The following is a 72,089-nucleotide window of genomic DNA, read 5'->3' as shown; positions in this document are numbered from 1 at the left end:
CGACGTTATACTTCTTTACGACTAAATCGACTGAAATAATCAAGTGCGTTGCTCAAGAGAAAAATAAATCGCGATTCATTTATTAAATATATAAATATTAAAATAATTTTTATTTTGCAGGGTCTGGTTATAGCAGGTCTTGGCGATCTTCAAAGGCCGGCAAGTAAAATTTCAATTAGTCAATCTGGAGCATTAGGTCTCACTGGATTGATATGGACTAGATATTCTCTGGTCATAATACCAAAAAATTGGAATTTATTTAGCGTTAATTTATTCGTCGCCTGTACAGCTCTATATCAAGTAGCCAGAGCTGTAAAGTAAGTATTTGTTTAGATAAATTAAAATTCATCCTCAATTGTAATTTGTCATATTGTCTTAGATATCAGCGAGAACAGGAAGCAATGCAAGGTACTGAAACGAAAAGCCAATAATGATTGAACGATGAGAGATTTCAGGTATTTTCTTTTTAAACTATACATTGGCAGTTAATATATTTTCGATCAATTATATAAAATTATCGAATAAGCCATTAATCAAAGTATCTGCACTACCTACAAGGATAACAAATTCTCAATAGATCAAATATTATATAGCACATATCTCTATCTCTCTCTCTCTCTCTCTCTCTTCTCTCAAATAATAAAATTCCGTAAAGCTCTAATAAATAAAAAATAACATGATGTACATATTTATGTTAAATCTAAACTATGATTTATAAGCTTAGTTTTCAATTCTATCTACTTTTGAAAAATCTGATAAAACGATGTTGAAGATTTATGCCTGGTTGAAATCGGCAGAATCGCCTAATTTTAAACATCCTTTTCTTATCATTAAAAATAACTTATTTTATTATTAAATATCTACTATCTGCTAATGGATATGCTTAATTACTTTTAACATTTTTTTAATAGAAAAGGGTTTACGAAAATTATGCAATTTTGAATACGATAAAATTAAATCTTTCTTGTAAAAAAATTTTTCCTCAAATAAATTTAAAATATTTCGTTCAGGTCCTGAAAAATATTTTATTTTGGCCATTTCTTAAACAATTTTAATTTCTGTAGCAGCAGTCGTATTTACTTAATTCTGACTCTATTAAAATAATGATAAGTTCTTAAACATATACACTATCCAATAATTTATTTAATTACAAAATATATATTTATTAATACATAAAGAAGATCTTTAAAATTGTATGATATTGCCGATCCCATGTAGGCGCACAATCTCTTCAATATGAAAACCAATATTCAAATCATACATATTATTATGATATTAAATACTTCAGGTAATTCTTAAGAATTATTGCTATATTTAAATTAAGTTTACTCAATTAATTTAAATGATAAAAGAAAAGACAGATAGCTGTAATACCGATATATGGAGCCATGTACAATAGATATTTTAAGTACCGAAAAAGTACTTGTTAAAATAAAATATATAATATTTTTTGAAAAAAGTTTAATATTGCAATACTATTATTGTATATCCCGCAATTATCCTACAAAGTTATTTTAATGAAAATCAATGGAGTCATGCACAGGCGCATTATACTGTCGAATGTTGAATGATAAAACAATGTTTTTTGAAATTAAAAAAAGGTAAGTTTGAGATGTAAGTAATGATAGAAATGAAAAAAATTCATGTACATATCAATACAAATTCTAAATATTATTTGTTTCATTGCATTGCGTCTCTATGAGTTTTTCTATGGCAGATAATTTGTATTTACTATTCTTTGCTGACTTTACTGTGTCACATCTGTTCACTAGAAACCTATTTTTTATTGGAAAATGTGTAAAACTGGAATGAGGACAGATACATTTTTTGGATGCATTTATGAACAGTACTTGCACTACACGATTTTCTCGGGGAACAGTCTGTTTTACTCATAGGTAGATGTTATCAAGCGAGTAGTAGTATATGCTCGCGAGATTGAAGCCAAAGTGACGGGGGGAAAAGTCTAGCCACCATCTTAGTTGTAAATCGATATAGCATATATATGTTATATAATAAAGACTTTAAAATCGCGTTAACGAAGAATAAAATTAATATCAAGGAAAAACAAGCATGAGTATATGGAAAGGAATAAAAAAAAATATTAGTCAGGCAAAGGGAAAAGACAGTATATTTTTTAATTTATTTGCTCTAAAAATATGTATTTAACATTAATTAAAAATAATTTGTATATTTAGAAAGCAAGAAAAAAAAACAAAAACGAACAAAACTCATTGCGCGTATCCCTGTTTCTGAGCACATGGTTGCTCTTACCCCTAGGAAAGGAAGGGAGGGAATTATAGGAAAAGGAAATTCCTATATTTCGAAAGAAAGGAAGTTGGAAAAGGAATCCTACCTAACCCGAAAGCTATAAGCCTACCTAAAACGCAAAACTAAAGGGCCTCTACCTAAATCGATAATCTAAACCTGAAAGAAAGACACACGCAAAAACACACAAAATAAATGTAATCGTAATGAAGAACCTGAAAAACATGCAAAAACAAAATACAAGAGACGATTTTAACCGAAGGAGGATCGACTAGATTCTACCGGTAGGTATATAGTTTCGGTTATCCTTTGGTTAATAAAAAAATTCCACGGTTTTACCCGTGGGACTCATTCATTCGGCAAATTTCCAGCGATGATCCACTTGTAGGAATGCGATAGCGTGGATGTGTCGACAGGGGGTAAGGCGATGATGTTGGCAAGGATGACGGTGATTAAATCACTCGCGAAAACTATTTTAAAGCGGCACTACGCGAAGCGATTTTTTAAATTAAACTACGCGCACACTAAGCGACGCGGATATTTAAATTTCACTTCGCGACAGGGTTGATTAAAATATCACTAAACTACGCGGATGTCCGTGCGCGCACTGTCAACTCAAAGTGAGGTCGCCCACTAAAAAAAAAGAAAATAAACAATATTATTCTCTTAAATTCTATTACGTTAAATTCTCGGTTCAATCAATTAGCTTTAAAATACAAACAATGCAACTTACAGGCTATGATAGTCCTTGAGGCTGTTGACCTTGGCCGCTGCAAGCACCCAAACACTATACACAAACACAACACACGCGGCGCTCACTGCATTTGCAGCTTTTTTCAAATTATTAAAAGAATTCTTATAAGTAGATAAATACTTTTCTTTTTATCACACAATGCATTCAACTGTTGTATTGTATTTTAAAAAATATTGAACAATTAATTATTGAATATTAGGGAAAAAGTTCGAATTTCAGTAAAATTAATTTAATATAATTAGGATATTGCACACGTGTGTGATAAAAATAAAGTATTAAACTATTTTAATCTCGATTTTAATTAATTTTCAGTGATTACGAAGAAATCGCGACGCGCAATTCACTGACACCCGGCACGCGGAAATTCAAAAACCGAACTAAACTGGCGGTACACAATAGGACCATTCGGAAAGGGGATAATCACACCTGATTGGTCGTAAGTTAGGATCGCGACAAACAGGTATGATTGTGCAGTAAGTAGTTCCGCTTAAAATAGTCTCAACGCGCTGGAAACGTTTTGAACTTGAAATGACGATTGCTGATTGGTTATCTGTATTCTTGTAACCAATCAGCGGTAAGCATTTTTAATTCAACAAGCAATTCGGCAGGGACGGCGACACTCTATCACCCATTACCGCAACTTTTTGTCTTACAGGGTTGGCAGCACACTGAGAGCACAAAGAGTTATTTTAAGAGATTGTTCGATTATAAATGGAGAAATGTTCAAATTCACGTGTGCAATATAAACACACCGTGCGCACCACGTACTGACGTTTTTCACCGATTTTTCACTTATTTCGCTGTATTTTGGGAGATTCATGGATGTAGAATGGAGAGGAGCACGGATTTCGCTGAATTCTTTGAAGAGAAGCGTGGAAAGCGCCCTGGTGAAAAACGTCAGAGCGTGGTGAGCGCGGTGTGTTTGTATTGCACGTGAATTTGAACATTTCTCCATTTATAATCGAACAATCTCTTAAAATACAGTGGAGTGGATCCTATCTTGAATAATATTCTTTGTGCTCTCAGTGTTGCCACACAACCCCGTAGACAAAAAGTTGCGGTAATAGGTGATAGAGTGTCGCCGTCCCATTCAGCACAGATTTATATAGCATTAAGAATATTTAGACACTTTAGCAGTATGATAGCCAATCTTTTTTCTCCCAGCACTTTGTTTTAGCTTTCCTGGCCTGAAATAAACCTTACGCTCCTTTCTGGTACTTCGTAGTACCTCCATGGTGTTATTTGGCAACAAAATATTATCATCTTTTCGACTAGTCTGATCATAGCTTTTTCAATGGAACCCTCTCTGGGAAAAACCATCTACTATCCATTTTATCTGAAAGAAAGATTTCTTTGGCCCTTAGTTTTTGGTACTTTTACCCATTGCTGCTTGCAATTACCTACAGAGATCTGTTTTGGAAGCTCATTGGGAAAATTCTTGTTGGGACATTTTAACTCTTGTTTCCTTTTATTAAAGAATGAAATATAAGAAATAGCCAATAAATCTTAAAGCAGCTATATCGAAGAAAAAAATATAAATGTTCCTACCATGCCTATTTTTTCACTTTTGCAGTATTTATTTAGATTTGAAGTATCGATCGCTTTTACCGAGTAGTCTCCACATTTCTTGGTCAGATGGCAGTCGATGGTACTTTCAGTGCTATCATCCACTTTGCTGATAGTAAAATAAAGCTAAAAAAGAAGAAACGCGCTACTACTTTAAATTAAATAAATATATTTGTTACTATATAATTAAATGAAATAAAAATGCAGTTTTAAATATATTTGAAATCAAAATGCTTTATTGCATGGAAAATGGATATAAGAACATTGCACAGTCGGGCTTCTTAAAAAAATACATATTTAAAATATAATGAGAAGTTATGGAATAAGAGAACTTGATTTTCGCACATATTATCATGAATTGTAGAAATAGTTGAGCGTTTGAAGAGAATGCGTGCTGGAGGGGGATGGAGAGATCGTAGATGTGTTGGCGCATAAGCGAGTTGGTAGTCATCCAGACACGTCCTTCTCAATGAGTCCTGGCTTTTTTCCAGTTATTCTTTCAGCCCTGTTCGGTCGGTGGCTCCAACTTTGTCGAAGCAAGGGGGCCGAAGCCTGCCTTGACAAAAGTCAGCGGAGGTGTCTGCCTGGAAACAATCCACTCGAGCACGAACGGAAAATCGTGGAAATCTAGAGCTGGCGATTCCAAGGATCCGTGCATGGGTAAAACCGCGCGGAAGTTACGCGGACGGGATTGAATTTAAGTAAAGCGAGAGGAGAGAGCGCGTGGAATTGTAGATAGAGATGGTAGACAAAAGGAGGTCGAAGGAAATGGTTGAAAGAGGTCAGCGCATGCAAATAAGAGGGTCGCGAAGACTGGCAAAGTCCGGAGGGCCCCGTGGGTCAACTGGCAATCGGAGGCAAAGGCTCTTCCGCCCCCTCTTCCGATCCACCATCCCTTATGTATACATATACATATATATATATTATCACCGCTCGCTCCGGCTTCATCCTCTCTAGCCGAGCCGTAGCGCGACAACGTTTTACCGTCTACCGCAGCTATATAATAGAAATAGCTACGCCTCTGGAAATATTCGATTTTACAATAGCAGATGAAGAAAGCATAAGCAGTATATATATATATATATATATATATATATATATACGCAGTCCCGCTATACCAGTCTCCTCGCTTTTATCCGAAGGAGCCTCTCTTTCGCTCGTTAACAGAAAGGGGAGGAGATTCGTTCTGTTGGAACGAAAAAAATTAAAAGTCACCGAGCGAGAAAGCCGCGTAAGCGTGAAATATTAAAAGTTATGCAAAACCACCGCATTCATGCCGAGGAATGATGAAACAGCGCCGAGTAAAGTAGAAGAGAGTCTCTCCATCTCCATCGTTTCTCCAATGGAACCTGCGCGTTTGCTCGGGGAACGAGGGGTGGCTGGCACAGCTCCGATCGAATTGTTAATAATATCGAGCCCACTGAACCGGAAATCGATTCGATCGGTGTCGCGACTAATTGATCGTAAAGGGTATGCTGCCTGGCAGACGGAACTTGCTTTTCTATGACCATGCTTCGTCTCTGGCTAATAAAGCGTAGGACCCAAACCAAACGCTTCTTACGTAAATCGATAGAAATTAAATTCAATATTTTCACAATTATCGATCGCGCTTTATTGGAAATACCAAATTTTTCAGCTGTGAAAAAATTATGATGGCTCTCTCTATCTCTCTCTCTCTCTCTCTCAATATGATTCGTTTTTATTCGGAGCTCTGCGTTCGATGGTCCTTGAATTCGGGCCCTGTTAATTATAATAACGTCTAAATAGGAGTACGCTTGCGCGGCCAGGTAGAAAAGAGTGGCAGGATTTTTTCGAGGGATAACCAGATGTCCACCCTTTTGTTGTCAGTAGCGTGACACATAGCAGTCTCGTTTTTGAAACGGCGCGGTATGAATGCGTCGCGCTGGTTAATGCGACTAGCTATGGACGCATGCTTAATTGCTTTAATTAAAATTCACGCTGCGCGTTGGAACACCGTTGCAGCGGAAAGGGAAATAGGGAGGGAAGGAGAGAGAGAGAGAGAGAGAGAGAGAGAGAGAGAGAGAGAGACACACACACACACAGACAGAGAGAGGGAGAGAGAGGGTTGAACCTGACAGAACCGTACCAAGCATATATAGAACGCTCGGTTAATTCTGATAACAAAAATTTGTCTTCGGTTCCGAAAGCGAAACTTTTCCTCGCACGCGACTATTGATTTCGGTCAAGAATGTTCCTCGATCTTCGATCATTAGAGAAGATCAAGGACTTTGTTCCCGTTTTGTGCAAAAAAAGAAAGAAACGAATCGTCGACCTAGCTTTCTTTATTTCTTCTTCCAGTCTGCCATTGTCCCCAGGTGCTATCACTATATTGGATAAGAAAGGTGACGACGGTCAAGTTAAATTAAGCGTACACGCCGTACACTCAATATGAAACTCTTTCTCGTCGAGAATTAAAAAATATTCGTGCAAAGTGAAATTCTCACAAAGCGCGTCACCCCGGAAAAAGAATTCTTCAGCGTTACATGGAAATTTCCAGCTCGGGATAGAATTACGAGGTAAAGCTGTTTTACATTTACAATTTAGCAGTGCCAAAATGCATCTTTCGGATTGTGGGATCGTCGGTGCATGGGACGGTGTGACCTAGCGAGTACGAGCTAGCGTTGGGCTTTTTGTCCCGATATAAGGACGATTAGGTTTATCGCGCTGAGAGAAGTACGAGCTGTAGGGGGAAGGGATAGAAAGAAGCGATCGATCTTCGAGCTGGATATATATATATATATATATATATAAGCGCAAAAATTCGGAGGTTTTCAGGCGAGGGTGGTTCGAACTATTGTAAAGCGTCGAAAGAGGATATAGAAGTGGTGTGGAGGAAGAGTAGTTCTCTGTGGGAGTAGTGGGAGGGGGAGGGGAGAGGGGGAGTCGGAGTAACGGCGCGTAAGTTGCGAGAGCTTTTCGTGGATCGGAGTCGCTCGGTTTGATGGGTAGGGTTGGGCGGTAGCCACAAGTGTCTGCCCGAGCGCCCTCTCTCATTAATTCTCCACCCTTGTTGCTTGTTAAGGTAGGGGTGGCCTCGGCCGACTGCCCCGCGCTCCCCGACGCCGTCCCTGCGTGTCCCTTCCTCTCTCCGGGGCTAACCTCACTTTTCTCCCCGAGCCAGAAGGGTAGAAGCGCTTTCTCGAGTGCGCCTGACGAGGGCCGCTGCTACCGCTATACCGTACTAGATGGAAGGGGTGGGGGAAATACGACGGTGCAGGGGGACCGGGCCAGAGAGGGGAAAAGAGATAAAAAGAGAGAGAGAGAGAGAGAGAGAGAGAGAGAGAGTAGCGCAGTAAAGCAGAGAAGGACCAAAGGCCGGAAGGTGAAAGCGGAATGAGAAGAGAGGGAGTCTCGAGAAAGAGAGCGAACCGTACTGTGGCGGTAAAGAGACGTCGCCGACTGAAATGAGGCGAAGCATTTGCTGCTCTGTGTTGCTACCGGTAGCTAATATATATATATATATATGTATATATATATATACAGATGCTGGATACGCCGTTGAGAAGAGCCGTAGCTAAAGGGATAAGTGGGTGGTAAGGAGGAGGGGTAGGTGCGAGAAAAAAGCAGAGAAGCCGACCGAGCAGGAAAGAGTCTCAGGGTGACAAAGCTCGAGATCTAGCTGGCGGAGGAGAATGCGCGCCGCTGCAGCGAAGGAATTACTTGGCAATGAATATATTATGCATACGACGGCCGTTAAGTGGCCGATGCTAATCGAATGTCACTCCGGACGGTGGTGGCCGGGCGTCCGCCCATTGTAAGCCAACCGATTAACGCTTCGCTCATCGTATTTCACGCGCTCCTCGTTTCTTCCTCCGTTGATTCCCCGCGTTCCTTTTTCCCAGACGCGCGATCCTCCGCCGCTTCCTGGAAGCAAACGAAACCGACGATCGATTTTCGCAGAGTCCTCGGGACCATTGGTTCGCCCACCGAGACAATTAGAGCCGCGCTCGGTGCATTTTCCACAAGGTAAATATACACTCGTAGCCTCGGAGCTTTAACGGCGTAACACCGTATGCATGGTTTTATACGGAGCTGGAATTGAAGTTTGGAGCCACCAAGTGTGGGCCCTTTGTGCGGTGCAGGTACGTATATAGGACCTTTTCATCGGCGATCAGCCTCGTTTCGCCTACTGCGCACCTACGATAGGCTCGCGCGATCCAACCACGTCCGAAATCGCACGAGAGCCATGCACCTGCACGCAACGAAGCCGTTATACCATTTTTCTCTTATTCTCCCTTCCTTCCGTTCTACCGCTTTCCAACAATTTCCTAGTATATGTATGTATATATACATATACACGTAGCACTCTCACACCGTCCCATTTCCAGTTTTCATAATTTCCTCAAATTATTCATGCAAATAGCAAGCCAAGCAAAAACCAAAAAATCCTTTCCCGCTTTTTTCGATTCCTTTTCTTTTCCACGATATATTTGTCTTGCTCACTTGGCACATGGGTTTTTGCCGCGGTCGCAGAGAGAGAGAGAGAGAGAGGTACGCGTCGACGTTGGCCATCGGGTGAGATTTTGTTAATTTTACTCTTTCCATTATCATTCCGTGGTGCTTCGAAAGTTCTCGACAACCCTCTCCTCCGTACATCGTCGATCGTGACCGAGGAAAATTTGTCCCGTGGTGCAATTTTTTCGCAGCGTGGCTCTCGGAGCGCTGCTGGCTTTAGGGTGGGGTCGAAGCACGGCAGAAAAGAGGCGCGAAAGAATGGAAGAGAGCCGAGGGAGGTGGGAGAGGGGTGGAGGCAGGCAGAGAGGGAGGAAGCTGTGCGTTGAATTAATTCGCGCTTGGCTGAAGGCCCCTGTTTCAAACTCCCTGCTCTCTTTCCATCCGCCTTTACACTTCTTTCATCCCGCGCCTTTTTATTCGAAATTCCACGCCACTCGTCGCTCCGACTCCATAGGATTCCGCGTTGCGAACCTTCTCGACTCGTTCGACCACGAACGAAGAAAGCCCCCTCCCCACCCCAGAATCACCCTGTAAGCCGGTAAGCGCGGGGAATTACCTCTCGAGGACGAGCTGGTTCGGCTGGTTTGAGAAAGCCTCGACTGGTCCGTCCCGGACCACTTTTCTCTCTCTCTCTCTCCCTCTCTCGCTCGAGTCTTCGCGCATCTCTCCGCTATATCTGCAGCCGATAGAGCGAGGGAGTCACCGTACGTACCGCCTATGTTAGGATCACGAGACTTTTCGCGACCTTTGTCAATACCCAACTATAAGGATCTATACCTCATCGACCAAATTATTTATTCTCCCTCCCTAATTTATTAGTCATTAGACTCTTTCGAGTGTATATATAGAACATGATTCTCATTTGCCAGTGTTCCTCGTTCGGGCCTGGAACGAAATTTCCTCGGCTCGAAGCGCGTACATGTGGCGATATGGAGGAAAAGGGAGATGAGACCGTATATATATATATATATAATAGGGAGAGAGGTTGTAGATCGCGAAGGAAGATAGGAAGGTGCACGCGGGAGTCTACTCGACAGGAGGCGCCACGGATGAATGGACGGAGCCGAACCGCTATTATTAGTAGATGGGAGATTAAATCGATTTTTTTCCTACCGTTCATCCCCCTCATTTTCGCCTCCTCCGGGAAGCCGAGAAGTTTACGCCCCGACAAACACGGAGCTGCTCTCTGCCAATTACTTAGCGACACGAGGCCGTGGCTCTGTGATTAATCGCGTCGATGGATCCTGTGGTCGATTAAGCGACGGACTCGCGGAATTTTCGTGCCTTCTTCGCACATGGCGTCGAGCTATCTGCTGACAATGAGAGTGTGGTGGGCGTGTTACAGTTTCATCCGTATCGCGCCGTTTCGCGCGATTAGCGCTTGTCAGCTCCGTAAATCGGCTTGCTTAATTTTTCAGGCACATCAGTCCCGCTCGGTTCACGCTTCGCCGTAGTCCAAAGTTTTATATTGCGTGTATCTATGTATATATATATAGCTGCGGGAATAGAAGCGAGCTGGGTTGGCTGGGCTCAATTAACTGAATAAATAATAGTTGACGTGGAAGGACATAAGGCTCCGGGGAGTTTGGTCCCGTTGTAGGGGAGGGGGGAGGTTGATTGGCGAAGGATGAGTAACGGAGAATGACGGAGGGTGGGGGTATATGCGAGGGCAAGAACCACCCCGGCATTGAAGATTTTTCCGGGCGCCCGTGAAACTCGGCCCACCTACGGGATAAATTATTACCAGCCATTTCCCTTCTAAGCGCACCGCCGGCGTCCGGGAGGGTGCGAATTAATCTCAAATTACGCAGGAGCGCGAAGAGCTTACTACCCGGCGCTCAGGGGGGTCTCCCCCTTCCTCCCTTCCTCCCTTCCTCCCCGTAACTATATATATATATATATATATATATATATATCACAGCGGGATAAGGAATTCGAGCGTAATTAGTTTTACGAACGACGCGGCGGCCGGGCCAGGCTCGATTCGATGTAATTGGTAATCCTGTTTCGATCTTTATGGAAATTTTAGTTGGATCGTATGCATAATGCGATGCCAAGAGAGGAGAGGAGAGGAGAGGAGAGAGGAGCGCGAGCAGCGTGAAACCGTTGAGCGAGAGACCGTTGACGACCTTGTGGCCTCTGGCTCGGATCAAGATTCTCCTGCATAGCTTATGCTGGACCACGCAGCATCCCTCTACTGGACGGGGTGGTTCTCACCCCTCGAACGGCCATCCAGAGAAACACCGAGAGAGTAACGGGAGACCTTTTTTTTTCACCGGAAACTCGGCAGCAACAAGAAGCTGCCACAGTGCTCTCCTCGTTCTCCTATAAATTATAAAACTCACGCAGGTGCTGCACTACCATCTTTGCATTTGAATATGACGGATAAATTTTGCGACGTTTCCAACAGCTTTGAGGGAAAATTCATAGTGACGTAAGACTGATAAAACGAACGGTTTTAGAAAGACGGGGGAAGAAGGTAGAGGGGAGGGGTTGGGGTGGGGGGGGGGGGGGGGTTGAAACACAGGGCGGAAAAATTATTGATCCAGCACGTACAGTGGAAACGCGTCGCGTGTTATAACTTTGTTGTTTATCCTTCGCTTTAGGGATGCTGCGGTATTTAATCCCGGACGCGCAGACTTGAATCATTCGGATGGGTAATTAGCGGTCGCTCCTCGATATCTGAAACGCCAGCGTGCTGGTGTCGTCGCCGATGGTGCTGCCTCCGATAGGCAGCACCATCGGGGAAATCCAATAAAGCGGCGAGTATCCATTTATGGAGGACCAGTTTCGAGGAAAGCCGATAATATGGCGGCTTTCTATTTATGAGAGACCTCGCTCACTCTCGTATACGATGATTACGAGAGCTATTGGATTCGGGCTGTCCTGAAAAATAACGCTGTCCGGCAATTTTCTGCTCCTCGAACGCTCTAAAATTTCATTTCACAGCTATTTAAACTCGGCTGTGGAAAGAGCGAGCGAGAGAGTCGGGTAAAAGCGTCTTCTCGTTGCACGGAATAAGAAACTCTTGGGGGGGGGGGGGAAGGGTATATCTGTGTGTATACGGTATATATATATATATATATATATACATGCATATCGAAGGATTTGCGGAATGGTCGGGTACATTTGATAGAGAGGGTGGAAGGGGGATCGTCGCGGGGATGCTTTTTGCAGGAATAATTTCGATGGCGAATCCCCGAGGCATTCGTGCATCTGGACTACCGTGGAGGAGCGCGCTGGGAGCCAAAAGCCAATCGGACGCCAACTGGTTGTTTGCGTACTATACACAGCAACGCCGAGCTCGCTGCATACAGTACACATACACACACACACATACACGAACAGAGAGGAGATGGAGAGAGAAATACATGCGCGCTAGGATTGCGGCGTACGCGGCGAAAGCCGCGTTCACGTCCGGTAATCCCGTTAGGGCGTGGAATCGGATAGTCACCCTTAACTGTCCTAATTAATATAAGAGTTTCGACGTATATAATCCGCTCTCTCTCTCTCTCTCTCCTTTGGACCAAGAGGCGCGCGCCGTGTTCATTTTTACCTCATCCCCCTCTGCCGCTGCAGCACCGTGCACCGTGCACCGACAACGGCAACGGCACCGGCAGCGTTGGCAGCGCGTTTCACAAGAAACAAGCGAAAAGCAATAAAATTCCGATCGTTATTGGCGCTCTCGCGCTTGCCACGGACCACACCGTCATTAAAATTAACGAGCTACCCACTAATTATTATTCTAATTGGCAATACTCCGTCGCGCACGGCTCGCGTACCGATGTCGACATTGTTTTTACATTGGAGCGAGACCGCGTGTATAGAGTCACCGTGCGCCGATATCGAGGCTACCTCCTGATTTATCCAGCTCGACGGTATCATCGCTAGAGATCCTCTTGTTCGACCAGATAACAATTTAGAAAATATTCTTTCTACGTACAAAAGCTTCCATCTGTACATGTATATATATATATATATACACATATTATAATATTAGATGGAGAGACGGATGAGCGAAAAGTATCGCTAATCGCTCGATCGCCGAGTCGGATGAAAACATAATAAAACGAGAGTTCGTCGCTCGCTAAAAGCCGAAACAAAAATGCAATAAAGAACGATTGACTTCACCGCGTTTAATCGCGTCTCTCGTCGTTTTATCGGTTTCCGTAAATAGCCCGGCATTGTTCGAATCTCCCGAATAATCAAATTCGTCCAAATGGCGCTCGCGCATTTTTCACGCGTGCCATTATATAAGCCGTTGAATTCCGTCGGGCAGCGGCGTTGAAAATTGACTGGAAAATTAGCGTGGAGGATTTCAGCGACGGGAAACTGGCATGAAGAAGCTATGAAGCCCGCTTGGATAATTAATGAAAAATATTCCGCGCTGTTGAAATACTGCAAGAAAGGAAATAAAAATGAAATCAAATCTTTCGGATTGAAAGCGGAGTATTATAGGGCTTTATTATTTAATTACGAGCTGTGTGCGTGTGTGGGGTATGTATCCGCGCGTATATGTATATATTCACAGGGGCATACGGGGAGTGGATGAAAGCGACGAAAGACGTGTACGAGAGATCGAGGTGATTGGGGTTAGGCGATGTGGTGGTATATAGCTGGCTAATAAGGCGCCAATAATGCGTGGCGATGTGTCGCATCGCGGCCTCGGGCGCATTGCTGATTCCGGCGCCGAAATGTTCGTAATTACATCTTCATTAAAATGATGGGGCGGTGTTACAGAGGGAAGAGGTTTCCTGCTGGAGAGACGCGTACGTACGTGTTGGTGCAGATGTACGCGCGCACACGTGGGAGAGGGTGCGTGTACGCGCGCGGTTGTATCGGAGCGTATAGACGACGGACAGTGGTCGGTTGGAAGGTGTGGGTGGATTCCTGCTACCTATATCATGGTTAGTCGTGGTACTACACAACGTTGCGCGCGAGGGTGGTATAAATGGTTGGTGTGAGTGCGAGGCTGGGATAGGGCTGCGGGAGGTGCTTGGAGTGGGGAGGATATGACGCCGAAGAGGGTGAGGGATGGAAAGTGGGATCGATGCGTCGCGCCGCGGGCCGATGCCTGCTCTCCCTGCCACCTCTCTCCCTCTCTATCTATCCCTCGCAGGCCACCTCCCCTCTCCCTCCGACTCCCGCCACCCCGTATATGGCGTTTTCGCGCTACCAAACCTACACACACACACACACACACACACACACGCGCGCGCGCGCACGCACGCACAGTCCATCCTTTCTTCTCCCTTACCAACCCCCTACCTCCCCTCCTCCTTTTCTCTCTTTTTATTCCCTTTCGGACCTGCCTGACCGGTCCGATGACCTCGCGAGATACTTTGTCCCGCGCCAGTTATCGCCTGGTCCACCAGCTTAACTCGTCCTCACCCGGAAATCGAGATATCCTTCTCCCTGTGTACCACTCTCATCCTCTGCTCCGACGTTGTATACCAAATTATGCTAATCCTCTTTGAAAACACTGCCTGTCATGCTAATTCGATCATTCACGACTGACCGATCCACAACTCCTTTTATTAACGATCGATACCGAGAGACAATCGAACGGTGACCTCGTTTTCCCCCGATCTGTATCACCGTTCGAATAATCGATCTCCCGTTTCTTCGTTTAAACAAAATTCCTCGCTGATTTCTCTGCGGCGAGTTCATTGACCTTTCTTTGTCTTTGCCCTCTGCTTCTGCGCATGAATTTTTCCCCATTTAATCAAACGCCAAACTCTGTTTACGAAATTTCTTCACTTGTGCTCCTTTTCGAATCTGAAACGACACACACACACACACACACACACACACACACACACACACACACACACACATATATAGTTTGACTGGATTTGTCATTGGCAAAATTGTTCTTTGATTACGTTCGAAGGACTGGAGAAATTTGCAGCGGAGTGGCTCGAAGGATTTGCGTAGAAGAGGTCGATGCGGTGTGGGGGCAGTATATATACATGTTTCGCATAAGGGGCGTGCTTGCGGGACATTTGTCTGGTGGCGCTAAACCGCAAGATGACCTCGTGGGCCATTTAGAGTTCATCGGATGTCCTTTGTACTTGAATAATCGATTGCTCAACTTCTTACCTGGCCATAATGCCCGCAACTTTCCTCGGCTATCCTCTCACGCGGATCATTATAAACTTTGTAGCAAATCGATATGACGCGGATCTTTCGCTGTGTGGGATAAATGCGGTATGGAGAGGGGGGGGGGGTGGCTAATTAAGAATACTGCGCTGTCAGAGCGTATATATACGATAGAAAATAGAAGAGTCGAGGTAGGAATAAGCTGGAAGCTTCTTGATCGACGAAACTTTTCGGGGGCGTATAATCCGACGACCTCGATTCCCGAACGAGCTGCTGAAGTGGCTCGGAGCTTACCGCGTCTCCTTTTCGTCTACTCGACTAGTGAATCCTCCTTGAACTCCGGACTCTCGACCTGGCGATTAAAGTGTCTGCCAAGCATGGAGTCAACTCGTCGAGGTGAAATGGTCGGCGAAGGACGATCATAGTCGTCTCTTCGATACCTCCCCCATGTCCCGTTCCAATCGAATATCAAACACTGTCCACTCGGCTGCATCGGGTTAATGTGACCGTGCGCGATCGGTAAGTCCAACTCGCGTGTGGACAAATTTCAAGAACGCAAAAAACCTGTCATCGCGACGACCGGTTGGCTGACTTGCGTTGAAATAATTTCGGAGGTCCTGCGCAGTTTAATCTTCCTTGGCGAATTTATATCCGAAGAAATCTGAACGCTTCGACGGAATCGGAATGTAAAGGAAGAGAAACATATCGGATATATTATTCCCTCGAGACACTTGTTGTTCCTTGGCGACTCGGGGGACTGGAGGATCGCGGGTGCTGGATACTGCAGCGTCGTATATACATATATAGCTATATAGCAGCGAGACACGTAAGGCATAGCGAGTTTTCGGCGGCTTACTTCATCGAGGAATCAGTCAGAATTATATTTGAGCGAGTATGGAAGGCTCGATGGTAGTATCCGGGAAGGTGGAGAGATTCTGGTTCGAGGGAAGGAAAGAAGAAGGTGATATAGCGAGCAGTCGGGAGCAGGCAGAGATGAGGTGAAACGGGTGAGCAATCACATTACCAAGAGAGCTCTCCCTAACCCTATTTCGATATCCCCTGTCGTCTTGTTCAGCCGTCTGCACCGAACCTTCGCTCTCCCTCCCTCCCACTTTCGGATCTCGACCAACTTCTCATTCTGCTCCCTTCTCAGCTCGCATCCGTATATATCTCTCGCTCGCTCCTTATCCCGATCGAACCCTCCAAAGACTAGCCGCTATGGAAACGAGCCATACACCGATTCCTAGGATTATCAATCGGCAGCCACTTTCCACGAGTCCTGAATAACTTTGCCTTCCTCATCCCGGCCATTCTTGCAAAATTACACGAGAGCTTTCCTCGTGCTTTATTAACGAAGAACTCGGGTTGATTGGAAGATGGGAGATGGATATTAGGAGCGGCGGAGAGAGAGAGAGAGAGAGAGAGAGAGGAAGACAATCAGGGAGATTATCAATTGTCATGGTGGTTTCTGGACGCTCGTGGTCAACCGCGGAACGTCACCGCGGTCGCACGCAAGGGAGACGCCGTGCGTAATTGAAGCGCTGGAAATCAATCGGCGAATCATCGGATATTTCCAATTAATATTATTGTCACGTGCTTTATATTAACGTGTATATATATATAAGAGTCGAGTAGTGGGAAAATTCGCGTTGGACGTGAATATGTGGCGAGAGGAGTATAGCGCTGCCTTCGGGCGCACTCGCACACGTATACACATGCACACGCACGGAGCAATTAAGCAAGCTGGCATTATCCTAATTAGTCGTGGCAGTGGCTATCGATTAGACGGAGGAAGTTTGCAAAGTGGCCGATAGCTTAGCTTGATGGATCGTCCTTGACACGGAGTCGCGACGTACCACACCCATTAAATCCCTCGGTTCGTAACTCAGCATCCAATTCCGATGGTCCCGGCGTAGCAGCGTCGTTGCGCGCGATCCCCGCGATTAAGTCATCGACCCTCGGGATGAGCCGAGGTAGCTTTCGGACCGTCAACGGAATCGTAAAAAGTTCATCCGTGGAATTGGGATCGAGCACAGGGCTGAAATCACTGATTTTAGATGGCCGGTAATCTAATAGTTGGGAGCTAGGCTGGGTCGCCCCGCGTCGCTCCTCGGTGCCGGCCACGCCATCACTGTAGGTACGTACGTGTGTGCGTGGGTTATTTGCACGAATAAGGGGTCGAAGGACGACCTTGGCTGTGGGTGGAGCAGAGAGACGAGGCATGCGGCGAGGCTGGCTGGTGTAATGAAATCAACGGTGTAATGGTTCCGTCAGAGCGCAAAGCCCCGCGACCAGTCTCGATTCCCCCCTTTCCAGTCCGCCACGTACTCTTGCAGCTTTGACGTACCGTAAAACCATTAACACTTTACGGTCGCTGAAGCACCGAACCCGAATTTATGCCCTTCTCGCTAAACGCGAACCCTTATGCTTCAAACGCCACGTATTCCCGGTAACACGTGTAAGGAAAACTGAAAACGCGTAAACCCCGCAACGAGATTACCTTCGGGGCGATTATCGCCATCAGCGGATTTCTATAAACAAAGAGGGATAGGGAATTCTCTCCCTCTCGCTTGCCCTCTCGCTCTGTTACACTGCACTGTCTTGGTCTTGTTCGTGGAACGCCAGCTGATAAATATCCGGGACTTGGGACGGTCGAGGAGGTAATTTCGGTATGCAGCGCGTCACTTTGGGAACAAAGCGCCCAGTTGGTAACTCCGGATTGTGAAAAGGGGGGAGGTGGAGGGAGGAGGAGGGAGGGTAGTCGGCCTTGCTCATTGATTACGAAACTCATAGAGTACCTATATAGGCAACGACGATACGCTGTACCAATCTGCGCTTCCCTCGTGAACTATCTCGAGTAGCCCCCCTCCCCCCACTCCGTATTTCCAACCCAGCTCTCTCCTTGCCTCACCTCGCCCTGCAGGAGTTTTACACACCATGGGCTTCATGCTGGCTTCCATCCAGAGTCGGGTTACGATTCCACACTACGTATGTCTCGCTCTCGCAATTTTCTCACTCGTGCAACATCTCTCCCCTTCCTTCCCTCCCTCCCCATCCTTTTCCTCCCCATTCGTACTGCAGCTATGGAGAGAGAGAGAGAGCGAGAGCTCTCTCGCTTACACCCCGAAGGAAGTTTTGCACACCGCAAACCCATCCACTCTCCGCGCCCTACTACACCCCCCCTCTCTCTCTCCCTCTCTCCCTCTCTCACTCACTTTGTCGCTCTTGCACTCTCATTCCGTTCACCCCGCTCACCATCCACAGCAGCAGCCCAATACCCACCACGCGTTTCCTCTCTGACGCTACACCCACACCGGAGCCTCCTGGAATATGCCAATTCTCCTCTCTCGCTCTTTCTCCTCCCATCTTTTCAACTCCGTCTCCCACGCTCTCCAAGCTTTTTCTCTCTCCCTCTCTCTCTCTCTCTCTCTCTCTCTGCATGCGCTATATAGGCATCGAGCTCTGTCTTTTTCCCTCAGCTTTTTGCCTCGCTCTCTATCGTCGCTAATCCCTCCACCCTCTACCCACGATCCCATTCCGCGTAGCTCGATTCCAGAACTCGACTCGACTCGACTCGACTCGACTCGGCGTCTCTCTCACGACCGCTTTTTCCATCCTTGGACCACGGCACATTTCTCTCCGGCCTCTTTTACAAGTGGTTTCAGCCTCGGACCGGCGCCAGTGTCGTGTTTCGCGTAATAGGTCCTCGCCTATATAACGCCCAACCCTCGCTACCAAAGCCGCATTATTATTCTTTTATTGCTAAATCCCTCTCTCTCTCTCTCTCTCTCTCTCTCTCTCTCTCTTCGATTTACTCCTCGCACTGCAGTTACACCGTAGGAACTACCCTGATCCTCCAACGTCGACTGCTTAACCCTGCAGAGCGAGATCGATCGACGTGATTTCTTAAATCCTGGTAGGTTTCCACGGAAGAATCGCGGAGGAACGTGACGGGATTGGTTTTGTTTGGCTCTGACGAGCCGAGATGGGACATCGATGGAGATAGCGAAGGGTCGATGTTAATGGCGTTGCAACAGGTTGAACGAATCGGGTCTCTGTCTTCCCTCGGCTAATTTCTCGAACGAAGGATCAGCCGCGGGCTAGCCAGGAGTTGCAGCTTGCCCATCTCTCTCTCTCGTCCGCTTGATAACAGGATCAGAGATGCTCGCCTCGAATCGCTTTTCTAATCAGCCGCAACGTCAACCATTTTCATCTCAGTATCTCTCACGGTTTTGCGATTTATACATAGATATAATAATCATTGGATTCGATCCTTGCGATATCCTTCCGGAACAACGATCGCTCCGAAGAGTCCAGTTGTTCGCTGGAAATTTATTCTTCGAGGTCCAATGAGCAAGGAGACAAAAAAAAAGGTGGAAATACGTTACTCTAGGTGAAACCAACCTCCGGGCCCCGTGTAAGGTCGCGATACATATAGGTATACATATCGAACTGGAATCTTGTGTGAAAGTCGAGAGTCCGTACAGCGTGCGTGTGCCTAATGAGATGGTGTGAGTATGCTGAAATAGGGCAGCTCCCCAAAATCCAAATCCTCGAGGGGGTTTTCTCGACGTATTTTCCGAGCCGAGGAAATCCTGTTAACTCATTAATAACTGGCTCGCGCTATATGGCCTGAAGGAGCGAGGGGAATTCGGCGCTGGTGGGACGCTGCATCGTTTTGCCCGCAGGATTAATGGATGAACATTCAGGATCCGGGCTTCGCATCCTGATGGCGACGGGGAGTTCTCTCCCGCCACTTTCCCAACCTTCCTTCCTTCGCTTTTTCTCCAAACCTATATATGTATATATATATATATATATATATATATACAAAATACACCTGGCTGTATTTTTGCTCCCGAGTCACCGCGTCCCATAACAAGGATACCGTCCTGATTAATTGATTTTTTGATTTTACGACAGTCTCTCGTCGACGACGATTGATCGCCATCGGAAATCAAAGCTCCGTGGCTGCGAAATAGTCGAAACAACTCGACGAGAGACTCTCTTATCTCGCGTTGCTAAAAAGCAGGCAATTTTTCTCCTCGGCCATATAGGAGAGCCGTATTTGGTTTATAGAAGCCAGGAATGGATTTCATTCGGAGAAACCTTATACGTTAAGATACATCCCCTCGTTAGACAAGGAAGAAAACCGATACAGCGGGAATAAAATATCTTGCTATGGACGATGCCGGAACGTTAACCTTTGATAGCTAATTATTACGCTTAATTAAAGTGAAACCCGATGCAGTTGGTTGAAAAATGCAACGACGTTTAATCGTCGCTCTCCTTTTTACTATATTATTTCGCGAGCTCGAGTGAATCGGGCGAGAGTTCGTTTCGCTTATTAAGTAAACAATCGAGGCGAGCGAGGATTTTATCGTGGACATTTTCGTTAACAGGCTAGATATGCCGAAGCTATATATATATATATATATACACGCAGTGGCCTGGACTTATCCGGACAAAAGCGTACGGCGTTTGCTAGCTGTCTCTCTCTCTCTCTCTCTCTCTCACTCTCTCGAGCCTGTATTCCCTTTCATTCCCAGAGGATGGCCGAGCTAAGGACACCAGGAAGGAAGAGGGTGGACGTGCAAACGAACGTTCCTGACGAAGCCGCGTTATTTTAGCTCTCCCTCGAGAGGTCTTTCGGGATACCGAAAACCTCACGAAAATGGTCGATGAGCAAAAGGGCGAAAGAGACGGAGAGAGGGAGGGCTGTTGAGCGGAGAGAGGAGAAAGAGAGAGAGAGAGAGAGAGAGAGTGAGAAGTGTGGGGGTTGGAGTGGAGAGAGATGGAGGGAGAGAGAGAAGGTACGCAGGGACCGATAAGCGCGAGGATCGATAGCCGGCTTGAACGCGATCGCATTCGGGTCGTATGCCAGACGTTGATAATCGACAGGAATATCGTAAAAGGAACTGTAAGCCTCAGATAAAATGCCTGCCTTTCAAATAAATCCCGAACAAAAAACATTTACCGTCTCTCAAACTTTATACCTTCCAAATTTCGTCTCTCTTAATAAATTCTTTTAATGATAAATAATTCATCGTTCCTCGTTTGCGTTTTTCCCCATTCGCTTCTTTCTTCGTCCGTTCGAGCTGGGACGGTATTTTTAACCAATAATGATCAAAGTGTGGAATTAATTAGGAAGAACCGGTTGATAGTGGGGAGGGGATGGGGGGGGGGGGTAGGACATTGAGGGATGGAATGAAATATTTAAGGCAGCTGCATCAGGATTTATCCAGAATCTTGAGCGAAAGCTCGTAGTAAGTTTGCTTGCGCGGAAATCGATAGTCAAGTGGGTATCGTCGACGGGTCAGCAGACCAATGCTGATAACCGGTGCGAATTTCGCTATAAAGCGATATACATGCGCACGGGAGGTTCAGCCACTAATTATTACACCGCGCTGTTGCTCGTTATCAGGCGCTACTGTAAATTCGTGAAAAAAAAGGGAAATCCTAAAGGGTCAGGCGAACTCGTATATTTCCTTCTCATAATTATTTTCCAATTCCGTTCATCCGATCCTTTTTTCGGACCTTTCAAATTGAGATAATGAACCTTTGAGGGCTGAAAAAATAATTTTTATATTAATTTAAGCTTCGGAGGTTTAAAATCTGGCTCGTTGTATTCCAAGCACGATCTTTATTTTCCTGTATCTTCTTCAACCATGGGCTACTGTGCGTTAACACCTGTTCGATCTGTCGGCCGATTGCCAGCTCCTTATAGCGAGCGATTAATTAAAGATTCCCTCGTTCCCTGCTGTAATACAGCTGTTAACGAAAATTATAAAATCGTGTCTATTGCTCTCTGCATGATTTTTTGATTAGCAGCCGAGTCTGGAGAATATACAAGGCGAGGAGGAAGATCGAGGCTATTGAGGAAATTAGACGTGATCGCGCGAATACCATAATAATACGGATCGAAGAATAGGCTTCAGCGCGTTGCTCCAAATTTCGTCTGCCAAATTCTGGGGCTTGGCCTATACGCCAGACCTTATAAATAAAGCCGTGGGCGAGCGCCATTTGCGGCTGTTCGGAAATAAAGGGGAGATTGATCGCGATCTTCGAGAGTTTCTCTACGCACCCTGCCAAACGTCTCTCGTCTCTGACACTATATATACGTGCCCAACAGCGCGATGCGACGCTACGCCAGCTTCGCCATCACAGCAACTGCTCAGCTTAAAACGCTTCGCTCTTCCAGAATCTCCCATTGTTACCGAGAACCAACTCGACTCTCCTATTATTTTACCGTCGAGCAGCGATCTCTTTAAACACGCGCTTTTCTAATCTCGCTCTGTCCCAGTTCAACGAACTCGTTCGTTCGCCTCTCACTCTCTCGATCCTCCCATATTTCTCATTTTTCCTCAAAATGTATAATGGCTCTTATCAAGATTTTATCGATTGCTCCGAATACGGTTTATCGGTATATGTTTATCGGAACGATGTGTGGCGAATAAATTTGGCGTACGTCGAAACGACGGGTGAAAAAGAGTGTTGCGCAGCGAAGCAGGTTCTTGGACGCGACCCGCGATGTGCACGAATTGCAACTCGTTACATATGTACGATGCAATACTGTCGCATGGCTGTACTATAGCAATTATTGTTCCACTCTTGATTTCTAGATATTCCCCAGCAATTCGTGCTGATTCCGCAGACCGGGAAATCCGATTCTTGCTGGAAAGTGCATATAGGGGCTTGGCCGGGTTTTGAAGTATGATTTTCCGCTGGCGTCGTTATACCTACTGTGTTAATTAATCGCCATGTGTAATTATGTGCACAGTTGCATTATGCGCGCGTTTAATGCTCGCTTACCGCTGCGAGACCAGTTATATCGATGAAATGTTTTATTGATACGTCACTTATAATTCTAATGCATGAATATTTCCTACTATCGTGGAATATTGATTCGCCGAGAGGGAAACTGTCAGAATTCTGCGATGGTATAAGAAAAATCGAAGGGAGACGTGTAGCTATACACACACACACACACACACATATATATATATAGAGAGAGAGAGATGGAGAGAGAAAAATAAGAGTAACCAAATAAGAGTGTGGTCAGCTGGAAAGAGTTCTCGGTGGATCTCGTAGGAATTACGTTGTTTTTCAACGTCCAGTTGGATTAGGAAAAAGGAGAAAAAGGAGGAAAATGAATAGGAAAAGAAGAAAAAAATGATGGAAGGTATATAGTTGCGAGGAAACGGGGCCGGTAGGAAAATGGATTCTCGCAGGCTCGTTAGGCGGCAAATCAATTTCGTATTATTCCGCAAAAATTCGAGACTTCCGGTGCGGCGGTGCTAGTAGCGCGCAGAGGGCGCATAAAATCTCGCGCGCCCATCGGAGTGTGCAGGCTTCCGGCAGTTGGAATAAGGTGGAACGACGCCGGGCGTTCCTAATGACTGCAGATCCGTCCTCGGTGGCCGCGTACACCGATGATTATAATCGATAAACCCGCCTGGCCTCACTTATTCTCTTCTGCAGCAGCAGCAGCAGAGGCTCCCGTTGGAAAGCTTAGCACACGTGGCTAACCACCCCACCAACGCAACAACCACCACTACCGCCACCACTACCACCCAACTCTCGCTCTGCTTTCCTCTATTCTACTCTATATATACACTCCGCTCGCTGCTTTTCCCTGCCTAGCCGAGGAATTCATTACAACGCAGCTGCGCAAAAATTCATGAATTTCACTCGAAATTCCTTTTACCCGGGAATTCTTTGAAAAGCTATATTCTCTCTCGGCGAGAGTTTAAGCCTGGCAGAACCAAAGGCCGGATAATAATTGAATTAGGAATTCTTAAGAATTTGCGCTCTCGCCTTGGGCCAATTTCTTCGTGTCGGATCCAATGGATTTGTGTTTGTCCGTGTTAGAGAGAGGGGGATGGCGAGGTTCCACGATAAGCCTGCAGGACGACGTAAATATAGTTATGGGACGCGTTGATCTCGAAAGCTATTAAGGTCGGCATATTTTCCATCAATATGTACGACGTGAGCCGTGTACGTGCGAGCGGGCCTGCAGACGAGCTTGCGGCTGTGCTTAGGAGCTTGTAAAGAGCTGATAACCATGGACAGACACATTACACCGCGTTACTAGGATTCCTCCGCGAAGCTTTTTGACGATCCCCAGTCCCACCCCCGCATCCTCGCGATCCTCGCCAGCTCCGCAGTGACTGACAGACAAAAATCCGCGATTAATTATTGATACAAAATTTCAATCCCCCATCAGCTTTCCATATTTCCCCGAATCGAGAGTTTGGAGACGAGTGCTATCCGCGTTAAGTGACTGGGAATAATTGGTGTGCCTTACAGGGAATTTATGAAAATTTCACACCTTGACGAGGAGGACGAAAGATTAAAACGATTGATTGGGAAAATATCACGATCGTTTTTCATTAATTCAAAGCCAGACAAGGTGGGGTCGATCCGGCATGAAGTATTAATGCAGCAGACGGAAAGTTTCCTAATGGCTGGAACGGTGACTCGTTCCAGATTGAAATTGGCAGGTGGGTTAGAGCGAGCGACCTTCCTTCAGGAATCACGCAAATGACTGACGCGAGCCTTCGCGAGAAAATCCCCGCCGAGCTCTTTATTCGTCCCTCGTCAATAATAAATTCTTTCTTCGAGAATATCAATTACATATCCTGTACACGCACACTCACACGCATAAAGGTAAAAAGCACCGTTTAACGCCAGCCACGAAATTTCCAAAGCGCGCGCGACATTAAAATTACAGAGAATGTTTATACAGCCGGTAGAGTACGTGAAATTAAAAGCGATCCATAATTAAATTCTGGCGAATTAAGTTTTCGATGGTGGAGGCGATATTTTAAAATATGCATACGACTGGATATGTGGTGTACATCGACGTGGCCGGACCACTTTCTCATTAGGCCGGTAATTAAATTTCATTAATGCGGCAAATTTGGTAATGAAATAGCATCGCGTTGACCCGTTGCCGATGCTTTTGTAACAGCAGTTTCCAATCGTGCATGTTTCTTTGCGTTCGGGTAGAAAATTGAATAGAGTTGTGTCCGCTTCCGTTGAAAAGTGCGCAGGTAACGAGAGGGAAGGGGCAGTGGGGAGTGGAGGGGGGAGTTCTCCACAGAGCGCCGGTGCCGAGCACGAGCTCGAAATTAAATTTAATGGGGCGAATTAAAGTCGGGCCTTGCTCGTCGCTCGTGAGCCGCGAGCGGTGCCAAGTAAAAGCGGGAATAAACAAGCGCGGCGAGCGTACGTCTCCTAACGCGATTAGGGCCGCTGCCCGTGCGAACCTAGCAACGAATTTTTCTATAACCTAATATATATATATATGTAAAGGGAGAGAGAGAGAGAGAGAGAGAGAGAGAGAGAGAGAGAGAGGTGAGAATAAAAGCGGAGAATTTAAGATATGCGGAAGACGCGTTATAGGCGAATAACATAATTGGCAGCGATCGGTACGTGGTATCGCCGGTCTAGATCGAAGCCAAAGTGGTCGGGGGTGTCTGTGTGTCTGTAGCCCGGCCGTGATGGCACACGCAGCCCCTGCAATACCAGCGGGACACGTTCTGGATATATAAGGGATGGGACTAGAAAGGGTATATGGAGTCGAGGGTCGCGCGCTATACCTATATATATATATATATATATATATAGCTGGTGGTGGTAGGAGTCGAGAACTCGGTACCCTGGGGGCTTACAGCTGTCGCGTACCCAACACCTCTCCCTCTCCCATCCCTCCTCTCGATGTATCTTCATCCCCTTCCCCACATATGCGAGAGAAGCGCAGTTGCGTGTACCGAAAAATTGCAGGCCGGACACGCCTCGCGTATAATTTATAGAAATTTAATCTCAACGAAGCCTCGTCGCACCCCTCGGAATTTTTTACGAATCCTCGCGATCGTTCCCCAGGTCGATTCGCGATAAAGGTACTCGCCGCTGCGAAAGCGCTCCATTCGCTTTATTATACTTAAAGAGGATATATTAAAAGCAACGGTCCAATTCAGAGACGTATATATATGCGTAATTTGGAACAATTCGCGCAGAACACACCGTCAAGGCGTGAAAATTTTAATGAAAGAACGGTGCATGTGCATGTCGAAGGTCAGACCTACCGACGGTTCACCCCTATATAGATTGGGTGTGGGCAGAATAGACGATAATGCAGCGTGGGGCGTATGTACAGAGCGCTGCCTAGATTTTACCGGGTCGAACAATCAAGGGGCTGCAACGGTGGCTTCAAAGGGGATAGGGGGGATGTTCGGTAATAGGGGTTGCTCCGCTTTGCTCTATTCCACCCCGGCTATAGGATTATTGAGTGCGGGCCAGGCTGAAAAGTCTCGGGACTCCGGCCTGCTCGCACCGCACCGCAAGGTTTATGATATCTCCAGGAAAGAGATAGCCAAATCTCGTGCATGTGTGTGTGTGTGTGTGCGCGTCCGTGCGTTCACGAATCTACACGCGCATCAGTGCGAAGAAAATAGAGAGCAAGACAAGCCGGAAATATGAGCTACCGTATAGGAATAAACCCGAGGAATTATACAGTCGACGATTGATTTATTATAACGAAATTCTCTTCGGACTCTATACTCCTTTTGCCAAAATTGCGTAATTTTCACATATTCGTTGGAAAGTGCAGAATCAACGGAAAAGGAGCATGGGGGAAATATTCGCGTAAAAGCAGTGATATTTATACGCGAGCGCGATCGCGATTATCGGTGATCAAGCAGTTTGGGTTAATTTTATGGCAGAGGGTCGAGAGCGCGCGATGCATTTAGTAATTTAGATTTAATTTTGAGAGTGAGTAGCGATGGATGAGGGGGGGGGGTGGAGGGGTACGGCTGTATGTTTACCGATAGGAAAACTTTTTCTATATAATTCATAGGGGCCAAACCGCATCGCGCGGTCTGGTCTGGGGAGCGAGCAGTTATTATTTCATTTTAATGCACTATCCTGTGGTGGTTGGTGGGCGAAGCTGGCGGGCGCGAGCGAGAAGGATCGCGTTAATCCGCGGGGAATAACTTCGGATCAAATAATCCTACATTGCCCTTTTCGACGATTAATATGAAAAGCTCGCTACTGAATTGATTCGTTAAACGTATCCCCGCTCACGTACTCCTATAATATATATATATATATATATATATAGAGCATAGAGCACAAGTGTTGCCTGGAGGGCCAGTTTACTCGTCATTAACCACCTCATTAAACGTCTCAATTCCAATCCCGCATTGCATATAAATCTATACATATAATTTCGGCAAAAGTTCCGAAAAGAGAGTTTGCGAGAAAGGTTGTGAAAACGTTGAGGCGCGGCGCGGCGCGGCACAGCGTTCCAGGCTGGCTGGAGGATTTTGGTGTGGAAATTCGAGCATGAATCAAAATTAAAGTCGCTTTAACGTAAATTCTGCCATCCCGGCGCTGTTGGCATTTGAGATCCGGGCCTGGAAGCGGAGAGCAATTAGTCATTCGGCCGGCGAGATAAAAAAATTCCCCGATTCCTGCGAGTCTCACTCCGCTCCTTAAATCAAGTTAAGTTAAAAGGGGAGGCGGGGTGGGGATGGGGATGGGGAGGCGAGGGGGGATGGCAACTGCTATATGACCTATCAACCGGTGCGCTCCGCACTACCTATTTATATCCAGCCTAACCTAACGTATCCCAGCTCCGCGCCACCGCGCGCGCCGCGCCGGCTTGGAAACGCGAGAGAGGAACGATATTGGAGCAATTTCTGCCTAATCAATCTCTGGATCAGGACGGGCGCAAAATGGCTCGAGAAAGAGCGAGTGCTCCAGAGTTGGTGGGGATTGGCGCGAATGCACGAGCTGCTTAATTAAAATGTTTAACGCCACCGCGAGAACGCCGACGTAACGCGAAACTTAATTAAATTGCCTATGACAATAAAAACGGGGCTCGCGCCCAGAGGGAGTTTTGTGCTTTTCGGGATATATGGCTGAGAGAGCGGTGAGATCGAGGTGTGTATGCATGTATACGTGTGGAGAGCGAGAGGGAGAGGCAAAGAAGAGGTAACATCGGGAACGGTGTGCTACGTCCGGCCTATACCTATAACCGATGGGTAAAGGTGTGAGAGTGCGAGTGCCGCAGGCGTCTATATATATATATATCGCATGTACACGCGCATTTAAACGCATTGGCGACCCTAGCCTCGGTATAAGTCGGGTGGCCCGATACGGCGATTAAAATATATACCCTCCACACACGCACGCATGGGGTCCTCTCTAGTTTACATTTCATCCAATGGGAAGGAGCGAGCTGATATATATGTATATATAGCGAATGCGTACGTGCGTGCATGCGCGCGTCCGGATTCGGAGCTAACCGAGCGAGCGTTTTCTCCTCCTGTGTGCGAGAGAGAGAGAGAGAGAGAGTCCTTGCGCGACGGAAGTGGGATGGAGGATCAAAGGTGAGACGAGGCGAGGAGAGGGGGATGGTAGCTACGAGTTAAATATCGGGGGCTTGAGTGTCATTCCACTTTTCCTACGTCTGGACTGGGTGGAGGGGCGCACGGTCGCAGGATTTGCGAGACGTCACTGCGAAAATACGCGCAATTGAACTTTTCAACCCCGTCGGCCGCCCCCAACTTCCATTTACCCTGTCGCCCTCGCTCGAACTCTCGGCCCGGCTTGCTATTTCCATCTCGTTCACCCTCTCTCGCTATCCCCCTCTTTCTGTGTGTGTATTCGTCCTTATATACCTTTCGCGTATATACGTATATATATATATATACGGTATATACTCTGTAATACATATATACTGCCTCCCCTGGCTTTATCGTTCCGAACGCTCTCTCCCTCTCGCGCTCTCGTTTCCCGTTCTCCGTCCTCCCTCCACCTTCGGCAAGCCCAACGTATATATATATATATATATAGAGGCAGCAGTGGATCTACCCTCTCGTTTCGACGCTGGCGCTCTCCGCTATCTCTCTCCAGCCATCTTTCTCCGTCCTCGAGTCTCGTCCTGCTCCACCCCCACCTCCGGGCCTTCGCTCTTTTGTCACGGCACCCTTGTTCGCGCTGTCCCACTCTATTTGCCACCCCCTACCTCCCTGTCGTTCCATCATCCCTCAAAGCCGTGGGTTCTAACCGGTGGCACAGAGGGTCGGTGGTGGTGACGGTAGCTCGTACGGCGCCCTGGCCCGCTTAGTCTCTCCATTCCTCACTCGCTCGCTCACCACCACCACCACCACCACCACCATGCACCGACACGAGCACGCTCACACCGACGAGGAATCTGTCTCGCTTCGGGCAGAAACGCCGAGGTATGGGATAGGATTTGCAGGACCCGGCAAATATGCGCTTGATAAAGGCGAACCACGCCGAACCTTCCGCAACGATTACCTGAAACCCCTGCCGCCAGATGACGGTGATGATATCCTTCCGGGGTACCTATACCTCCTTCTACCTCCTACCTCCCGCCTCTACCTCCTGCGGGATTCCACGAACACGTTTGAAACCATCCTCTTTTTCTCCACGGCTTCCGCTGACCTGGCTCCTATCCATTTTATTTCGTCCGGCGAATATTAGATCCGTCATTCCTCCGCTATATAGGAACATCCAACGCAGAGATTTGCGAATCTCTGTGTGTGCATGAGGATTCTTCGAATTATATATTCTCTCACTTCGATTAATCGTTTGGATTTTAAATATATATAGTACCTATATATTCCTTTCTCCTCTCTCTCTCTCTCTCTCTCTCTATATATATATATATATATATATACATTTAATAATTTTGCATAGGAATCGAGTTGTCAGCAGGATATACAATTATATACTCGAATGACGTATATATAGGGTTGGCGTGAAATCAAGAATGATAAGCACGCCCGTATCTCGATTTTGGAGGAGGCTGCCGGGTTGTAAAACTCGGTCATTAGCCGGGTCCGATTCTCCCGGCTGATACAGTTTCTGTCGGCAATTCGTCGACGTGACCGAATGACGAAGATCGATCGGGACTAATGGTCCTCGGCCGAACGGTCGGCCGCGATCTCTCGCCGATGAGGCATTCGGAAGGAACGTGACGTAATATTTTCTCAGCTTCGGTCAAAGCGGTAAACGGCGGCGCGGCGCGGCGGAGAGATGCGATTATGCGATAGGCATGAAATTTTTGCATCGGTGATACTCGAGGGAGAAAAGTTTGCAAGAACAATGCGGAGGTCGTTGGTATTTGATCGAAGGGAGAATGGCAACTGGGAGACGTTCCGTATTGATCGGTTCCCCTGTGGGATCCCATGGTGGTTTCTGGCACGTACGCGGTGTAGGTGGAATCGAAATGGCGGAAGGAAAGGGCCCCGCGAGCGATCTCTCCAGGTGTCATGGTCGACATTGATCGATCGCGAGAGATGCGACGCGACGCGACGCTCCACCGGATCCCACCATGCAACCATGCTGACTGCCAGCCAGCCACCGCTACTCCCCGCAGCAAGAGACAAGCGAATAATCACCCGCAGCAGATCTGACGAGCCGCCTCGGGGCATCGTTAAGCGATCCTACTTAAATTCGTTAAATGCCAGATCCGATTAAGCCGCGAGACGAGCAGTCGACCGAAATCACTGCGCATCTTTCTCTCTCTTATTCTGCTGCTTCTGCTTATTATGTCGAATCTCTCTTATATATATATATATATATATATAGACGTACCTTTGCGCTCTCAAGGGAGAGCGTGTCGAGGTGTTGGCAACTTCATTCCAGAGTCCATACCGAATAAATTACTCGATAATTACGGAAAAACGATAATTTCCTGTATATATATATAGAGCGATGTATAGCGAAAGAATAAATCTCGCTGTCGATGAAGCTACTGATATTCCATCTCTGTCTCTCTTATTTTATTGCTTTTGCTTATTATGTGTCTATCTTATTATATATATATTAATTCTCAAGGGAGAGCGTCACGGTGTCGGCAACTTGGTCGAAGAACCAGTACGGAATAAATTACTCGATAATTTCACATGTCAAGCAGAAAAATCTCCTCGCGCTCGATGAGATTCCTCGTGATATTCGGACGAAGGATATAATGGATAATCGTGCGAGAGGCAGTAACGGGAAGAGCTGGGGGCTCGTCTCGGAAAGGTAAATATTCAAATAGAAACCGGCATGGTACGCCACATTAGACGATAAGCTCCGGGAAAGGCAGGGAAAGCCATTATTAGCGTCAAATTTAGAATCCGACCATCAGCTTCTCTTCTCCCTCTCCACCCTTTGTTTTCGCAGCGAGCCTATAGATACAGCAGGGGGGACAATATTCTCTGCGGATAGTTGCTTTTCACCCCTATCATCCAGCAATGTGATTTTGTCCGCCCCTCCCTGGCAGCACGGCCGCAATTATCATCGCCTTTGTGTCCATGCACCACCTCTATACCAATAATCCAAAACTCCCTCGGCTAATGAGCCGCGAAGGCTCGGAATTTATCTCCATTTGTCGCGTTGAAACGGACGCACAGTGCCGGATCGTCCGATGTGCTTTTTAAACAAGGATTTGCGATAATAGGGAGAAAGAAATACGTCTTTCAGAGTTTGGAGAGCCGGATGACGTATCCTCGAGTGTTCCGGAGAGTTTCTCGAATACAAACGAGGCACTTTATGGGAGGTCGGTGTTTAAGAGGAGTAATCGCGAGAACTAATTGCGCCCTAAACGCAGAGGTCCCGCGGGATCTGGGAGTACGGTGCGGTTGGATGGCGGAAGTTGGCTGACGGGAGAAGATAGAGGTCGAATATGATGGACCTTTCTCACGCGCGGAGCGAGGAGGCCGGCGGACATCCCTGTGGATCAAACCAGATTGAACGAGCGCGCAACCCCTTCTCGATCTGGAAAGATCAACCCCTACGTACGAGATCTCTGCATCCTCCCTCCCCTTCCTCCTCTGCTCCCCTCGATCGAACGGCCCAGTGGCCGCTGGTCAGCTTTTCGCCCGTACGCAACATGCGGGATCTCCTTGACCGTTGTCCAGTTCTCATCAGCAGCATCCCTCTCCTCTCCTCTCCTCTCCTCGCCTCGCCTCGCCTTCCGCTCCTCTCCCGTCCCGTGAGAATAAGCCTGTGAGCGAAAACTGGTCCAGAGACGCGAATCTTCGACTCGACAGTGGGGATGAAAAAAGGCGTTTTAATCGTCCTACGTGTGCGTTGGAATCTTTCCGCTGCTCTCTCAGTCCGGAAATAACGAGGATACGCGAAGCATCCACCTCTCGTTCCGTCTCCTTCCGTCCTCCTTCCTCTTTTCCACGCGTTTCGTCAAGCGGGACTTTACACTCGTTTGCTCTCGCAGCGATCGTTAAAACTTCAGCCTTTCGTTTTAGCCGGTGCAGACGGCGAACGCGGCAGATTATTTTCCGTATCGTTGTACTTGCGGTCTCTGAAAACTAGACGATGGATAATCGAGGATCCCGCTGTGCGTTTTCGTCTGTGTGGGTGGATCGTGCGTGTGTGCTCGTGTGCGTGTGCCTCTCGCAGAGCGTCCGCGCGTTTGATTAATGAACAGCAACGCCTCGATAAACTGATATATCCATTAAATTGGGTTTTCAGCGGGTGGACGAGGCGCGCTCGACGCGTCCCTTCTCTCCAACGCTCTCCTCGAGAGTTCGATAATAATCATTAGACTTTTCTCTCCGACTCTCTTCCGGGGGGAATCCCTCTTCCTAATGCACGCAGCTCTTCCGCGCGCATACGTTTTCTTTCTTAATCGCTGTGACCGAATCAGCGCCTCGCTAATTCCAGGCTACGTTGAGTGCTATAGCTATCCGGGCTCCAATTAGCATAATTCGATCTATTAGCTTCGTCGCTTACGTTTCGCGCGCGCACGTACCGCGCAAACAGAGAGAGAGAGAGAAGCACGCGATTCCATTGACATTTATATATATAAGCACTGAATAATTCATTTAATTTGCACAGCTTCCGATGGAAAATTTTAACCGAAGGTTCGCGCGCTGACTTTTGCTCCTCTCCATCCTTCTTTCCTTAGCCGTGACGTGTAAAACCATTTAGCATTAGTCACTCCCTGTCGCGTCTCGTTCCTTTCGAATAAGAGAGAAAAAAAGCTTAGCCGCTAGGAGTCAACGGTACGGCACTAAATTAACTTTGACGCGTACATCAGCTTTAAAACCCTGTTACTTTAAGCCAATTCGTTAAACTGCTATATACTTTCCAAGTAATCCATCTTAACGTAATTACCTGATTATACGTAGAGCAATCGCGCGGTAGGCAAGCCACCAGCCGTCAACCGCTCGCGGCTCGATGATTTTCCGTTTCGTCCCGCCGCCGTCACGGCAACCTTGCTCCCGTTGGTCATTCGACTTTGCAGATTCGCGCTTCGCGAATTTCTTAAATGAAACTGGCCGTCGTGGCACCGCGAGGTATACAGCACTCGGTTAACCGTCACCTTTTTCACCACTTTTCTCTCTCTCTCTCTCTCTCTCTCTCACCCTCTTTTAATAACTTCTTCATCCCTATCCTCGAGCGGCAATTTGAAAATTCTCCCTGCTTATTCTCGATTCCTCGTCCTTTTAACTAGAAAATTCAATGCCAGGCAATTTTCACGCTGCACCCGAGCGCCTCTATTAATCGTTGCGAAAAAATAGCGAGGCTGAAGCTCGGTTTTCTCGTCGTGGGACTTTTTGCAGTATTAAGAGGTCACGTAGTAACTGGTACGGATCATCCGAGCCATAAATTGCTAGCCGCTCGGTGTTTTCAGGAACCAACGGGCGTCCGGCAGTCTTTAGCTTCTGCATACCAACGGTTTTTCGCTATTCGTACCTGCTTGCCGGCGGACGTGACGATAACTCATGCCGGAGAGCCGAAGCTGCTGCGGGCCTGCTTCTTTCAAGGACGAAAGAGTTTTCACGGATATATAGAGGAGGCAATCTCGGGTAAGCGTTTTCAGGTCGTGTATTAGGAGCCACTTGGGAGGGATAGCAGGAGGAAAAAAGAACAAGCCTTGCGGAGAGTGAGGAGGAGGGGCGGGGAGGTGAAAGGGGACCAAGAAGCTTTTAATCCATGCTGGACACGAGCCAGCCAACCTGCGCAGATATATATACGCAACGTTCCTACCTATATATATATATATGTACGGATGTGCCAGGAGAGAGAATCCACGTACGTATAACTACCCCACTATGTAAACGTACCTTCGCACACACACGCATATGTCGTGATTGCACGAGGAGAATGTAATTAGTGACAGGACGTCGCTGTTGATCCTTCATCCAGCAGCAGCTACGCTATTCCGCACGGCTACTCGGGATTCACCAGCCTACGGGACAAACCGAACGGATTTAACCATCCACCACACCCCCTTGCCAACCAGCCTAACATCGCCGATAGCTGTTATTTTCAGGTGAACCGATCGAGAGTCTCGTAAAAAAAAAAAAGAGGAAAGATACATTCCTATAATTGACCCAGTTTTCATTTCACAGGTTTAACGTGATCGAGGAGAAGCTGGAGCACTGCCAAGGAAGGATAGATGGAACAATTATTTTCAGGTGGTCAGGTCACTCGATACTCCAAGGAATCCTCTCGGTGGTGCTGTTTTCGATTTTAACTCCGCAGGACTCGACTCTGCGCGAAGGCGAAATTTCTCGATTGGAAGGATTTTCACGCAAAGGAGGACATTGACGAGCTATCGAGGGTAGGTTTTAAGGAATGTTTATGGGTTGCCAGTGGAGATTGGGCATATAGTTTAGGACGGCAGCTTCCTAATAGTTTCGTTTAGCTTTTTACCTACTGACAATGGGGCCACCCTAAACAGGGCATTAGGATCTTCAAACTTCTCTCACTCTCTCTCTCTCTCTCTCTCTCCCTATTCCTCTGTCAGGTAGAGCCGCTGTCCCCGAGGGACTGCACGCGCTTGTCAATTCTTTGTGTCAGCACTCTACGCAAGGTGTCAAGGAAGAAGCCGCAAGGTGGCAAAGGTCTTCCACGCCGCTAACCTTAGCTTGAAAACATTTTGGCTGGCTGGAAAACCATCGTCCCTCCTTTTTCCTCAATTCTTTACGTCTTATTTTGACATTTCCCAGACGGCTTCCACGCTCGACTCCAAACATCGGATATCCAAAAAGCGTTTCCACGACGATTGATCGCGCGAGGAGAGAGAGAGAGAGAGAGAGAGAGAGAGAGTACAGTGCAGAAGAGCCGCTTTTTGCCACCGCCAGCTTGAAAGCCTTCCTGATTGGTGCGCTCCTCGCTTGGCCGCCCGAGCTGATTGGGATCATTGTAGGGGGTATTTTATGCACCGAGCGTACAATCCACACAGGCTAAACTTGGGGGAAGTCGACAGTGTGCGCGGGGGTTACCGGTTTGCCGTGCAGCGTCGTCGTCGGGCCGACAACTACTACGGCCGCAGTGTGCTGCCTGCGACGGGGCCGGGGCCGGGGCCGTAACAGTAAAAGCCCCACTCGTACTTTTAATAATCCCCCGACCCCCTTTAGCATGGCCCGGCTAAGGATACGAGCACAGCTGGACCCCCTTCCACGCTGGGGCCCCTCTTTGCCTCGTGCCTTGTGTTAAGGGTACTATACCCTCCCACTGCGCTCTGCACTCAACGCTCTCTCTCTCTCTCTCTCCCTCCACCCATATATATTTTTTGTATTCTCTTCTTCACGCAGAGTATACGTACCCGCTGTTTTAACTATATATATATATATATATATATATAACCCCATGCGCATCTATCTCCACGTAAAAATTCTCTTTTATTTCGTCCTTTTAGTTTTCAGGCTTTTTCAAAGCGAACGAGTGAACGAGCGAGCGAGAGAGAGAGGCAACGAGCAGACGTTTTCCATGTAACGGGTGGGTCGCAGCAGTAATCTGGGATCAAGCTGGAAACAAGGCGACGACGGACTAAAGTCAACTGTTAGAAGCGTCACTCGGGACCTTCCACTTGGAAAAGCTCGTCGCTGCTGTGTGGTAAGTATTCCTCTCAGCTGCTCTAAGCTCCTTCTTCCAGCTTTACGTCTTTTTCCGATCCGGTTTCCATTGATTCCTCTTAAATAAAGGAGAAAGAGAGAAATGCAGGGAGGAGGAGAGGGGGGGGGGGGATGGGATGGGAGAGTCCCTCGTTGCCTGCTAAATACCGTAACGGTCCAAGTGCCTGCTGGCTCGCACGAGACTAACGCGTACGGTTTTATTTGTACGTCGTGCTGGCAACTGTTGGGGTATTTATGGATCGGCAAGGATTCTTTGTAGGCTCGCTGGTATGTTTAGATCGCGTTTTGCCGAGTCCCCGAAGCATCGTGATGCGGTTAGCCGGAACGGAGCCAGTCGTAAAAGTGGCTGTTTCATCCGCGGGTTTCTTTCTGCGATAAAGTGGTGGCTAACGGCACGTAGTCGGCTCCAGACGCCTATACTTTGCGATTTCGAGGGCTCCTTTGTGAGGTCCGATTCGGGCACGCCCCTACCCGCCCTCGTCCCGGGCTCCATCGTCGCTTTCTCAAGCTAGCACGTTTTCCTTCTCCCCGACTCTCCTTCCTTCCTTCCTTCCTTCCTTCCTCCTCCTCCTCCTCCTCCTCCACGGCCACCTCTTCCTATGGCGCAAAGTCACCCTCCGAGCCGGTCGTTTGCAACGCGCCAGCCGGATCGAGATTAAGCCAACTTCCAAGACTCTCCTTCTCCCTCCAGCTGAAATAGTTAAGCGTCGCGTCCCGTCAGCGCGACAAATTCGCAAAAGTATTCAGACGCTCGCGCGTATGTCGCGCACGCATCACCGGATTCGCCCGCCGTGTCTCAACTATATACTTGTGTGTGTGTGTGTGCGCGCAGTACCACCGTGAGGAAGGACTTATCGGCTCTCGAGATCTCTCCCCCGTTCCCGCAGAAGCAGAGCGGAGCGATTGTCGATCCTCTGAGAAATCCATTCTTCCTCCTCCTCCCCCCCTCCCCCTCTAGCTCCCACCGTGGGTAATATCAGGCCGCGATAAACGATTCACGACTGCACCAAAGTGCCGATCTATAAAGTTGCTTGCTGGGAACTCTCGTGACTGTCTAGGATCGTCCACGAGGGTCCCTTTAGGCATGATCTCTCCTCGGGAAATTCCTGAGCCGTCCGGATTCCGGGAATCGAGTCCACGCGATGCGCTCTCAGGCACACCGTGAAAAGCTGGAGCTCGGTAGGCAGCAGTACAGCCAGACGGTCGGACCGCCGGAGAGAAGCGGACAAGCATGCGATGTGCCACTCTATATACAGAGGAGCAGTGGTGGTAGTGGGCGCTATGCGTGGGTGTGTATGCGCGAGAGAGATCGAGAGAGAGAGAGAGAGAGAGAGAGAAAGGGAATTTGCGGCGACGAGAAGCAAATGGAGCGAGAAGGAGCAACGGAGCGACGAAAAGGCCGAGAGATTCGTGCTCACGGACATTCTAGAGGAGAGTGGGGGGGGGGGGGGGAGAGAAGGAGGAGGAGGAGAGATGGATGCCGACGATAAAGAAGGACACGCGTACATACAACCCCGCGCGCCGGACGTGATGCTGGAGAGTATGGAAGGACGGGAAACCGAGGAGCCTGGAGGGAGCGATCAAGAAGAGGGCGAGTCTGGAGTGGAGCGGTGCGGAAAAAGAGAGGAGAGGCCTCGCAAGAGAGCATCGGCCTGAAAGAGACAGACCGTTTCAGCGGAGCGATAGAGGGTGGGGGAGAGAACGCCAGAGGGAGGGAGGCAGAGCGCAGACTGGCCAAGAGAGAGGGAGAGCGAGGTAGATTCGACCGAGCGAGACCGAGTTGAGCCGAGCTGTTGGCGTAGTAACGTGCCGAGCCTCGACATACTCGAATCTCCCACACACAGACACGCTCGCGCAGACTTTACACAGATGACAACCGGGGGAGGGTTGTGTGGAGGGGAGAGAGAGAGAGAGAGAGAGAGAGAGAGAGAGGATAGAGCGGGCCAAGTCTGGCTGCGCGTGAACGCGACTGTGTCGGCAGCTTTGCGTGCGTCGTGCGTACGTTGTTGGCTGGCTGGCTGCGTGTTCGGGAGTCCCGTAACGCCGTCGCCGTTGCCGCCGTCGCCGTTGCCGCCGCCGCCGCTCTGTCCCATCTCTGCTCCCGTCCCGTCCCGTCCCGATCCACGCTGTCCCACCGGCTCTACCCGAGACTCGAACCGTCCCACAAGTATCGCACGCCAACAGCGCGCCACCCGCTATCCGCAGTCAGCCAGTGTCCCACCGCACGCCGAACCATTTGCACTCAGAAACGATCAGTCCTGCCTCCAATTTCCTCTCTCGCTCGCTCATCGCTCTGATCGTCCCGACGCCTCAGCTCTACCTTTTTTTATCCCTCTCGCGCATTCGAAGAGGGATCCCGCACGAATATTTCTTCACGGATATTTTTTAAATCCCTCTCCTTCGTTACCGAGCTTAGCGCAGTATTCCCCCCCCCTCCCTCCCTCCCCTTCCTCTCACCATATAATCCGTCGTTGGCTCCACGAGCGTGTGCGAGCTCACGCGCGTGCATACTTTCGCTCTCCGAAAAGCCTCTGGCGCGCACCGGCTCGGCAGAATCGGCCAAGTCGGCTGAGATCGGCTTCTCTCTCTCTCTCTCACTCTCTCCCGATCCATGTATTGGTATATATATACAGTCGTTGTGTGTACTCTCGCTGTCACCTGATCGCGGGACGCTTTTCGTGGCTGAGATACCGCTCGCCACACCGAGTCAACCGAGAGGTCCCCTCCTCCCCCTCCCCCTATCCCCTTTCGAAGCCCCCTCTTTCCCCGCTGACGAAAGCCCTGCCACACTGCCACTGGCCATACCCCTGCCGCTCACCATCCCTCGCCATCCGCGCCGGCGTTTCCCCTCTCCTCAGCCACCTCCCACCTCCTATCCTTCCTACTCCTACTACCGCTCGTCGCGGACGCTCGCAGTCTTCCTATACTCGCTTCGGTGCCGAGCACCGTCGAACGTGCCTACCCGGTGCTTCGCGCTTCACAAACAAAAAACTCCACAAGGAAGTGTAGTAAAAAAACATCAACAAATATAAGAGTTCAACAAACTGTTCGAGTGACTGTACAAACCTCCGCCCAAGGATCTACCAGTGGATTTTTCTCTCGCGTATCACCAAAAGGTTCGCACAGTGCGATACTCCTATATATATATATATATATACATATATATATTTATAGAAATTTTGCTTTTTATGATTTTTCCGCGAAATCGTCCTCGACGACGGGTCCAATAGTGCCGCGCGAGGACTTATCTCCGTCACTCTACCGGATCTCGCAGTAGTTTTCGCTTCGGTGCTTCGCGATAAGTTCCCCAAGGATGTCATCGATCCAACGCGAGGATTAGCTGGCTTTGACGGCGCCGCTTTAATCTCGCGAGATTATCGCGCCGCGACGCTTCCGGATCCGCGCGTGCTCCACTGACCAACGTGGGGACGGCAAGAGTCCGGAGCGTGAGTGATGGGATTTCGTTCTGTAAATACTCCCCCCTCCCCTCACCCTCCCCCTACTCACTCTCCCATTCATTTTTCTCGTCCTTATCGCGTTCTCCACCCACCGTATCGAGAGAGGCGTGAAAAAACTGTCGCGCCGCCAGTTTTTTCCATCGTTTGGATTAAGGCGAAACGCGAGATTTTGGTCGGGCGAAGCTTTCGAGGTTGCGTCCGATCGATAAGAAATGAATTTTATCGATCGTGAAACGGCACGGCGGAGCGGAAGGTGGGAGAAAAGATCGCATCTGGTTTTTGCGGGCAGAAATCGCGGTGAAAAAGCGAAACGCGACGTGCCAGTGACAGGAGAGATAGCGGCTGGGCGGCATTCGTTTCGATGCCCGCTGCGGGCCGGTCGCCACACCCGCCCGTTTGGGAATTCAACTTGCCGCCGCACACCATTCTCGCCACTCTTCGCCTTTCAATCTTTTCTCTCTCCTAGCTGCTTTACGCGGCGACGCGTCCTCTCTCTCTCTCTCTTTCTCTCTCTCTCTATATATATATATATATATGCATGATTTTTCCGTTCGGACTTTTTTTTAGTACTCGCCTGGCCAATCTATAATCATCGTAGTGTTACAACAATATCGATTGAACGTCCTTTCGAAGAAGATGACTCTTGGAAAAATTACCCATGTATTTTCATACGATTCTCTATCAATTCTAACGGCGACTCGAACATCGAGAGAAATTATTATAGTATCGAACGCGATTCCGAGCAGTTTGATTTCTGGAAAGAGCTCAAAAGTCAGTATATGGGAGAAATTATAAGATGAAAAAGAAGTTGGTGCGTTTATTTTGAAGGGTTGGTGGGTTTCTAGTTGGCTGAGAGAGCGAGAGAAAGCGAGAGAGAGAGAGAGAGAGAGGAGAGCGTGCGGTGGTGCACGCGCGGGAAATGGATAACCGAAAGGGTCCGCGTGCACGCCCCCGGGGGAGAGGTCGATGGTGGGAGAGGCATGGGGGGAGTACGTGGTAATACAGTGGCCATGCGAGCTTGATTACACATTGCGATCACGAGTGTCCCACGAGCGAGAGCGGACATAAGGCCTTTTGTCACACCGAGCCTGCGGCAGGAAGCACGTAGCGTGACACCGGGCGTGGTGTGCGAGCTCGCCCACATTATAGGGGCCATAATATGCGTGTTCCTGTGAGTGTGTGTGTGTGTGTGTACTGCTGCACGGACGAAGAGACAGAGACGCGGTATAATATGGCGGTCCCAAGCCACTAAACGTGACTTGTGTGCAACTTCAGAGGTCCCCGGGACCCTTTCTGCCACCTAAAGGAGCGCGAATATCGCGCGGAGACCATTATACCGGATGCTATACGCTTCGATTGGTTTTATTCAATTAACTCTCTTCCCCCCCCCCCTCTCGCTCGAATATAGCAAAGCACGCACACATCTATATAGCTGTCGTACCTTCGGACTGACCGTTCGCGACGTTCGCCCACGCGGTTTAACGTTCTCTACGCCCTCAGCTGCTACAGGATCGGCAGCAACTGATATCCGCTATCGTTGACGGTTCAAATTTCCCCAGTGACTCTAATTATAACTTCTCCACGCTTCAATTTTCCTAGCGAGCATCTTCTTCGGATAATACGGTTTAATCGGGAAGCGAGTAGGGCTTCGAAGAGCGGTACCACGTCCTAACCGAGCATCGGGATAAGGGAGAAAGAATGTACGTTACGCGATATCGATTGAGGGTATAGGCTTCGGGGTTGTGGGACACGGACTAGCGTGAATGCCCGTTGCAGGGGACTGACAATGGCTGTTTCGTCTGTGCAGATATATATATATATATATATAGAGAGAGAGAGAGAGAGAGAGAGAGAGAGGGAGAGAAAAAAGGGGAGAGAAAACTCTCTCTGAAAAGGGGAGAATTTTTCTGCCATTATATATCTCGTTAGTTATCTTTTTGTCGAAACTGACTATTAGCAGACACGTGTCATTGCGGTATATATTATATATATATATATATACATGTATAGAGAGGTTTTCGTTGAGAAAAAATTGACCAGCTATCGCACGCGCGATGTAGAACGCGGAGAAATCCTAATTTAGAGATGAATGCCGTGTGGAATCCGAGGAAAAAAGGCGTCTTGACCGGAGAAGATATTCAGCCTATTCCAGCGACATATTTATTATATGCCTCGTGGCCGTAAGCCTCCCGTTCGGAACGGAGCGTGGAATCGCTCGTTCGCTCGCTCGCGCGCGCACGCCGGCGGCGGCAGCTCGTTCGCGCGAGAGTCTCTTCATTCCCCGACCGACCTGAACACTCTCCGGTGGCCCGTACTCCATTAGCGGCGCCCCACGTTTAATCGTTTCCGCCTCGTAATCGCGCGCATACCTAATTCCTCTCGTCCTCATTCCTCGATATACTTTTTTGTTTCAGGCGATCCCCGCGAGAGGCTAACTGGAGCAAAATATAGAAGATTACTGGTGCACGTTTCAGCGACGATATGCCGAAGGATACCGCGTCCATTGAGGATAACTAATCGTTCACCGTCGATGGGATATTGGATTCAGTGATACTTATACATATATATATATATATATATACACAGTGTGGCCAATAAGAGACAGAGTCTCTCGAGGCGAAAAGGCGCGGGCGACACGGGCGATAAACTGTCATGGCTACCGCGACGATGGGCCTGAGGCGACGAGTTCCGGTGAACAGTTCACCGACGCCGGCCAGCCACTCGCAGAGTTCCTCGGGGAAGAGGTCCCGTTCGGAGAATAACAACAGCCCGTCCCATGGCAACCTCAACTCCATGAACGGTGGCGGCGAGCTGCCGTCGAAAAAGTCGAGAGGCACGTCGACCAGTTGCACCAAGAGCACGGCTACGCTGTCCTCGACGTCGGCCAATATGACTTCCGGCGATACTCAGGCCAAGGGTCGAGCCTCCGGTACGAGGTCAGCCTCCTCGTCGGGGAAGAACTCGGGATCCGGCGGCGCTGTGACGTCTGGAACGCCGGCGGACATTCAATCGAGCACCGGAAGCGTGCTGAGCGGCGGTTGGTCCGGTGCATCGAGCATACCGGATGTCTCCTCGTACTCGACCGTCCCCGGACTCGGCATGGCCGGCGGTCAAACTGGCGGGCTTTGCGCAGCGAGCCTCGGCATGCCCACCCCGATTCCTTACATGTCTACGTCGATGGCGACCTTCGTCGGGAACGCGACGAATCTCGGCAAGAGCTCCTCGGTCTCCTACCTGGACATTTCGAATATGACCGGTGGCTCGCTCAACAGCGGCGCTGGTAACGCTGTGGCCGCTCTGGCCACCGGCTACTCCGGCTCCGCCAAGTCGAATTCCAGTCTGGAATCCAAGGGACTGCCTCTGCCCTTCCCGGGAGTCCAGCCGATGGTACCGAACGGTCCCTACGGGATGCAGAAACCCCAGGAACCGTCGATCATGCCCAACAAGTTCCCCAACGACAGCATGTTCAACGCCTATCAACCCTGGGTCATCAAGACTTACGGCGACCTCGCCAAGACCAAGACCATCACCATCAAGAAATACGCGAGGATCCTGAGGACTCTGAGGGGCGAGGAGGTGAACAGCGCCGAGAATAGCAAGTTCAGATTCTGGGTTAAGAGCAAAGGTTTTCACATCGGTCAACCGGAAGGATACGACGCTAAACCAGCGGACAGGATCATCGGTAGACACGCCGTGACCAATCCTGGATTGGACCCTCCTCTCTACGTACCCACTCAGCTGCCGCATAACAAGGTGAGTGCGAGTTCAATCTCGAGTATAAGAAGAAGAACTATATAGGTATAGAGTCGGGATACGCCTGACATGTATATCGCTGCATGAAATTTCCGCTTTTCTCACTCGAGTCTCTTTCGAGAGGATAGAGTTCTCGACACACTGATCAACGTAAAGAGAGTGGCTCGCGGATAAGGTGTTGTCTTCGTTATTTCTAATTATATAAATGTGTGTATGTGTGTGTGTTGGAACGGAGCGTTGGCGGAAAAAAAGTGTGGGCAACGGCGCTTCGATCCAGTTGGCGGAGCTTCGCCAAGCCCGTAGCAACCGCTCGTCGCGCTTACGACCTCGCAATAATTCCCGCTAATGCCGTGCGATTTCACGCCAATCCCGATGAAAATCCCGTTCTATCCAGGAATCCTAGCCTCTAAAAACCCATCTCTCGCATTTGCATAAAATACTCGGGGATTCTCGCGCGCATCTTCTCCCACTCATCGAACAGGGGGTCGGGATTTCTCGTTAAAAGTACTAATAAATTGCCACTTGACTGGAGGCAAGAATCATCGGGTATAGATATTCGATTATTTGCTCCAATCCGTTTGAACATTTGTAGAATAAAGGCGTGAGATCTCCCGATGCTTGGCCGGATCTCCTCTCGACTATAACAATAAGCCAAAGTGCTCCTGATTTTAAAACCCAGGAAACTCACGGCGGCGCCGTTTACGGTTCCGACATCCGTGAGATCCTCCTAGTACGGAAGTGGGAGCGAGGAGTGTCTTCCCTTGTTCTCACGGAAGGAAAATTACCAGACTCACCGACTACTCCTTTCCTTCGCTTCCTTCGACGCTTTTCGATAAAAGCCCGCGTCGCCGCTTTACCCGAACTTCTCGAGCGCGCGCGGAGAACTATATATATATATATATATATATATATATATACATGCGTGTGCATGTGTAGGTATCGCGTGACGCTTTAAAAGCGAGAAGCGGGAGATTTTCCCGATGGGATTGGCAGTTTTTAACCGACGCATCGATCGCGATCGTGCTCTTCGGAAGCTTCGCGCGTTCAACGTGTGTCGCACGCCTGGTACAAACATATACGTGGCGCGAGCAAACGCCTTTACAGAGCTCTGACACGGCTAGGCATCGGCCGTACTACGTACGTACGTACGTACGTCCGTCCATCCGTCCGTCCCCGTCCGGCATTCGTAAAATATTTTCTCCACGGCGATAGTCATTTTTCACGGTTGACCGTCGTCGAGGGCTGGCAGATAACAGGCGCGCACCTTCTGATATCTCTCGTCGGGTCGAGCAAAGGCAAAATCAGTCGGGGAGGGGGAAAAAGGAGAGTGGTGAGTGGAGTAGAGTGTAGAGTGAGAGAGTGTGAGCGAGGGATGGGGGAGGGGGGAGGTGAGCGGTGTAGCGAGAATGAGAAGGTTGTCTCCGTCGCTCTGGGTGGTAGAAGAGTAGGTCTGGCCGGCTAGTCATTAGTCACTTTCCGAAGCAGAGGCACAGACAGGCTGTGGTGGTATCCTCTCCACCACCATCACCACTGCTCTCTACCACTACTACTACTACCACCGTACCCCACCTCGCCTCTCGCGTTCACCGCGCGTCTCTATCCCTTCCTTTCTCCACCAATACCAATATTCTCCCTCCCGCTCGGTCGGCCTGTTCGCGCTCTTCTTTTTCCTCTCGTCGCGGCCTTGTTTCTCTCTCTCTCTCTCTCCCTCTCTCATTCTTTCTTTCACACTCGCTTGGCATTTTCCTGCTCGCTTGCTCGAAATGGTTGTCAGCGTATATATAGCGCAACACATCTGTGTGTACAACAGGGCATATAGAGGACTATATATATAGTATATAAGAGCCACCCTCCCATCCTACTTTATCGCTATCCCGTCCTGCCCGAAGCAGTGGCGCCGGCTTTCCGACGTGGTCTCTCTCTCTCTCTCTCTCTCTCTCTCCCGTCACAGAGAAATTCTGCCGGGCGGCTGGCGCGTTCGGCTCCTCTCGGTGCTAAGCCTCTCGCGCGTCTATCTTGATTGAGAGGGAGCTCTCTCTCGCTCTCTTGCTCGGGGAGTGGGAGAGAGAGAGAGAGAGACGGATGGAGTGGAGAAGGAGAGCTCGAGAGGCTGTCATTGATCGTCCCGACTGCGGCTCACGAGCCGCTAAAGGTCCCGTACGAGTATACGAGCCGCCGGCTGCACGCACACACGAGTCACGCATATCGCGTGCTTTCCTGCCTCTCCTGTCTGTCCTGCCCACCCCCCCCCCCCTCTCCCGCTTCGATCTCCCCCACCCCGTCGACTTTTTCCAACACATTTTCCACCTTCCCGCTGGAACCGTGCCAGATTTCTTCGCGGGACCCGCTATTAGCCACCACCCCCCTTCCACTCTACCTCTAAGACATGTACACGGACGAGCGTGGAGTTTCAGGAATAGCCAATTCTCCGTCCTATATAATCCCTGGAAAGGAATCTTCGGTACGGAGCGTGTACGGTAGTCGAGGTATATAGAAGGTACATTGCTCGGCACCACGGTGGAAAATAGCGAGAGCAGCGCGCGACGTCGGCAGCTAAGAAATAATCCGGTAAGCGATATTGCAGTGGAGAAGTCGCGAGAGAAATTCCGCGAAAAGACGTGCCATTTCTTACGTCAATAGAGCCGGGAGAGCTGAATCCGAGAGTTGAATGGTATATATATATATATATATATGTGTATATATATAGGAGAGCGAGCGCAGCATCTGTCGGTTTTCCACTCTTTCGTACTAATCGCTCGGGCGTTGTTCGCTTCGGCTGGCTGACTGAGCTCGCTTGGCATTGTGCGCGCTAGGACCACCCAGCCGAGGGGTAGCAGACACTTCCGTGCCTAGGATGAATGGACTGAACGGGGAAGCAGGTCGGACGTGCGAAAAGCGCTCCATGTACCGTCAGCCGTGGCGTGGCGTGCCGTGCCGTTCTAAGAAACTAATGGAACAAAAAGAGAAACGGCCCCATTACCGCTGCCGGTGGGGGAATACGCTACTGATAGAGATAGTGTACGCTCGAGTTCTCTCGATGTATATATATATGGACTTGGCTGTGCGAACAGATAATTCGCATCTCGGAATTTTCCCCTGTCCCATATAGGAATGTTAGTATATATATATATATATATATATATATATGTATATTATATCTGTCACCCTCCATGGCACACCTAGGCCATGGAAAACCTTCGAAATTGCTTTTTAATCCATCGGACACGGCGGAACCGATGGGACGGGAAACGAAGACGGAATAAATATTTGAAGTTGCCAATCAGCTTGTATTTTACGCGATGGCTACGTGATAAAGCTGACGCGCGTGTCGCGAGAGTAGACCAGCTGGTCGAACGGAAGGCGTGAACGGAAGTATTGGCTCTTGAGCTTTATTTCCAATATTCCGGACCGGATCCGTCGCCGATCGTACTGGATCACGGCTCAATTATTATGAACGCCAACTTCAAGTTAAGTGTGTGTGTGTGTGGGTGTGGGAGCTTCGGTTATACACGAGTGGCAGCGAAGGTTGGCAGGGGCCTAACGAGGGTGGTCGACGATCTCCCATCCATATATCCCCAACATATATCCTCCGCGCACAATTCTCCTCCGCTCTTTCGACGCTTTCGACTCTGCTGAGTCACGCACGCTGCAGAGAGAAACGCCGCGAATGCTCTCTCTCTCTCTCTCTCTCTCTTTCTCTCGGTTAGCTTCGGGATCCGCTCCAGTAGATATTCCTGCCCCGGGTTTCTTTTCTCTCCAATGAGATTCTCGCATCGATATTCTCACTTTACGCTTTTATTGGCAGCGCGCTGCACAGATTAGGCCTCTCCTCTCTATCGTCCGGTTAAATCGACCCGAAGGAATCCCTTCCACCGGCGATAAATAATTCTACCGCGCCAATCTCGTATATCTCGCTGCTTAATCGTCTTTCTCTCTTCGACACTGTGTACTGGGAGCCAATATTTTCATCTTTCCTATATATATTACGGATGATGGTTTCAAAATATATACATGTATTATTGGCTCGCGCCCCGGTTATCGGTCAACGTCCACAGCGATATATCACCGCAGCGCCTCCGTCAATTAGCAGAGTACGTACGTTTTTCGATGATCCAATAATAATAGAATTGTTGGATACTTGGAACAGGTCGCTGACCAATAGCCTCTCGTCGTTGTCACGCGAGTGCCTCGAGCCGTGAAAGATATCTTTTTTTACCGCTCAATGCTAATCGCTTCTTAGCAGTTACAACTGTAAAAATTTCCCATCGGCATAAAAATGAGAGCCGGCATGGCAATTTTACCGCGTTACCATTCTCAAGGAATCCTTTGTGTCGCAATTTTATCTCGCTCGGGCTCGTTCGTGACCGAAAGAATTGTGCCGAGGACTGCTACTGTTGTTGCTGCTGCTGTTCCTCGCGACTGCAAGTCGGAAACCGAATGTGTTTGCCACGAGAGAGTGATATCGGGAAAACACGATTTTCACTCGAGGACTCTCGCAACAGTTGCATTATTCCTGGAAAACTGCCCGGGAGACTATTAAATGGCTCTATTCGTAAAATTTACACAAAGTAAAAAATCGCCTTTTAAGAAGAAAACTATTCCGAGAGGGAAGCTTGGGGTTTCGGCGTTCTCGCAACGTAGCGATTTATCTTGGTGGGAGCAGAGGCGGAGGTGGAGGAGGAGGAGAGAGAGAAGAAAAAATGTGCCGAGAGCATAAGGGAACGCGGAGCTGTATTTTACGAGCTGGCGTGCAACGAGAGAAAGAGTAGCGCAGGCGGCCGAAAGAGAGATAGAGCGAGGGAGGGAGAGGGAGAGAGAGAGAGAGAGAGAGAGAGAGAGAAAGTGAGGAGAAACGATATCTGGCGCTTTCTGGCTTTTCCGTCGGTACGTGCCAGCGTTGCATTTGCCATTGGTCCTCCGGCTACATTGTCGCTCTTATCTCGTCGTTGCAAGCTTTGTCGCGGGCCGATCCATCGTTCCTGACAAGATGAAACTGTGTCGGACGACCAGACGCTTCGATCTAGCCGAAAACAACCAGTCTCTCTCTCTCTCTATCAATAAAGACACGAAGCGTTTAATAATCGAATAAAAGCCGGAGGAGCGGCTCTTTTCTCGGACAAGTATACAGCAGAAGGTTAAAGGCGAGCCGTGAGTTCCGGAGGACGAATAGATACGGTTGGAGGGTTTACGGGTGAGAGAGAAAAAGATGGCACGGAGTAGAATGTTGAAGAGAGCGGGGAGCGGCTGTGTTGTGCGTAGAGCGATGCTCAGCGGCCCGTAGCCAGGAGCGGCCAGCGGCAATTAGCAGCGGGCCGCCAAGGGAGCCTCGGCCTCTCACACTGCACACAGCCTTTTCCCCCTCGTGCTTCCCCCCCCCCCCCCCACCCTTACACTGCATCCTCTACACTGGCGCGCGCTCGCCGCTCGCTCGATGCTTCGCTCGACTCCTCTTGCAGCTTCTCACCGCATCCTCCTCGCTCTCGTACGTATATATACCCACGGCTCGATATTTCTCTCCAGTCCCGTGGCTAACGCGACTCTGTCTCCCCCCCCCCCCCCCTCCTCCTCTTCTCTCTCTCTTTCTCTCTCTGCATCGCTGCAGGCTCGCGTGTGCTAACACGGACTCGTGTACGCTAGAAAGAAACCCAGGGGACAGAATGGGAGTGAAGCCACAGCTTTTTGTCCCACACTGCGCAGTCAGCCGATAAAAATAGATGGTGCAGAGGCAGCCGGAGCAAACGTGCAACTCTCCTGCTGCCGCCTCCCGATCGCACCCCCACCCTCCTCCTCCTCCTCCTCCTGATACGCCGCGCCGTGGCTGCTCTCGCAGATCAGCTCGATAGCACACGACTGCGATCCCTATCCTGATCTCTCTCAGCCCTCTTCGACTTTCACGATGATCCGCCAAATCTTCGGCTGAAAATAGCCGGATCTTTCGTCGAAGACGCCGGGAAACTGGAGACCCATTAAACGGATATCAAGGACAACGGCGATGACAGCGATTCTCATCGGCTGAATTTGGAAATTCGAGACGAGCACCGGCATCGATTTTCCCCTCGTTAAGCAAAATGCCGTTCACGACCTGAAATCTGACTTAATTGAAATATGATAAAATTGCCGGGAGCTTCGGACGATAAATAAGAGCGGCGTTTCACGATTCTTTCAGCTTGCTCTTATTCTCTCTCTCTCTCTCTCTCTCTCTACATATATATATATATATTGCACTTGGCTTCGGTGTGATACGTATCGACCCTTTCCCACCGAGAGCGATCTCCCCCTCCCCCCGTATTCCTATATCCCCTCCAGCGTGGCGTAACTTGCATGAGTCTAACTTACCGCTTTGGCCGGATGGGAGACTTTGCGGTACCGGATGCGGCCCGCTCCAGCCAGCAACAAACAGTTAGGGAATACCGGTTCGTTATTTGAGTGCAGAAGCGTGCTGATGGCCAGATAAGGAAGCGATGTTCCTTTCGTCGATACTTCTTTTCTCCCCCTCCTCCCTCCTGTTCTTCCATTCCAGCGCTATATGTACCTATATAGATATATACAGGATATCGAATTCAGGACTCTCGGCAGAAAATTCCCAATCCCTTCGGAAAATCCCTGCGTTATTTCCAATGGCGAATCGGTGATGAAATATTCGTCTAACGAGCACGAGCACGCACGAAGCGTAGGCGTGGACGAGTGGTTAAAGGCCCGTTGGAGGAAGCTTGGAACGGATCGTTACTGGTAGCCGACGAAGAGGCGATTTGACTGAACACCCGGAAGTTGCTCTAAGTGTTCCTCGGGGACTACCACGGCTGAGCGCGTATCGAGAGAGTTGAGAAGTGAAACTCCAGAAGAGACCGATATCCGATATCCGTGACCAATTACCCGTGTATCTTTTGCACTTTGAGCCTCCGTCCTTTTCCTTCTTGATTGATTCATCGGCGCGGCCAAACTGTCTCCTGCAGGTACTTTGCCCTGCCCTGCCCTGCCCTTCGCTCAGAAAATATACTTCTTTTCCCAAATGTTGCATGTGAAATGTTCCAATATATATATATAGCATTTGGTGGGGATCCACAGCTGAATCGTGAAAAAGGAAAGCGCTACCTTATTCGGAACCGCTTTTATGTGATTCTGGTATTCTCCTCGAGAGAATAGAAATCGTCACGAAAAATGCATGACTAAGACTCCTCGGATATTAAACTCAATTTGTCGATTGATAAACTTTAATCGACCGCAGTTTTGGTCTCTCTTCTCTCTCTCTCTCTCTCTCTCTCTCTCTCTCTCTCTCTCTCTCGCTCTGTCTCTCTGTCTCTCTCATTCCTGCAAAGAAAAATACTTTTCAATTTTATATATGTACCATGCACCTATACCATGCACACACATTTTTTCCCAGAGAATTTTCCTTTCCTCTCTCCGTCCCGCTCGCTTCGATTTCTTTTCCTCCAAGCTGTAATAGGATTTTGTTCGGTGCGCCAGCGAGAGAGCAACCCGAAAAGTGGCAAGGATTTGATCGGAGAGAAGCCTCTGGTCAGGTATATTCAGTGTCGGGCTACTTTTCGGCAAATATACCACTACTAAATCCGTAGTTTGTCCCTCGGTTCGCGCGTGACTGCTTCGAATTAGAATTCAAGCGCTATATCGATCGTCCTGCTGACCTTCATCGGTTGAAACGAATGCTCCTAGTCTCTCTCTCTCCCTCTCTCCCTATCTATCCATCTATCTATCATCTAGCTCTGAGAAGGCAGGTTTATCCGCATCGATCTGTCCGGGCAAGGGCAATTAAGCGAACGGGAAAAATTCGTTTGAGAGCGTCGATATCGTCGAATAGGCCGGCTCGGCAAAGTGCTACCGTTCGCAGAATTGTGATGAACGCTCTAACCTGCCTAACCCGTCCTGACGTAGTACGCTCGGAGGCTCTAATAAGCGCGTGGATCGATATCGATCGAAGCCCGCTGCCCCTCGACCCAACGCCTACCTTTTTTTCGGCTCGATACGTATATATCTGTGTAGATAAAAAAATATCTACGCGTACAAATAGTGGAAGATACGTGCATGGGTCATCGATAAAGCGAGTTACACTCTCCGGCGATAAGGAGAGGAGAAGGTACGGATGGGAAGAGGTCGACGGGGAGTGAATGCGGCGAACGTCAAGATGGCTTCGTGCTGAAATTATCGCTATCAGACGACTATCGATTGGCGCCGTTGGATGAAGAACGTAAAGTAAGAAGAGAGCGGCCACGAGGAGACAGTCGCGGATGGCGTTTAATCCCATTTTCTTCGTGGTTCGCGCTCGAGGTGAGAAACTCTTCAGGGTGTGCGCCTCTGGTAGAGTCATCGATTTTCGAGAGAGAGAGAGAGCTGCCTCCCTAGCTCCCACTCTCTCTCTCTCCCCTCTCGCACTCTTTCCATTTCTTTCCTCTCGCAGCGTGCACGGCATTTAAATCTAAAAACGCGCGCGGCAAACTCGGCCGCGGGTAATTGGAGGGTCGCGGAATTTGTTGCTTCGCCGACGTGGTGGAAAGGGGATGGGTGGGGAGTCTAGGCGAGAGTGGGTGAAATACGAGCGGCGGTTACCGTAGGCAGCGCACAGCGAGAGCTGGTAAGCGAGACGACCAAAACGAGACGAAGCGAGAGAGAGAGAGAGAGAGAGAGTGGGGTGTGGAGGAGCGAGAGAGGGAAAGCTTGCGCAGATAGCGCAATGAGGAAGAGCGACGAGCGAGCGAGGGAGAGAGAGAGAGAGAGATGGAGCGAGAGAGTCGGATAATCGGGCACACCGCAAATCCTCGCGCGTGTAAATGAGTTACGGACAAGGATGGAAACTAGAGGGGGAGTGGGTGAGAGAGATAGATAGAGGGGGAGTTGCAGGAAACGACGGCAAAATCTAGCCGGAGAAGAATGGAGGGGATGGGGACCGCGAGAGGCTACCGCCACACCGGAAATGGCGAGAAAGAGTGAGAAAAGAGAGAGAGAGAGAGAGAGAGAGAGACGGGCTACCGTAATGGGCCGTAGGTGCGAGGTTTGCGTGTAATTGGATTCATGCCGTCCCCGCAGCTCTCCGAGAGCCACCTCCGCCCCCCGCAAGCACTCCGCAAGCGTCGCAAGCTCTCGGGCGAATTAACCCCACGCAATCACGAGACAGACGACACCGGTGGCCCCTGCCCTAGCTATCGCGTGCTCTCTCTCTCTCTCTCTCTTATCTTCCTAACTTTTCCCTACTCTCGCTGACGTCACACCTCCCCCTCCCCACCATAACCAACAACCCACAGCCACCCCGCAACCACTCTACTTTCTCGCTTCCTTCCTGCCACTCCCCCCCCCCCCCCCCCGGGCCAAGTTAACGTGCGAAATTTCAAACTTCCACCGCAGCCGCGCATCGTAAAACTTACCGCGGCCAGGCCAACGAGCGCGACAACGTTCCTCTACGTGCGTGCTAACTGTATTTCGTGTCGGTTACCCCCGTGAATTCCGTATATCCGTGTGGACCGCCTACCACCGCGCTGCCACGCACCAGCACACTGGAAAATCGTAAACGGCCGGCCACTCCGGATATAAAAGCTTACGGCGGAACTCGTCCGAGCGCTGCGCCAACGCGCCACTTTTTGGCAACGACAATTTTCCTGCGCTCTCGGAAATCGAACGTCGTTCTCCGGCAGACCAGCGACCAGCTTTTCGCGATGCTCCGTCGACGCTCGATCCCATCGATATTACACGGTGATTGCCCACGCTTTATCTATGTAGGTCGGACACAAAAATTGCTCTCTGAACGCGGATTTGGCGCATGCACGCGTTAATTGTTAATCTCGCTCGCTCCTCTCGTTTTTCACCCTGTATATATATATATATATATAGGTACAGGGCAATCGCTCCCACACGCCAAACGATTTTCGTGCCCGTGCGGCGTACACTGCTGTTGCAAGCGAGTCGAGAGGAAAAGGATTCAAAGCGCGGAGGAATTTTCACGCGTTCTTTCGAACCTTCCTACGCTGCAGTTACTTGGAGGTTCACCCGGTATAATACGTGGCTGGTCGCAGCCAGGGACGGACTCGACGCTTTAAAGCCGCTCAAACCGCCAATTGGTACTTGTGTTGATTCGTCGGATTACACGTACGATACCTCCACTCTGCCGAGTCGATGAACGTTTTCCGTCTGGAAGAGCCCGGACTGCTAATAAAGTCTCGCTTCTTTCTGAAACACCCGTTGTATCGCGAAACTGCTGGTTGCACGATCGTCGCGTGATATCACCTATCGACCGATTGCGTTGATTGGACGGATTAAATAACAGTTGTGCGATCGCGTAGAGCAGTCGTGGTAAAAGCAGCGGCAGGTCGAAATTACTCGGGGATCCTCCCGTTCGCGCACCGATTTTGCAAAATGCACCGTCCTTGGAAATAGCGGATTATATTTGCGCGCCAATTGGATTCGCCGTACTTTTAATCCGAGCGCGCGGCGGGCATCACCCTCGATTCGCGCTGCAGCTTTTAATTATCAAAGCAAAAACATTATTCGCATTCCAGGATCCTTCGGAAAATGGTAAACTCGGTCAAACTAAATATCGACGAGCTATCATGTAAGAATGGTTTAAATTGCGGGAGAAGAGAGCGATTAGTCGATCCTGTGCAACGACGCTCGATCTCGTCCGAGCGAGAGCGATGATTTTGGTATTCGTGGTCGTGGGTCGAATATCCAGTGATTTTCCGTTGGAGGAGGGTGAAGTGGGAGGAAGGGTTGATATGGTTCTCGAAGGCGATGAAAGGACAAGAGGCGAGGAAGACGTGGAAGAATAAAAAATGAAAGGACCCAAGAAGAAGAAGAAGAGTAGTAGCTCGAGTGGCTGGCGATCGATTTCGGTGTCGGGGCGCGGATGTGCAGTTCGGTCGCTCCGTGACGAGGAGGTGGTGCAGGGTCAAAGGGGTCACCCGGTATAAGCGTCGTCGCTTGCGGGATCGTGGCTTCGGGCGTTTAGCAGGCCGCAATCGGCCGGCTGGTGTGTTGATTCCGCGCACCGGCGACGGCGGCGGTAGTAGCGGCGATATACAGAGATATACAGAGGGAGAGAGAGAGAGAGAGAGAGAGAGAGGAGCATGGCAGATAGTAGGTGAAGGAGAGCGCGAAGAGGGAGACGGAAACGGAACGCAGCGGCGGAGGGAGGGGGGGGGGGGGGAGAGTGGGAGAGAGAGAACGTGGTTTGCGCTTGGCCCGGCCCGGCCCGGCCTCGTGCTCGACCCTGCTCGCTCTCCTTCCCACCACCGCATCAACATCTCGATCCGTCTTTCTCTCTCTCGCGCTCGCTTCCCCTCGCACTCCCCCCTCCACGCCTCCCCGTGGGCTTCTCGTTCTCGCTCGGCAGCCGAACGCAAACGTCTGGTTAATGAGGCGCACGCACACACGCTCACGCGCACGCGCACGCGGTCTTGCTCCTCTCCCCCCTCCTCACACTCTCTCTCTCTCTCTCTCTCTCTCTACCCACCGCATCCACGATTTCCCTCCTTCCGTCGCACCCGCCGCCAATCTTCTTTTTCTCTCCCTCTACTCCTGCACCACCGCGCCGTGCCGCGCCGCGCCGGCCTCGCATACAATGCGCCACGTCGCGCTGCCTAGGCGTCACGGTAATGACATACTCCCACACACGAGCTACCGATATCGTGCCACCTAACAGCCCGCCACGCCAATAGCTCTGCTCTGGCAACTCCAGCTGCCTGACAGTATTCTCCGAGGAAACTGCCTCCCTCTCTATCCCTGAACCACACCAAATCGACGCACCAACAAACCTATTTACCCATACCGCTGAACGTATCGTCCTTGGTTCCGACACCAGTCATCGATAAAACCCGATCGCAATTGAGCGTTACGCAAAATTAGCTGCGATCGTCCCTCCTACTCTCGCCTCTCGCCTCTCTGAAATTATTTCTCTCTCTCTCTCTCTCTCTTTCTCTTTCTGTCTGACGCGCGCATTGTAAACTTCCACACGTAAAGTATTGAGCCAGTCTAAATTTTTTATCAGACCCCTTGAACAGACAGACGTGGAAAGCTCGGTCGATTTCTTTGTTCGTGTATAGAGGGATCCACGTCGCTTTTCAGCCTTTCTGCATTTACATGGACGTCCAGACTGATTATGGTTTCTTCCGGCGTAGTATTTTTCAGGATTAAATCCTGGCTGATGGCAAAGTTGGACGGTGTTGTCATCGGAATATCTTGCCCAGCATTTTCCCCCTCGTAAAAAGTCTACCGGGAATCCTTGTTCATTACGTCGTGTTGATCTTGGACGTACTTCCCGACAGCGTAACAAAGAATGAGAGAGGAGAGTATAGGGTAGAGCACAAGGCTGAGAGCAAGCAACGGTTTCACTCTTCATCGAAGAGCGAGAGTTTTACTCCTTGTTCGCGCGCTACCTTGGATTTCTCAATCGCTCTATGCCCCCTCCACCCCCCTCCCCTTCCACCTGAGGCCACTTTTACGGAATTTTCATCCCAGCTACCTCGTTCCTCACCTTCCACGGGCTTCTACGAAACTCGCGTCACGTTCGTCGACGGACCATCAAAAAGTTAGCTACTGGAGGACGAGGACGCTGCACTGATACTATAAAAAAAAAGTCTGGAATGAAAGAGTGACGAGGAGAGGCCGGAGATGGGAGGAGGGAGGATCGTGGAGAAGGAGAGAAAAGAACGCAACGGTTGAATGTTGCGGAGAGGATGAGCGAGTGCTTGGTAGCGCGCGGTGAAACCTTTGAAGATAAGGCATGCGTAGCTCGCCAAGTCTTTTACATCTTCCGAGTCGTTTCCATCAACTTTTCAAACCATGCGCGAAATCTCGGCACGGCTAAGCTTCTTTTTCGAGGAGGGGTGAGGGGGGGGGGGAGTGGGAACGGAGGAAAATTGATACAGCGCGATATGTTAAATTCGCATATGTATATATATATATTGCCGTGTGGAACTCACGATGATTCCGGGGAGAATTTTTAATCAGTGATAAAATGGACCGAGGAGAATTCGACGTTTCCCGATGGTTGGTTTCATATCGTTTGTTCAATCGGAAGAGGAGGTGGGTCGGAGAGAGAGCGAGAGAGGCGATAATCGCTGTAGAGAGCCGTGGCGAATCGTGAAAGCCGGAATAACGCGAACGGGCGCGATCAAAACAGGGATTCAAAGTGGTGTTGGGCTGAACTGGTGAGTGGCGAGGTCACGAGAGATGCGGCGGGAATTGGTAGGAGAGGATTGCGAGGCTCGCAGGGAGGAGGGAAGGTTCGCCAAATTCGAGCCGACGAGGTTCGATGCGTGACGTGGTAACGCAAACAGAAATCCGACACGCCAACCAGACAGACTGAGAGACATACGGCAGGGTTGACGGGGTTGGAGTGGTTTACGGGGGTTGGGGGTGTCACTCGTGTGACTGTACATCGTGCGCGAGCCAACCCTCTAGCTGCTTTGTACCTTCCGAGGCTGGAAATTCGAGTCGCTCCGTATCCGTACACAATACAAGTCATTTTTCCCGGTTAACCCGCCGCGCGCCGATCCGCAAAACGATAGCCCAAAATCGATCAACTTCCGTTTCCTTACGGCGTCTGTCCGTATATATATATATATATATCTAGGTGAGAGAGAGAGAGAGAGAGAGAATGACTCGGCGCTATCATCGATAATTGGCCGGCCTATTCTAGGCAGTTTCATCGGACGATCGGAAATTACGCGTTGAGCAAATTGCGCGATGCAGCATGAAAACCTGGGGCTTTTATCGTTCGCTTTTATTTTATTTACCAAGTCGTTCGCGATACCTTGCTCTCGCTATAATATATAGCGTGCTCGCACGATGCTTCGTTATTCGCTTGTTAGTTTAAAAAGAAAAAACTGCGAGGGGATCGATAGCGATAAGCTCTGGATGAGCGGCAAGGGGGAGGAGGGGAACGGGAGGAAAATTTTCGAATCGCGGATGAAATCGACCGTGAATTTCCACGGGATGGTGACTCCAGTGTACGTGGAGGAGCAGGGGTCTCAGTTATTGGCCATTATGGTAAACCTCCGAGGCTAATAGTATCAGCGACGAGCAGTCAGGAGACCTCTACATTTCCCAGCCATCCGTCCTTTCTGGGTCCTTTCCAAAGTCGTGAAAGTGCTCGCTGCACTGCCATGCCGGAGCCACTCGAGTAATTTGCGATCCCAATACTCTGGCCTTGGCGATTTTCGCCATCTCTATTTTCCTCTACGTTTTTTTTCTTTTCCATCTTCTCTCTCCCTCTCTCTCCTCATGGTACATTCACCGAGTCGATAAGTTTAAATCGGAGGGGAGCAGAGAGAAGATGGTGGATATAATCGTCGGGTGAATTCGGGTTCCCACGACGACACCAGGTAGCCCACCCCCACTCTATATACCTTTGGAAAGACGCTGCAGGCAGGTCTTTCTTGGCGCGGACTGTTCTCTCTCGTGTAACTCGCTCGGGCCTCCGGCAAAGGCTCACCCGGTGCTTTTGAGCGGTGATCTTTACGGGACAGCCGGTTTCGGTCCCTTGCACGCGCTCGCCAACTTCTTATCCACCTCTCTCTCTCTCTATCTCCCTCCTGCTCTTTCCTCAGGTTTCTCTCTGGCTCGTATAATGCGCTGGCTGGCAGCTGCCTTCCGTGCGGTCAACGAGGCTGCCCGGTTCGCATCGTTCCACTCCGTGCGTGGAATCTCCGGAGATTCTCCTCGTTCTCGCGCCCGTGATGCAGGGTTGGGGAACGCGCGCGGTTGCGTCTTCTCGGAACTCCTTTCCTGCACTTATAGTCTTCTCTCTTTCTCTCGCTTCCACAGTCGAGTCCCTTATATTCCAGCGGAGAAAGTCCAGAGGGAACTTTTCGTGGCTTCTAATGGAAAAAATCGAAATAATTGGCGAGGATTGAGATCAGCGTGAGCAAGGTATACACACACACACACACACACACGGGCGTAGCGCGGAAGAGTAGAGGATGAGGATATATATAGAGGAGGATCTCGCTGGATGGAGAGAGAGAGAGAGGAAGAAGTTTGATGAGCCGGAGAGGAGAAGGCATGCTCAGAACGCGACGCGCGCCGAGCGAAAGACGAACAGCGGTGAGTTGGGATGCCGAAGTTTTGTCCAGCGTGGTACAAGTTTTGACCGGATCCCGTCCCGCTCAAGGGTCCCGTTTCAAGCAGCGGAGGGAGGAGGACTTGGGAGCTACAGATACGAATCTCGTGGCGGGAGGCCGATGCTCGGCTTCGTGGCTCTGCCAGAAGGTTGGAAGGGGGGAAGGGGGGAGAGGAGGTACGCTTGCGAACGATGAGACGGCGCGCGGACCTTGTAATAATTTATTCGGCTTAGGCCCGTTCCGCAGCGCAACGTCGTGTCTCGTCAAGGCCGACTGCGTCTGATTGCGCGCTGCACGCACGTGGAGTCCCAATGCGTTATCCCCCCCCCCCTCCCCTCCTTCTACTCCATATATACTCCTCCAATACCGCAACAGCAACCGCGCTGTTGTTTCAAATGCGTCATCGCGACGCTCGAATTCAGCCACTAGAGCGCGAGGGAATTAATCCCAATGCAATTATGCAACTCCCATACAGCGGTATCTTTTGATCTTTCAACCTCCAACGATATAGCGTTATCCGTTTTTGGCTTTGCTCCTTTTTTCTTTTACGGGAAAATATTTGCCGACTGTTCTCCCCCCCCCCCCCCCCTCTCGATAACCGGATTCGGCAGCTTTGAAAATTCCGAGCAACGCGAGAGCCCCATTAACGGCGAGAAGAGACGAATACACACGAGTCGATCGAAGCTTCTGGCGGTTTGTTGGTTTTCCCATATAACGGTGCGTTCCTCCAGCGATTGGCGATCGGTTTCCGGTGGTGGGCCAACCACGACGGATTCCAGGTCAGACCTGGCCTGGCTGGCTGGCTTATCGATTGGCGTTTCGTCGTTAGCGATGCGCCGAGAGGCACTTTCATGGGCCGCCGGTGGTCGAGTGTTTTTACGAGTGGACGCTAAGGGCTGCTAGAGAAAGCAATGAAAGTCCCAGGAGCGCCCCAGCGAGAGGAAACCTACCGTCTCGACTGGCTTCGCTCGGCTCGATAAACGCCCTGTCCTTCTCGTAAATACGCACAGGTGACGAACGCCCCGAAGCCTGACAATTATACGGCCCGCTTGATTTAACGCGCATCGAAAACCCATAAAACGACTCGAGTCCAACTGGCGATTGGACGGATCCATCAAACGACTCATCCCTGAAACCAGTCCACTGGGTCGCGCCTCTCTGTATGTACACCGCGCGCGCGGTTAAAGTAATCATATTCCAAAAGCAGTCTCGTCACTCATGGACAATTTTCTCGTATAGGATCAATGATTGTAACAAACGTTGGAAGAAAACTGCAAGATTATGCGTAAAATAAACTCGTAGACTATATAGGATAATAAAAGGAACGATCGCGCGCGCGACGCCGAAGAGTTTGGCTTCTTTGTCTCGTTGTCCGAAAGTCAAAGAGTTTTTATACCCACGAGAGCGAAAGAGATGGTAGATGCATGCCTTCGCAATTTGGTCGTTCACAGCACACCTCCCTAGACATCTCGCCTGGATATACATCCTTTCGATCTCTGTTCGCCGAGTGAGAACCTTACTCCACCCCTCCCCCTTAGTTTATCTAAATGGCTACTGGGTGGCCTGGCATCCAACGCCGACTCTGCCCAGCCAAAACTAACCCAATCACACGGGCCAACTCTGAGCAAAGCCTCTCCAAGACAAACAGCGATGCTGGCTATCCTGCAGCAAGAGCAGAAGAAGCTTTCCTTCCAAACTAATACTATTACTATATATCGGCTCCATTTGGTCTCCCACTTGGAGCAGCTCTTACGTCAGACGGATAGGTTTCTTAAATGTCCCCGTAGGAGCCAAGACAAACAGCGATAGGTCTTTGCGCATAAAGTGCCTTTCGCGGAACACCGGAAGAGCCGGTGCTTCCAGCCGGTAATCCGAGAGTGTCGAAAATGCGGTGGCCGCTTTTAGAGCTTCCAGCGGCACGACTCGGCGTACATGCAACACACTGACGCAGCTAGCCAGCCAACTTATCCCTCTCCCGGCCGGCTTCTCGATCCCCATGCTCTCCCGTAGATAGCGAGCGCACCGCCGCTGCGCCACAGCTGCGAGAATACCCTCGAGGGATCTCTCTCTCTCTCTCTCTCTCTCTCTCTTGCTTGACTTGGCCTCCAATCCAGCTCAATAGTCACGCTATATCGATTCCAATCTCCGACGTAATTACCACCAATCCAAGCAAGCTCGTTTTTCTACCCCGAAAACACTCGCGACGTCCTTGAATTTATATTCCGTCGAATGTCTCGCAATGGAGTTTTTTCTCCCACGCGATATACATATATATGCCTCTTCGACGCGTCGCTTATCGATTTATCCGAGGATAATTGACGAATCGCGCGAGCCTTTTCCGGAATCCGTAGCTACGAGCCTCACCGGGTTCATCACAGCCACCAAACAGATTCCACGCTGCGCGAATAATAATTAACGAGCGTTCTATATATATTTCTCGAATACTTGGGGAATTCCTAGCGCGTTCCTTTGTTCCCCGTTACCGAGGAGAGATTCGCCAGTTTTTCCCTCATTTTTCCTTATTCCTCCCCCTCTAGGACGACGTCTGCCACGGTCTCGGTATCGTCGTCTGCATACAATTGGAATGCGCAGTTTTAGTTTCGGGGGGAGCATTTTCTGCTTCGAGTATGGCATCAGCCACGGCTCGGAAGAAGATAGGAACGTCGAAATGGATCACCCGGTATACGAGGAAGATTCGTATACGAAACACTCGCTGCATATATATATATATATATACGATATACACACTTCCTCTCGTTCGTATTCTCTTTCTTTACGTTTTTCGCCCGTTTTTAATCCGATTTGTCGGCCGGCTCGTATATCGGTGTTTCTTTGTCATATTTTTTTTTCTCCTTTTTTCGCCGCAGCATTTCCGTGGCGCGGCATTCGTTTAAAATGCAAACGCGCGCGCGGTCCACGGGGCTTTAAAACACCCGCTATATCCGGATTGCCGCGCGTAAACTTGGCCCCGCCCGAGAATCGCTCGGCTTACGCTCGGCGGCGGAGATTTATCGGCGGACTTTCGGGAATTTCACGCCAGGCTTGCCGGGAACACTGGGAATCGCCCACGGAAGCCGCGCGCGCGCGCGCGCTCGCGCCCACGAGTCCTAATTGACCTGGCAAGTTTCGCGAAACAAGCCATTCCTTCTTTCTCCCGTGGTGCATTCGCAAATTGCCTCGAGGAAGATGGGAGGCGAATTTTTGGCAGAAACACACCGAGCAGCTACGAACTATATATATATATATATATAGGTGGTTTTATTAATATGCGCATAATCCCGTGCACGGTTTTTTATCAAAGGTGAAATCGAGTTTTGCGAACGAGTCGGGACAAATTCGGTGAAATTCCGCAACGCCACGCTATCTTGGCCTGGGTACCCGTTGGGATTTATCGCGCACGGGCTGTGCCCATTCGCGAGAATGTCTCCGGAAATTCTGCAGCACGTTCTTCCGTGGAAGCTGGCAAACTTCTGGCACGGAGAGAAAGCTTTCGTAGTAACGATTCCGGGCGGTGATGCTTCCCTCGTTAACTTTGCGATTGGAGAGCGGCGCAATCTTCCCTCGACTCTCTCTCTCTCCGACACTCTACACACACACACACACACACATATATATATATATATATAGAGCAAGTACACACTGATGAACACACACACTCCGATTCCCTCTCTTCTTCCTCAGTCTATCGCCCCTCGAGAACCTTGCGAAGTTTACCGAGAATGCCTGTAGTGGCCTGCGCTTACCGTATCCATGCAGTCCTTGCGGAGCCTCGTGTGTGGCTTTTAGTGCCTCCCACCCCACCCTCCACACCTCCCACACCACCTTCCTAGCTCCTATATACCCTCGCGATAATGAGCCTTACGCGTTTCGTGACCGCAGCTTTGCTTTCAACGAATTAGCCTCGCTACCGAAAACTCCCTCTCTCCCTCATTAACTCCCTTCTCTAAACCAATGAAAAATTATCTCCCCACGGTCTTCCCTTTAATAACTCTTCAACTATGCTAGGAGACTCGTGGTATTCTTACACCGAATCGAACAGTCGCTACTGAATTATAAACTGTACACGCGAAAAATCCTACCGCCGGTAATTAATAAAGAATGGGATATATAACTTTAAATCGAATTGATAAGTGGTAATTATTAAGCGGATTGAAATGTAGGATCAAATCAGAATCGAAGTAGGAAGATGAATAATTCGAGGGACTTTTTGCGCTTCTTGGCTGGATCGATATCCGTGACGGATTGGAAATTGAAGGCGTATGCGAAGTGGGGTAGAAAAGTTTCAGCGATATAGCAAACATGAGGAAATTCTCTTTTCCGCGTATGTCTCCGCTCTGGACTTGGAATTTCGCATCCCGCTTGACGACACGTACCAGGAAGAAACTATCTACGCTCCATAGGAATTCTAAAATGACACACGGATATTGTTTACCCTCAATCTCATTCTTCCCAAGTTGGTCTGAAAGTGTTAAACAACAGGAAGGACAGATTTCGCGGCTTTTTAAACTTTGTTCTCAATATATATATATATATATGGCTAACTCGCTTTCTCTCTTAATCAATTTAACAATTGTTCCTCGGTTATGCCGCGATTTCCCTCACCGAAAGTCTCGCCTTGGTATAGAGGTTGACTTAATACAGTGGTCAGCCAGATATCGACATTGTTATCTCGCTTGACTACAATCACTTAACCGAGCCATGAGCTCCACGAGTTCAACTTTACCCTTCAACAGGTGTTTAGGGAAATACAATAAAGTCGCGCATGCGTGATCAATTTCTTAAGAACGGAAGCTTGGACGAATGATTCGACGCGTCTCTCCCCGAGACTCTCCTATGGGATCACATTGCTGCAGAATTAGGAGAGCTACGATTTAATCCAACCTTAATCCGCCCAAGCAAATTTTTCTACCGCCCGAGAATCCTGCAGTATTTATCTCAATCGATAATTTTTTATTTTTATAAGTATGTGGAAGATAATTAGTTTGTCGGTCAAAAGATCATTCTCCGGCTTTATATGCAGTATTTTTTGTCAAATGACAAGTTTAGGTTCTTGCAGAGCCCTGCAGTACCAGCAAAAAGGGAGGGGGAGGGGCTGGGCTCTGCAGTATCAGCGTAAGCAAGGTGGTAGGTAATAGTAGAGAGCTTGGAATCTGGCGGTCGGTACCGAAGCACTCTGCATCTAGTCGATAATAGGAGATTGTAGATAACCTTGAAGCGCTTACCAACAATGTCTTTGAACTTATCCTAGATGGCGGGATACCGAATTTTGAAAATACCCGAGTCAAAAAATGTATCCAACACTGATAAAAATATGTGGAAGCACCGTTTAAGAAAAATATTCGTTTTTTGATTGCAGGCGTTAAACGGCGCAGAGGGTACCGTTCCAGGAAAGGTCTACAAGAAGGTGGCGATCGTGGAGAATTTTTTCGACATAATTCACGCCGTCCACGTAGATCTGGAAGGTCGTCCAGGGAAACACGCAGGGCAGAAGCGAACCTACAGGACGGTAAGGAGGAAACAGGATTTATACGAAAATATTAATTACGCAGGAATTTGCGAAATCTCTCTAGGAGAATTCGGAGCCGCCTTTGGGATTTGGCAAATTCTTGGCTGGAATCTGGCGACACGCGATATTTACCGATCCTCAGGGAGAGTATTAAGGCGTTCAAGCGTCGAACACTCGATACTACACGTCATCTCACATGTTTCGTCGTACATTCGCGTAAACCTCTCTCCAGGGTATCATATCTGTTCCGCGGATCTTCCTCTTGCTTAGTCTCCTCTCTCTCTCTCTCTCTCTCTCTCCTCTTCTATTTTATTCCCACTTACTCTTACAAATGTTCGCTCAGCCACTCTTCGACGTTTGCCCCATCTCCCTTCTTCTCTTCTTCTTCCGTCCCTCTTTCTCTATCACTCCCTCCCCCTCCCTCTCCCCCACCCCCCTCTCTCTCTTTACTCGCCGCGATCTGCTTGTGATTCAAAACCTCAGGACACTTGTTGCATTGCCTGCTTACTCACACACGAGCAGCGCTCCGACTGTTTTACGTTTAAGTCGCCTTACTCCGCGGTGCGCAGTATACGTACGATTCATCGGCCTGGAATCTTTCTCGCATTATGTCCGTTCAACGCTCGGCATAACTCTCCAGTATCGGTCAGCGTATAGCTCTGTGTCGAAACGACGTCCAATCACGGCTGGACTTCCCGGATCAAAGCAAATTGACCGTGCCAGCTGGTAGCGCGCAATCGGATTTATGAAAAGGAAACGGAGACCGTGTCGAAAACTACTTCCAAACGATGTTTATGCCATTGGTGCAAAATTTTCTTTTCACCATCCCTCTTCTTGCAAAAAAAAAAAAAAAAAATTAACGCGCATCTCTCAAGGCCTCTCGCGCGTTGGTCAAGGCGTGCATGATATTTTAGCATTGCATAACCCACTGTAACACCATGACCGCAACGAGCCGAAGGCTGCAATTATAATATCTGGCGAGAAACGTTGCGCGCCAGTCGCGAAGAGGTTCTTCGCTGAAAAAGATTCTCCAGTCTTTGCGGAGGAGAGCTAATGGGGGATGTAGAGGGGATAGCGGTAAGTTTGCCACTGTGTCATGTCGATCTGGAAGCTATTATCTCGGAGTTCCTCGGGTACCACGCCTTTCTTCGCAGCGTTCGGAGCCTCGAGTAAATCTTATCGAATTACCCCCACGTTGTACAGTTATATACATCAACCTTTGCCTTTCTCGGCTGCCAGCTACCATCCTTGATTAAGTTATGCCGCGCCTCCACCTCCTTAGAGAGAAACGTTTCCTATTAAGAGGCAGAGAACATCCCTCTGGCTGAATACCTCCTCGCAAAGACATCAAAGTTCCGTTACTACTCATGAATTTTCCTCGGTGGGCGTTTCGCAACGTGACATTGACGGTTCCACCGGAGCAGAGGTCACTTTTTACCTTTGACACTGCTCGAATTCGCTTTTTCCCTTTCCATACTTGCTCCTTGGTTCTTTGCACAGTATATATGTATATATATATATGCAGCATATTTAATATATAATCGATCTGTCGATTTTTTATATCTGCACGCGCATTCATCCAATTAGGCAAATCATCGAATTTGATTGGTTTGATTTCAGATTACCGAGACGTACGCGTTTTTGCCAAGAGAGGCTGTTACGCGTTTCCTGCTCGGTTGCACGGAGTGTCAGCGACGTCCAAGGACCCCTAGTCCGACGAATTTGACGAGTCAGTCGATGTCAGTGGCGTCTGCCGCAATATCGACGTCGACGAATCTCAGTCCTACTCCAGTGGTAACGGCAACCACCAGCTTGACGTCGACGTCGTTGCAGAACAGCCAGAAATCGCGGGAAACGTCACACGTTCAGGACAGCAAGAGTCTGTACAACTACAGGCATCAGAGGCATCAAAAGAACGCGGTTAATGCTGAAAAGTTGGAGAAAGAGAAGGAGAAGGAGAAGGAAAAGGAGAGGGAGAGGGAGAGGGCGAGAGAGAGGGAGAGAGAACGGGAACGGGAGCGGGAACGAGAGCGGGAACGAGAGCGGGAAAGGGAGAGGGAGAGGGAGAGGGAGAGGGAGAGGGAGAAGGAAAAAGAAAAGGAGGAAAAGTACAATCCTCTGAGCATCACGAATCTTCTGAAGAAGGACAACGTTCCCAACGGACTGCTATCGAGTACAGAGGCCTTGACGGAGGCCAGGAGGACACCGGAGTCCGATCGCGCGAGTTCCAAGAGCTCCGCGTCGTCCAAGAGGAAGAGGATGTTACCGGAGGGTAGGACTCCATCCCCGCAACCGACCCAGCCATTGCCCAGACCTTGGAGTCCGGGCCTCGATCCAAAGAACACACCAATAGACTACAGTCTTCCCATAACTACCTCCTACCTGAAGCACCAGCAGAGGATCGCGGAAAAAAATAAGGCAGCGGCGATAGCGGCCGCAGCAGCGAAGGAAGCGGAAGAGGATAGCAAGGCGGCATCGACATCGATCGAGATCGAGAACCTCGAGAGGGAGAGATTTTCTCCGGCGGCGGGACTGATCGATACCAACCTCAATCTACTGGCTACCATTCAGCATTTGCACTGTCAAGTTATGCTGGCACTTACGGAGAGACTGAGACCATCAGTTTCTATGCCAGGCCCTCTAATTCTACCCTCTCCCTCGAACATTCTACCAAACGTCGTAACGATGGGACCGGAAGTCTCCGTGCAAACCGGAGAACACCACGCATGAAGAGTTGGTCCTTCCGCGCGCCGATTGTACAGATCGTAAGGTTAAATCGACTCCTGGCTCGAGACTCCAGCTCGTTAAATTTGGAAGAGCCTAGGTGAAAGCTGAAGAGATTTATCGTCGTTTATCGAGTTTTTCGATCTTCCCGAAATCTACCTCTTAGAGAATTAAAACGGAAGATCCGGTGAGATGGGGAAGACAGCATTGTTGTTTCGGTCGATTACGGCGTTCATATCCGTGTTTCATCGTGCATTAGACGTTCTTATCGCGTAATTTAAAGGGTCGAGAAGGTGGTTCGGTAGGGAATGGGACGATAGGGGGAATATCTCGCTGTGGCAGCGCGACGATGGACTGGCCCAGACTCCGAATTTGGGTCACACTTTCCGTGTCACGGATTTATAAGGAGCGAAGTTGGCTTTTGTAGGGAGATGGGCCGACATTTAGAGAACAATTCGAACGAGCGAGAGACTCGCACCAACTCGGAATAGACGAATCGATGGCGGAGCGGCGACTGTAACGCGGACATCTCTCTCCTGAATATTCAACGAGGGTAACATTAGCCCTCTCTGATCCATTCCCAAGCAAAACCTGACAAATTCCAGTTCTCGTTTAAATCCATGGGATAATTCATTCTGCCCGTACCTTTTTATAATCGAATATTTAGTATAATGTAATGAAGTCCGTGTTACAAAAATTCCATAGAGAGCTCAACGGCGCATTGTAAAATCAAAATGTTCATAAATTATTCGCAGTGTGTAAATAACATGTATTTTTACCTAATTGTCGAAGTCTAAATTACAGAAGAAAGAGTCCTCTCGTACGTAGAAATTACTATATTAATTATACGAAAAGTACGATTTATTTTATCTCGTTTGTTTCCTTCTTTCTTTGCGCGCATTATTATCATTATATGATTATTATTAATATTATTAATTGTTTAGCCGAAACAAAAGACATTACGAGGTAATGCGGATTGATGAATTTGTAAATTGAAAATTGCTTGTCGAGTTAAGTTACTCGTTGTACCTCTCGTCGTGTTCGAGCGTGACGCGTACAATGTACCTTCATCCTCGAATACGATATTTCTCAATGCTAATTTCTCCCGCATCGATAGTTGCCAGTCAGGTGAGCCACTTCGTCAGGTATAATATAGGCCTTAAGGTGTGCTTAACACGAAATGTTTATCTAGAAGTTCGATAATTGCCGTGAAAGTAGACAGAGTCCTTTTCTGTGAATCCGAATGCTCTCTCGTCAGGTGTTATATATTAATTTTGTAAATATTTAACTCGTTGTAATATAGCTCACCAACGCAGTCGTTAGGTTATAAGCGTGCGAGTTTTACTATCGTTAGTATTGCTGCTACTAGATTCATAATTATATTATAATTAATAACACGATAATTGCTATTATTGTAATATGAGCATTATATTTAAATTGCACACGATAGAGTCGGGGGAAATATATGAGTTCAAAGTATATATTAATGGAGTTTGCGTGTCTTTTCCTTAATCCTTAAGTTGATATATAATTCCAGCGACCGACAGACAGGTAAGAGAGATTGGTTCTTCAGGGGAAGCTTCTGGTGTGTGGGGTGGTTCGCTGTATATGTGAGAATAGAAACGGGTTAGATGGAGGGAGTTCGATGGTTGATTCGATGGAGGAACAATGAACGCAATTGACACTTCTCGTCGCGAGAAGCAGAAGCTCCTACGGCGCTCGATGTACTTTAATATCACGAACAAAGGCTGGGAATCATCGCGTTGCCTTAACAAAGGAGAAGCAAGCATAGGAACAACTCACCTGCGTTCTGGGCATTGGGAGGAGGATCGTTGCTCGACAACACCATAGGTAATGCAGCCTTTACCCATCTAGCTGGTGCCAACGTTGTAGCGGCCTCGTTCCATCAACTCCCTCCCCTTTACCTCTATCTACTCGCTTCCGTCCCTACTCACCCTCTCTCTCTCTCTCTCTCGCTCACCCCCTAGCTATCCGCACAGCCCTTAGGAAAACTCATACCCCTCTCCTCAGTTCCAATAAGGCTGCCTGGCTCCACCATTTCCACCCTCGTTTCACCCCCTGTTCTCTACCCCTTACCTTCTCCCTCGTTCCTCCTCCCACCTCCCACCTCTCCCTCCATCTCTCTCTCTCTCTCTCTCTTCCTTTTATTCACTTCGCAGCAGCAGCAGCAGCAGCAGCAGTGGTAGCAGTAACCCTACCTTCTCATCCCAACCCCTCTGGTTCGCTCCATGCCAACGGGAGGCCTTCGGCTTTTGCCATGGCATTGTTGCTATCGATTCGGCTGGGCCTGGAAACGTGTTTTTCTTGGATATTTCGTGGCTTTCTCGGACCACGAGAGATACGGCCTTGCCTGCCTGCTTGCCTCTACTATCCCAAGTAACGAGCTCCCCTCGTCAGCTGACAGGAAACTCTCTCTACCAATGCTTCTTCCTCTATCAACTATAAAAAGGCTTCGTCGAAACTAGCCTGGCTTCGTTTTTATTAGAACACACACATTTTTCCACGCTACTTTTCCAAATTCAGTGATATATTGTCACAATTGGAGTTGTTTCGCCCCACCCCCCCCCCCCCCCCTCGCCCCTCCACCTCCTCCTCGATAATGTATTCAAACCTTCGCAGAGATATTAACGATCGACTGTGCATAAGTGCATACGAATCTTTGAATTTGATTACGTCGGTCGACCGAGTTATTCGCACAAAGTTATATTGAATTGGACTGGTATCGCTGCTTAAGTGATACGACTCAATCGAACAGCGATTTGGCTACTCCCTCGTCCATCCTCCCGATATATATATCACACTTATATCTCTCATCGCGGAGAATATTCTTCATCTTGAGCACCGATGCTATATCTATAGGGAGAAAACAACCTCGGGTCAAATAAATGAAAACTTTTAAAACACACACACGTGTAATCTATCTCTTAGCTATAGGTATATATATATAGTCTCTCTTTTTTTAATTGAAGAACGAGCAACGCGACGAAAAGTCCTGTGACCGAATAATTTGAAAAAATATTGAATAAATATATAGAGGAGTATGTAGTGCAGGGGGATTGGATATATTTTCGGTTTGAAAGAGGGGAAGTGTAGAGTTTTGCGAGATCGACATAGCCATTGTAATTCGCATCGTGAGTCTCGCGGTAGATCTCTTATTTTGTTGGTGAATCCAGCTCAGCCACATACCTAGCTATTCCTGGCGGTACGTCTACCCTCGTTTCCCCGAGTCGACTCGTCTGGGCGTTGGACGCCGGGGCCTAACTGCGGAGGATAGCAAGCTGCGGCACTAGAATGTAAGGGATGATTTTGGAGATAGCTCGAGCTACGTAGGAGTTGTAGGTGGATGGGTGGTCTGGGTCGGAATTGGGGATGGGGATGGGGATGGGTTGGTTGGTAGGTTGGGACGAGACGAGTATAGGAGGGATGCGAGGATACGTGCGGGGTTTAGCGGGGTAGGGGGATTGCTTTGCGAAACGGGGGCTTCCATTGGGATGCCTCGTGCGGGCGGGGTTGAGAGGGGTACTCGACGGGGGATGGAGGTGAGTCTGCAGAGTCTCTGGAGGGTGAGTTTGGCGCCGAGGTGTCGGCCTTTCTCTCTGCGCTCTATACTCGAAACCCTCCCCCGCTCTCCTTTCACTTCACCCTCATCCTTCTCCTACAACCTCTCCCATTCTACACTCAGTCAGTCCACCTTCTACCTCCTCCGCCTCCTCCGCTTCCCCATCTCTCTCTCTCTCTCTCTCTCTCTCTCTCTCTCTCTCTCTCTCTCTCTCTCTCTCGCGAGCACTCGATACCCGACTGCAGCCTTGTTTAATTCTAAATAAATCATTTCGACAATGGCGCTTGACATCCTGGGCTGATCACCGTGGATCGCTTAATCCTCAAAGCTACCGCAGCTTCTGATAAATAGTTATTCATCCCTTACGAATAATTCACCACCATCCCGGTTGTAGCAATTTTATTATTGGATCCTCAGAAATTCATTCCACCTTCTCTCTTGCCCTTTTTTTCCACCCAAGTACCCATCCCAGCCTAGAAATGTAAATACCCGCATTACGAGCACGACGATTTTTAACTTTGTCGGATCCGATGCTCTGACGGCGCGCATAAAGGCCGCCGGAGAGAGTTTCGCGTAGGAGCAAGCGTTATTGGGACTAAAAGAAAAGCTCGATACTTTTCCACGGTAATTCCAGTAATTCGTTGGAAACGGAAAAGAGTTCCAGCACAGTGGGCCAAATCAGTTTAGCGGGAGCCCTTTTTGCGAGAGCGCGCTCACAATGCAGCGAGAGAAAAGGCAGACGCGAGCAAGCAGATAAAGGGGTCAGAATGTGGCGGCAGTTCTACGGTGGGGAAGGAGGAGTGGTGGAGAGGGGAGTCAGTGGAGAAGAGAGACGACCATGGGATAGAATAAGCGGGCCGAGCAGCGAAGGGGATAGGGTTGAGCTAGGGAGGAATACGGAGAGAGGGGGCGAAATGGGGCTACTAATTCCCGAATAATGAAGGGATGAATCGCGGGAACCCTCTTTCATTCAAAACACCAAGTTTCTCCCTCTTTTCTTCGCAATTTATTTTTCTCTCTCTCATCCAAGTCTTTCCGATTCATGGGGCAAAAGTGTGATGAATAACATGTTACACGTTCCCATCCTCGACGCTCGTCCAGGATATTGCTCGATTTTCAAACGCCAATTTTGATTGGATCGAAACAATATAAATTGCTGATTCTGGTGGCCAAGATATTATCGGCTGATACGATTGCTGCGATTAAAATTCGTTTATGAACATATATGGCCAAACTTTTTTCTATAATCTTGAACATATAGAATTTATGCAGGATCCACGTAGACGTTTCACTCGCGGGCTCGACTTTTTTATTTCTGACAAACAAGTCGTTTTGTAAAATCAAACGCAACCAAGTTTCCCTTTATCCGGAGGCTTCTACTTAAAGAAACAAGTGTCTTTTTCAGACAAACTTTCTTTCTAGCGAATGGATTTCGACTGGACGATTTATCCCACGCTTTATGCTTCTTTCACCCCTGTAAGGCTTTTACTCGCTAATTCTATTTATATTGTCATGTGGGTAATTTATTCGAGTGATTTCGACACCCTGGGACGCGCGCGTCCTTCAAATCCTGAACATTAGTGTCATCACAGTGGATTCCTCCACTTTTCACTATTCTCAGTTACAGCCTGACGCGTCACAAATGCCAAACTGATACGTTCGATATATAACCGGCTATATATCTATCTGTATAGATATCCATCTCGTTTTTATGCAGAATTTCATTTGACCTAGAAAAACCATCAAACGAAATAGAGAGGAACATATTGGTTGGTGCGTTGGAAATTTCTATAAAACATTGCTAATTCGTTTTGTATTATATATATATATATATATACGGGATAACAGTATGGTAGCAATGAATAATTTTACGATACAAGTGCATTAAGATTAGGCTAGCTCGGATAATAGTTTAATGATATCCGTGACGG

The 72,089-nt window shown here is 48.9% G+C and overlaps 2 protein-coding genes across 2 annotated transcripts in view; both read left to right on the top strand.

The window, feature by feature from the left end:
- The window catches only part of LOC136778295 (uncharacterized), a 2,764-nt gene extending 1,310 nt beyond the window's left edge, over positions 1–1,454 (top strand). The window contains exons 3-4 of the mRNA XM_066735013.1: positions 121–317; positions 380–1,454. Coding sequence (XP_066591110.1) covers positions 121–317; positions 380–431 — 249 coding nt within the window. The 3' untranslated portion in view covers positions 432–1,454. The remainder of the gene's footprint in view (positions 1–120; positions 318–379) is intronic.
- A 37,564-nt stretch (positions 1,455–39,018) lies between these two features.
- LOC136778471 (uncharacterized) lies at positions 39,019–68,053 on the top strand. Its single transcript, XM_066735321.1, has 5 exons — positions 39,019–39,188; positions 41,945–43,283; positions 63,705–63,854; positions 65,475–65,788; positions 65,936–68,053. The coding sequence occupies exons 2-5, from the start codon at positions 42,183–42,185 to the stop codon at positions 66,582–66,584; spliced, it is 2,214 nt and encodes a 737-aa protein (XP_066591418.1). The 5' UTR covers positions 39,019–39,188; positions 41,945–42,182; the 3' UTR covers positions 66,585–68,053.
- The last annotated feature ends 4,036 nt before the right edge of the window (positions 68,054–72,089 follow it).

This window comes from Prorops nasuta, unplaced genomic scaffold (assembly GCF_024137725.1).
Source record: "Prorops nasuta isolate Cenicafe-Biocafe unplaced genomic scaffold, Cenicafe_Pnas_1.2 PNAS00014, whole genome shotgun sequence".
Taxonomy (NCBI): Eukaryota; Metazoa; Arthropoda; class Insecta; order Hymenoptera; family Bethylidae; genus Prorops; species Prorops nasuta.
Note: the sequence above shows the minus strand (reverse complement) of the source record. Positions and strands in the feature narration are given on the sequence as shown.

Excerpts from the sequence above, each read along its gene's own strand:
- LOC136778471 (XM_066735321.1), top strand. The coding sequence starts at position 42,183 with ATGGCTACCGCGACGATGGGCCTGAGGCGACGAGTTCCGGTGAACAGT. Across the intron at positions 43,284-63,704 it reads CTCAGCTGCCGCATAACAAG|GCGTTAAACGGCGCAGAGGG; the intron begins GTGAGTGCGAGT and ends TTTTGATTGCAG. Across the intron at positions 63,855-65,474 it reads AGAAGCGAACCTACAGGACG|ATTACCGAGACGTACGCGTT; the intron begins GTAAGGAGGAAA and ends GTTTGATTTCAG.